The 72,089-nt window shown below is 39.6% G+C and overlaps 3 protein-coding genes across 4 annotated transcripts in view; 1 reads left to right on the top strand and 2 right to left on the bottom strand.

The window, feature by feature from the left end:
- The window catches only part of Oseg4 (intraflagellar transport protein Oseg4), an 86,619-nt gene extending 81,063 nt beyond the window's left edge, over nucleotides 1-5,556 (top strand). Inside the window, exon 24 of the mRNA XM_076212764.1 lies at nucleotides 4,378-5,556. Within this exon, the coding sequence (XP_076068879.1) occupies nucleotides 4,378-4,555 (178 nt within the window). The 3' untranslated portion in view covers nucleotides 4,556-5,556. The remainder of the gene's footprint in view (nucleotides 1-4,377) is intronic.
- Nucleotides 5,557-15,121: 9,565 nt separating this feature from the next.
- LOC143041080 (uncharacterized) lies at nucleotides 15,122-50,447 on the bottom strand. 2 transcript variants are annotated; one of them, XM_076212762.1, is made up of 8 exons: nucleotides 49,819-50,447; nucleotides 45,858-46,058; nucleotides 37,631-37,851; nucleotides 37,396-37,510; nucleotides 33,663-33,887; nucleotides 27,042-27,192; nucleotides 25,280-26,942; nucleotides 15,122-16,087 (listed from the first exon to the last, which is right to left on the bottom strand). In XM_076212762.1, exons 1-8 carry the CDS (start codon nucleotides 49,921-49,923, stop codon nucleotides 15,451-15,453), a joined length of 3,318 nt encoding a protein of 1,105 aa, XP_076068877.1. In that variant the 5' UTR covers nucleotides 49,924-50,447; the 3' UTR covers nucleotides 15,122-15,450. The 2 variants fall into 2 exon arrangements, with proteins under 2 accessions (XP_076068877.1, XP_076068878.1); XM_076212763.1 differs by lacking the exon at nucleotides 49,819-50,447 and adding an exon at nucleotides 49,592-49,793.
- A 7,314-nt stretch (nucleotides 50,448-57,761) lies between these two features.
- On the bottom strand, nucleotides 57,762-63,894 carry LOC143041272 (zinc finger MYM-type protein 1-like). The gene is made up of 4 exons (XM_076213103.1): nucleotides 63,549-63,894; nucleotides 62,274-63,187; nucleotides 59,472-60,405; nucleotides 57,762-59,370 (listed from the first exon to the last, which is right to left on the bottom strand). The coding sequence occupies exons 1-4, from the start codon at nucleotides 63,892-63,894 to the stop codon at nucleotides 57,914-57,916; spliced, it is 3,651 nt and encodes a 1,216-aa protein (XP_076069218.1). The 3' UTR covers nucleotides 57,762-57,913.
- Nucleotides 63,895-72,089: the final 8,195 nt, after the last annotated feature.

Raw genomic sequence — 72,089 nt, 5'->3', positions numbered from 1 at the left:
AAACCCCAATGTCAACTCAAAGGTTTGATAATAATGTATTTTCAGGGTTTATAAAAGAAAGTGAATACTAGGTGGAGGTTTAGAATTGGAAAGAGAATCTAGGTATAAAAATGTCGTAAGAAATTGGGAGATTAGAATTGGTAGAGGAACTAATGGATCTGAAAACTGAATACTGGGCAAAATACAGAGACACCAGCTAAAAAGAAAAAAAAAGCTTATACTGAAACAGAGATTAATCATCTAAAAAAGGAATTAAACATAGTCAACAGTGAAAACAAAAAAATAAAAAATGATGCTAAAAACAAAAATGAGCCTTTGAAAAAAGAAGTGAAAGAACAATTACAAGGGGTGATTGAGAAAGTTGGAGAAACAAAGAGACAGATCTCCAAGAAATAAAAAATTAAAATGGAAAGTGGAACAAGAAAATAAAAAAATAATTTAATGGAATAGTACAGCAAGAAGTGGAAGAAAATGCCAAAGAAATGGTAATTAAAGTAATTAAGGAAAAAGATAATTGGGTCAGAGACACAGTGGATAAAAAAGTGCATAGTAGTTTGTGGTAGTAAAGAAAAACATACCTAGATACCAAAAAGAAAAAGAAGAGAAAGAAATTCTGAAAGAGATACAAGAGGAAGGGCAAGTAATGGACAAAGAAGTATATAGAGGTCATTACTCTAAAGAAAAAAATATATAAACCACTAAAAATTAAAGATTTCAAATGATAGCAGAAGTACTATAAAAACAGCAAACCTGGCAAATAGTGAAAATTACAAAAATGTATGGATAAAAAAAAAAAGGAATGATGAAAAAGAGAGGGAAAAGAACTAGACCTGAGGCTGAGGAAATGGTATATAAAAAAAGGAAATGTAACAAACAAAAAGGAGAAAGAAAAAAATTCAAAATAATGTATACTAATATAGATGGCATGTCATGACTAAATGAATTGAATGACTATCTGGTAGTAGAGAAACCAGAGATAATGGGAATTGTGGAGATGAAATTAAAAGCTCCACTACCATCTAATACTGTGGGACAAGGTTTATACAATCATTGGATGAAAAATAGAAAGGTGAAACAGGGTGGAGGAGTCGATGTTTTTTACTGCGAAGCTTAAATGTGACAAAGATAACAGGAGGAAAAAATAATGTGGAATTGATTATAGATTAAAGTTGAAAATAGTGAAATGAAAAGTAGAAAATTTGTAGTAATATATGTGCCCCCAAAAACATACTCTTGGACAGAGAGTGATCATTCCAAAATTTTGGAAGACACAAAGAATGCATTAATTGAATTACTGAAAGAAGGAGGAAACATAGTAATTATGGGTGACTTTAACCCAGAAGAAATATGTTGGGAAGAAATTACAGTGAAAGGTGAAGACCTTTGGGGAACTATACTACTGGATATGACCATTGACTACACAATGACTTGATGGGTAAAGATAAATACCAGGTATAGAAACAATGAAGAACTGTTGAAACAAGATTTAATATTTATGTCAGAGCCTCAAATTGTGGATAAAATGGAATACAAGACACCAATTGGGAAGAGTAACCACATACTAATAGTTTGAACTAAAAGAACAAATTGACTTGAGAAGAAATGAGAATCATAGAAAAGGAAGACTAATGTACAACAAAACGGATTTTGAGAAACTCAGAAAATTCTTTCAAAATGTAAATTGGGAAAACTTCTTAAATGAAGAAACAAAGATGGAAGAGAAATAGAACATTAAAAGAAATTTGTAAAGAGGGAATAGACAAATATGTACCAAAGCAGAATCAAGAAAGGGTGTACATCAAGTGCTGGTACAACAAAAAATGTAGTGAGGCTAAAGAATAGAGATAAAGCTTGGAAAAGATGGAATAAAGAAAAAAAATAAGTGGCAAACAGATATAAAAATAAGTAATGAATATGTAAAAATATGCAGGGAAAAAAAGAGAAACTATGAAAGACATAATAGACAAATGCAAAGACCAACCTAAACTATTCTACAGGTATGTGAATGGTAAACTAAAAGATAAACAAGAAATAGTGAAACTGTGTCAAGGGAATGACGAATATATAGATGTAGAAATGGCTGAAATTATGAACAAACATTTTAAATCTATATTCACAATTGAAAATACACAACATTGGGAGGAAGGACAGAAAGATCCCCCGCAATGAAAGGAATAACTGTGACACAGAAGGAAATAAGGGACCAAATAAAAAAAACCTTGATGTTAGAAAATCACACAGTCTGGATGGAATTGCATATTGGATATTAAAAGAATTATAGATGAACTAATGGACAAAATATATAAGATAATTGATCACTCAAAGAAGAAAAGGTACCACAAGAATTGAAAAATGCCAATATTGTACCAATATATAAAGGGTTGGGGGGAAGGAAAAGCCAACAAACTATAGACCGGTCTCCCTTACAAGCACAATAGCAAAAATGTGAAAAATTGATCAAAAGTAGATGGATTAAACATCCGGAAGAAAATAATATACTGAATCCAAAACAATTTGGATTTAGACACTGAAGATCATGTGCCACTAACTTTATTTGCTTTTACTCGAGGCTAATAGAAATAATGGACAGATGGGTTGATTGTACTTTCCTAGATTTTGTAAAGTATTTGATAAAGTACCACACAAAAAGCTACTAAGAAAAATCAAAATGATAGATGGTGTACAAGGAAAGTTATTGAAATGGATGGAAGATTTCTTGAACAGGAGAAAAATGAGGGTGGTACTTAGAGACAAAATCTCGACCTGGGAAGAAATGATAAGTGGAGTCCCACAAGGTTCTGTATTGGCTCCGATAATGTTTCCCATATATGTAAATGACATGAAGGTGTAGAATATATGAACTTCTGTGCAGATAATGCAAAACTACTAAAGGAAGTACAGAGGAAGATTGTGAATCACCACAGAGAGACCTGGATAAAGTCTGGGAATGGAGTCAAAAGTGAGAAGTGAATTTTAACATCAAGTAATGTATGATGGAATTTGGAAAAAGTAAAAATAGATTATCAGGGCAATATAAAATTGGTACAAAGGAAGTAGAAATAAAGTTAGTTCGGAAAGGGACCAAGGAGTAATTATCATCAAAGACATGTCACCAGACAAGCATATCAACAAAATAGTTGGAAAAACCTTCAATTTACTAAGATCAATTAAAGTGGCCTTTGACTACATGGATGAAAAAATGGTAAAGAAAATATTAGTTACATTGATAAGACCAAGATAGTACACTGTGACACTATGGACACCCAGTACTAAAAAGAATACAAAGAAATTAGAAAAAATACAAAGAGCAATGACAAAAATGGCACCAACTCTCTCCAAACTGAACATACGAACAAAGATTGTCCAAAATCAAACTACCATCCCTGGAACAAAGAAGAGAAAGAGAAGATCTACTGGCCATTTACAGAATTATGAAAGGGATGGAAGTCCTCGACAGAGAAGATTTATTAAAGTGGGATAAAAGAAAAATAAGAGGACATGAAAAGAAACTCAAAAAGGATAGTTATAGAAGAGATCTGAAAAAACAAAATAGTTTCCCACACAGAGTGGTAGATGCCTGGAACAAATTTAATGAGGCAACAGTGTGTGCAAAAACTATACAAGAATTTAAGAATAAACTAGATGCTGAAAGATACAAAGATAGTTCACTATGAGCATAGCTCTCTTCCCATATAATATAACTAGGTAAAGTCTTCCTCTCTTATGTTCTATGTTTCTGCCCCATACAGTACTGTCAGCACAATCACTCCTGCATACAATCTCCTCTTGGCATCCATTCTCAAATGTCTATTTCTCATTTTAATCCCCCAAGGCATTTACTTGCTTCTCTCAATCAACATTCTACCTCTACCTCCACTCCTCCCTTTCCTGCCATATTTGCACCCAAGTATCTAAAGCTATCCACTTCCTCCAGTCTCTCTCCTTTAATACTCTTTCAATTTGCTGCCCTCCTCTCACCTTGTACATCTCATCACCTTGCTTTTACCCACATTTATCTTGAACTTCCTTCTTTTGCACACCTTCCCAACTTCCGTCACTAACCTCCTTAATCCCTCCTTTGATCCTGCTACAAGTGCAGTCATCAGACCCATCTCCACAATCATCACTCCACTATGATATTTTTAAATAAAATAAATGGAAGGTATTGCAGCATATTGCTTAGGTGTTAGTCTAAATAAATCTTAAAACTTCAAACTGTACTACATTGCACTGACTCTGCAGGAAGCTTTTTCCATTCATTTACTACACAGTTGGTAAAATTGTTTCTACCCACTTCCAAATTGAATCTACTTCCTAACAGTTTGAGACCATTATTTCTTGTCTGATTCCAGACTTATGTTATTTTTCTTTGCATAGGGTGAGTGTGTGTCCCAGCTGCAATACACGCTTTGCCACCTGTATTGTTACTGGCCGCCCCATCATGGATCTCACAGCTGTTTGGACCTGTGCAGCCTGTCGACACTCAGCTCTTGAGCAGGATATGACCATGCGATCCCACTGTCCTCTATGCCATGTTGTTATAAATTCACAGTAGAGTTTAATTTTATGTTTTATAGAACTTAGAACTTGATCATATTGATCAACTTTATCACCACATCAGCTCATTTATATCAAACATGCCATCACATCACAATCAATTTGATTATTCTTGGTGCAGATTTTCCCCAGTTACATATTGATGGGGGGATGATCCTGGTGTAGGATATCACTTGTGGTTTCCATTCATCCTCTTGGTCTCTGCATGTAAATCAAAATACTATTTATCACAATATTTATGTTTTTTTGTGTTTTGCCAGACGACTCAGTGTTTTTCCATTTAAACATGTTGAACCTGCACATATGTATCACTATTTTTTCATCTGAACATACTTCCAGTTTCTAACAACCATTGATATCAGGAAACCAAGGATCAATGACAGGTACCTGCTATTGATAGCCCTGCAAGATGGATGGCAGAGAATCATTTCCTTGCTGCCCATTTTCAAAATCTGCCAACCCTCTCACCCTTATCTGGAGGTGCAACCCCAAGGTGCTGGCACTTCATCTTTGGGCCTAAAGACTCTCTCTGTTTTGCATTTCCTCCCCCTTTTCACATAAGGAGAGCTGACAACTGGCAACTACTCTCCACTTCCCACTATTTTCAGGTGGTGACACAGAAACAGCCCCACACTAATGCACAGACAACAGTCCAAAGTTTCATACTAGTCATTGAAATTAAAGACAACAATTACTATAAGGGGATCATTGTTAGATATAATAAGATACCTTGTCAATAATGTGGGTAGTACAACTGAATATGAAAGTTCAGAAAGTATACTGGCATGCAAGCACTATGCACTGGTACAAGTTGTTGTTTGGATGTTCCACCTTCTCTGCTTGCCAAAAGGAAATCTTGTACTGGATATGTATACAGTTCCAGACCTATGTTACTGTGATTCTTTGAGATGTCAGTTTTATGCACAAATATTTGAAACAATTGGAGGAAATGTGTAATACATACATACAATGTGTAATAAATTATATTATATTGAAAAAAAGTCTTTTACTGTGACCTATATATGAGTAACAACTTAGTTTAAAGAACATTGGTTTAGATACTTATTTAATCAAAGTTGATGCATGCACCATCATCCACAGCCCTCAAACATGCATTACATACATACAATATATACCCAAGAGGAGGGGGTGACTGAGTCAAAGCACATTCCCAATACATATACATTAAAATCCATTTAAAACCCTTTTCTATGTCAGTACTTCATGGATGAAGGTCATTCCTGTCCCCCACCTCACTACTTGGGTAATGAGCAACACACAGTGAGGCCTGACAGCTGGAATTGGTTTACCCCCACCACTATATCGTATGGTGACACCTTTCTCATCCTTTCAAAATGAATTATGGATCAGGTGAGAACATCCACCCCAGCCACTTCATCCCTCCATCCATTCACATACTCACCTCCATTCACTCTTTATCTTTTACATTCTCTTCCCTGCTCAACACTCTTCATGCATCCAAGTCCTGCTCCTCTCAAATTATCCATCTCATTCTTAGTTTTCCTCTTATGTGCACTACATCCAATTCTACTTTATACCCAGACCATCACACCACACTTTGATCTATCCTCTCCAATAACTCTTTCCATTCCCATTTCTGCCTTACCTCCACACTTTTCACTTTATCCATTCTTCTGATATATACATACATACACCAAAAGGCCTTTTCCCTCTAACAAGGGGTGTGGTCCAACCCATCTTATACCCATTCAACACCCATTTGTTGTCCCTGTCCCCCACCACTGCCCATGTCAGAGGTCATGCACTTCATTACATGGCAACCTTCCCCCCTCATCCACACAAGAATTTATAGAGCAGACAATAAGAAATTCATTTAGGCCACATCAATTTATCATACATTCACAACCACTCTACACTCTTACTTTATCTCTTAACCCTCCCTTCCCCGTTCAATAGACATTTCCCTTGTTCCCAAGGACCCTTTCACCCCATCCATCTATTTCATTCTCAGTCTTCTCAACTTCACCTCACCCACGTAAGCCTTCACTTTTTTTTTTTTTTTTTTTTTTTTTTACTATTTTTTCTTCACTCATTCTTTTCATGTACCCAAACTATCCCAGTATTTTTTTATCAACCCTACCTGCCATTTTTTTTTTCTTTCTTTTTCCTCCTCAGGTCTTCACATCATCTCTCACTCTAGTCCACTATACTTCTTAAACACTTCACCTCAAACATATTTAGGTTCATCCTTTCTACATACCAAGAGGATTCTTCCCTTTTAATAAGGAGGTATCCAGCCAAGGCATACACACACTCTCACCTATCCCACTCCCATCCACCACCCATTGCCCCCCCAATCTTAGCTCCTTGTGGATGAAGTGCCATTCCTGTCCCCTGCCCAGGTCAGAGGCAATGCTGCAACACACAGCACATCCACAGTAGGCCCCAACACTTCATTTACATGGTGACCCTCCTTGTCCACTTCTGCACATCAATTCATAGTCATTCACAACCATTCTCCCCTTAGGCTGCGTTTCCACCGAGCGTGTCAGGGCCGATTCTTGTCAAATGCTCTGAATTCGAATAGCTGGAGAAAGACTTTGTTAGCAACATTCTAGACTTCCCTAAAAATATTTCAACAATCTGTCTTACATTTGTAAAGGTTTAGCTCCTTTCATTTCACCATTCGGTTTCTCAATATGTGACGCAAAGCCAATTTGACATTTGAAGATTGAAAAAACGAAAGATTGTAACCGAAGTCGTTTCTACTCAAACGAACTCACAACGGTTGATGAGAATCTGATGAGACTCGCTCGGTGGAAACGCAGCCTTATATCTATCTCTTGCCTTCTCCCTACCCTGCTCAACATTCTCCTTTCACTCCAGGCCCCCTTCATCCATTCATCCATTTCATTCTGTCTTTTGTCAAGTTCATTCCATCTACCTCTGCCTTCCACACTTTTTGTTAGTTTTCCTCACTCCATGTGCCCAAACCATCTCTGTATTCTTTCATCAGCCCTATCTGCCAGCTCTCTTCCCACCCCTGCTTTCCTACTCGCTTCATTTCTCATTCTTTCATCCCTTTGATCTCCTGGGTCTATTTCCAGTTCATTATTTTCTCTTTCTGTACATACTGTCATCCATTTATATTTTCTTGTGTTAAGTTTTATATCTTTTCCCTGCAAAACCCGATGTCATTATTTCAATACTTTCTGCAAGTCATTGATGCTGGATAATATAAGAGCAACTCCTTTCCACCAAAATAATGATCTGACACTCCTCCACTCTCTCTCCTCTCCACAACTCTTCCCATTTTCTGGGCACCACTACACAGTCCATTAATGCTTTATCAACCACTCTTCCATCCACCACCCTTTACCATTTATCCTTACGTTCAGCCCGTTTCTTAAACTGTGTTTGTTATCATCAACTCCCTTTCTAAACTCCTCTCTAACATCATCTCTCCATGAACATACTTACCTAGAAGCCCAATCCTCCTTACTCCATCTAATGGCTTATCCCCTACTCTAGCATTTTATCAGGACTGGCTGGAAGGCAAACACAGGTAGTGAAAATGGGGTCTATTTAATTTTTTAAGTTGGGCATCAATAGTAATATGGCTCCCTCTAAGTGCGAGAAAAAGGAGGGGGTAGGGATGGCAAGTGAGGTGACAACTGTATTTACCTAGTTGTATCGAACGGGAAGGGGAGCTATGCTTATGGTGCCCTGTCTCTGTATTCAAGCTATAAAGAGGGGAATGCGTCAAGGCTGTGTTATGTCTCCAGATTTATTTAATTTATATGGGGAGATGATCCTTAGGGAATTAGAGGGAATGGAAGGGATTAAAATTGGAGGATTTAATATAAATCATAACAGATATACTGATGACACGGTATTGGTGGCTGACTCAGAAGATAAACTGCAACATCTATTGAATGTAACCGTAAGAGCTAGTGAGGAGAAAGGTTTACATGTAAATATGGAGAAAACTAAAATACTAGTGGCCAGTAAAACAGATCCACCAAGAGTGCAAGTACAAATAGCAGGGAGAAGAATAGAAAAAGTAACCAAATTTTTGTACCTGGGAAGCGTATTGACAGAAGATTGTAGATGTGAAAAAGAAATAAAATCAAGGATAGCGATAGCTAAAAGCACGTTTCAGAAAATGAACTGGGATTTTAACAAACAAGAAAATGTCTACAGATATAGGGAGAAGAACAGATAAAACATTTATATGGTCACCACTATTATATGGTTCAGAAGCGTGGACAATCAGCAAAAAATTGCAGGAAAACTTAGAAGCAGCAGAAATGTGGATATGGAGACGAGTATTAAGAGTACCATGGACAGCGAAGAAAACAAATGAAGAAGTATTGAGAGAAATGGAAACAGATAGGGAATTGATGACAACAATAAGGAAAAGACAGTTGCGATTCTTAGGACATATAATGAGGAGGGAAGGGTTGGAAGAGGTGGTGATGAAGGGAATGGTGGAGGGAAGGAGAGCAAGAGGAAAGCAGAGGGAGAAGTATATGGACAGGCTGATGAGGGCGATGGGAAAACAACTCAAACCAGCACAGATGTTACAAGTAACTAGGGACCGTGAACGGTGGCGCTCCATGGTTGCCGAAGTCCAAGAGGATATGGCACGACGGTAAGGTAAGGTAAGGTCTCTGTATCTCGGAGTGTCTAAATTGTTCTTAAATTCGTGTATGGTTTTTGCTCACTCATTTCATCTAGTTTGTTCCATACATCTACCACTCTGTGGGGAAAGTTGTTCTTCTATAACTGTCCTTTTTGAGCTTCCTTCCATGTCCCCTTGTATTTCTCGCATCCAATTTAGCAAGTCTTCTTTATCAAGGATTTCCATACCTCATGATTCTATAGATGGTCAACAAGTCTTGTCTTTCTCTTCTTTGTTCCTGGATCAGTAACTCTAGTTTTGACAATCTCTCTTTGTATGACAGTTCTGAAAGTGTGAGGGCCATCTTCGTAGTTGCTCTTTGGATTCTTTCAATTTTCCTTATATTCTTTTTGGTACTGGATGACCATTGTGTCACTCCATACGCCAGTCTTGATCTTATCAATGTAACTAGTATTTTCTTCACTATTTCTTCATCCAAGTAAGTAAATGCCACTTTTATTGATCTCAGCAAGTTGTAAGTTTCTCCAACAATTTTGTTGATCTGTTCATCAGGGGACATGTCCTTTATGATAATTACTCCCGGGCCTTTTTCAAATCCCTTTTTCTTTACTTCCTTTTCACCTATTTTATATTGTCCTGATATCCTGTTTTTACTTTTTCCAAATTCCATTATACTACATTTCTTAATGTTGAAGTCCACTTCCCACTTCTGACTTCATTTCCAAAGTTTGTTCAGATCTCTCTGCAGTGACTCACAGTCTATTTCAGTGCTCACTTTTCTCAACAACTTTGCATCATCAGCAAAGAAGCTCATGTAATTGTCTGCATCCTCATCTATGTCATTCACATAATTAGCAAACATTATTGGAGCAAGTACCAATCCCTTTGGAACTCCACTAATCACCACTTCTCAAGTAGAACCTTTATCTCTAAGAACTACTCTCATTTTTCTTCCATACAAGAAATCTTCCATCCATTCCAATAGTTTACCTTGTACCCCTCCTATGGTTTTCAGTTTTCTTAATAGTTTTCTATGTGGCACTTTATCAAAAGCTTTTTGTAGGTCTAGGAAAGCAAAATCAGTCCATCTGTCCCTTTTCTGCATTATATCTAATAGTCTTGAGTAAAAGCAGATCAGATTTGTGGTACATGATCTTCCCTGTCTGAATCTAAACTGTCTCGGGTTTAGTATGTTGTTCTCTTCCTGGGGAGAGGGGAGGCAAGGTGACGGGTGCAGCAAGCTAAGGTCGCAGCATGTTCAGCAAATTCCATTCAGCTTATATACAGATGCTCCTCTACTTACATTCATTCGTTTTATGTTTGAACTGACTGTAAAAAAAAAATTGTAAAAAAAAAAAAAAAAAATTGAGCGAATTTTTTAGGTTAGTGTGCTCTCCGAAGTATGAGACGTTCAAACGATACTTACGCACGACACTGCGTTCATTGTTTACATGGCACAAACGACAGACTGAACGTGCCTTGCATCCTCCTCCTCCTTCTCCTCCACCATCTCACTTTATGTTGCTTGAATTTAATTTATTTGAAATTAATGTTATTATTTTACAATGTTATGTTTATAATTAATGATTTAGGGGTGTTTTATAAGATACGGTAATAGAATTTATAGTACAGTATGAACGGTCATACATTACTGGAACGTACAGTAACAACTTACATTCATTTTCACGTTACGTTCGGCCGTTCAGAACGTAACTAAAACATAAGTTGAGGAGCGTCTGTATTCTCACCCTTAATTGGCATGAGGGGTAAAGTTGAGGCCTGGGAAGCCAGACACAATACATTCTCAGGATGCTGATCTAACCATATTGGAATATATGGCTTGGTACTGTACGTGTGTTCCTCAAAAAACTGTTGTCCATCTCGACACGGTTGACCAAGATGCAGGTTAGTCATCATTGGAGTAAGGTCTCTTCTTAGGTTGGTGAACTGCACTTGTGTTTCCTCATAGAACCACTTGTGCCATTCATGTAGCCAGGTGGTGTGCGACTCTCCTAGGGCATTGTGCAGATCAAAGGGTCATGAGAAGAGGTAAGGACAACTTCCCTAACATGACCCTACATAAGTCGAGGCTGGAAATGATGTTGTGTGGAGCCTCAACAAGAAATTGTCCCCGTTCTGGACATGGTGGAGCCGGAACTTGAAGGCTGGGGTGGAGCTGGCCTGTAGACTGCAGAGGCCGTAGTAGATGGTGGTCCATTTGTCACAGGGTAGCAAGCCTCAGAGTGCTCAGCTACTCCTGGAAGACCAAAGTAGTCTTGTATGTCTTGGATGACATTGAGGAGGCTGGTGCATCTTGGGAGGGTGCTCAAAGGAACTTACACCTGGAACACGTCCTGGGATCATGTATGGCGGCATCGGTAGCATGGCTGTAACAACATCTCTCTGAAAAGATAGACACTTGAGAATAGTTGTGGTTAGTGGGTGGCGTGTCAGGCCACCCAGGGCATTGTGGACCTTGACAGTCGAGGTTGCTAGTCATTAGCATTACTGGAGTCAAGGTGCAGGACCTAGTGATCTTCATTGAGCATTTGGGTGGGTCAAGGTGGGGATGCTCACAGCTCTAGTTTGCTAAATGATCTAGTGGCAGTAGGCCATAAAATGATACCTGTGGTAGGCAAGTGTAGGCAGGTGAGCTGGCAGTTGGCAGACCTGCCAGGAAGCAGTGGTAGTCAAGCTGGTGGCCAGTCAAGCTGGTAGTCAACAGACCTGGCAGGCAGTGGCAGCAGTTGAGCTGGTAGTCAAGTGATGGCAGTCGATCTGGCAAGTGGCACCAGTCAGCAGCAATCAATCTGGCAGAAGTGTAGTATAATGGAATTTGGAAGAAGTAAAAAAAGAATAGTGGGATATACATCATGAGGAAGAAATTAAAAAAGTGGAAAAAGAGGACCTAAGAGTCATTATTATGAATAATATGTCCCCTGAGAAACATATAAACAAAATTTTTGAGAAACTTATAATTTAATAAGATCAATCAAAGTGGCATTTACATACCTGGATGAAGAAATGGTGAAGAAAACACTAGTCACTTTGATAAGACCAAGATTGGAGTATGCAGTGATGATGTGGTCACCAAGTACAAAAAAATGTATGACAAAACTTGAAAGAATACAAAGAGCAATTACGAAATTGGCACAAACGGTCTCAGAACTATCATATGAGGAGGGGCTGGCAAAACTTGAGCTACAGACATTGGACCAAGAAGAGAGAGAGGAAACTTGATAACTATTTATAGAACCATGAAAAGCATGGAAATTATTGATAGAGAGGATCTAATAAAATGGGAAAGTAGATACAAGAGGACATAGGAAGAAAATCAAGAAAGATAATTATAGAAGAGACCTGAAAAAGAACAGCTTTCCCCACAGGATAATAGATGTTTGGAACAGGTTAGATGAAAATGTGGTGTGTGCAAAAACGATACACGAATTTAAAAAGAGTCTTGATAAAATGAGATATGGAGACGGGACACCATAAGCATAGCTCTCCTTCCTGTAAAATACTACTAGGTAAATACACACAGCACACCGTGTAGGAGCAGTGTGGTGGCCTTTACATGTAAACAAACCCTTGACCAATCAGTGTGCAGCTCAAGCCAACAAAGATGGCCGCCGCCCGTGACATCACAGGGTTGCGTGATAGCAGCCACGAGATATGAAAATTTGGGCTAGAGGCGTGCAATAGCATCCAATTTGGTGTGCGATATGGAAATTATGTCAGCTTTTCAAGTATGCGTGATAGCAGTAAAACACGATAGCTGAACGCGCAATAGCTGGGGGATAGGTGTGTGTGTATATATGTATATATATATATATATATATATATATATATATATATATATATATATATATATATATATATATATATATATATATATATATATATATATATATATACACACAGTGAGACCTCTCACTAACAGACATTAATTAACTGTGTTTGCGGTGTTTTCGCTGTGTCTTCGGTGTTTTTGGTGCTGTTGTTTAGTGTGCAATCACTATGCCACCCAAAAACCACTCCAAATCAACGGATTATTCACATCAACGGACACCGTTACCCCCTTTTAGTCTGTTAATGATAGGTAGTACTGTATACACACATATATATATACATATATATACACACACACAACATACATATATACAAAAAATTCCCCCACCATATGTCTCAATCTCTCCCCTGACCATCTCTCTCTGTCCCTTTTCCCCCACCATATCTCTCTCCCTTTTCCACTACCATTTCTTTTCCACCACCATCTCTCTCTCCCCCTTTTGCTCTTACTCTGTCTCTCTTTCATTCCCCCCATCATATCTGTCTTCCTCTATTCCCCCATGCCATCTCTCTCTATATCCCTCCCCTCACCATCCCTCTCTCCCTTAAACCCTGCTAAATCTCCCTCTCCTTTTATCCCTCCTCCAGCCATATATCTCATTATCCCTCCTTCCTGCCATCTGTCTCTTTCTTTTCCTCCCTCTCTTTTTACCCCTCATCCCCACCATATTTCTCTCTTTCGGTCTCCCTCTGTCTTTCCCCATTCCTTTTCATATCTCTCCTCCTCTATCCCTCCCCTCAACCATATTTTTTTCTCTACCACTCCCCCCTGCCATATCTTTCACCATCTTTCTCTCCTCTGCCATATCTCTCTCCTTCCCCCAATACGTCTCCCTCCCTCTCTTTCTATCCTTCACGCCCATATTTCTCTTTCTCTATTTCTCCATCATATCTATCTCTATCCCTCCTCCTGCCATATCTCTTTCCCTATCCCTCACTTTCTGCCCCACCATATATCTATCTATCTCTCCCCCATCATATTTCTCTCCCTCTCTCCACCTACCTACCATGTCTCTCTCTCTCCTACCATATTTTTCTCTCACTTTTTTCTTTTCCACCTGCCATCTCTCTCTCTGCCTACCTTCCCCACCTGCCATAATTTTCTCTCTTCCCCCAATCTCCTACTTTCTCATTCATTAACTGTGTGTGTGTGTGGGCATCTAAAAGTATAATTTCAATTAATACAAATTTGGCTACCTCCCTTGTATGGGGGAAAAAGCCTTGGTATATGTATGTACCAAATGAGCTACCAAACATTAGAATTAATAAATAATAATTCCTCAAACATCTTTTATACTTGTGCCCAATATGTATACTCTTGTAGACATTGCTTAGGCTTGGCAAGGTTACTTTTCAGAAATAAGGTGATAGCATCCAATTGAATGCCTAAATATAATTATAACAATACAGTTTAATTTTACATTATAATTACTGTAGGGCTAATATTCATTATGCATCTTCACACATTGAACAAGTTGGATTAAATCTGCATTACTAATGAATGACCTCAATAGCAAGTCCAACAACTGCAGTCATATATGAGCTCATTTAGGCTACTAGCTATTACTTTATTGGGACCAACTTTCAAGACAAGGACACCTGCCCAAGCCATGTCTGGCAAGGCGACTCAGCAGTGACAGTCAAAATTCAGGCAGTACCATCTCATTACTTTATTTTTACTCACATTTGCTCTCAACTTTCTCCTCACACACCCATCCATACTGAGTCACCGATTGCTTCAGTCTCTCCTCAGAATCAGCCACAAATACATGTATATCTCATCATTTTACCTTTGCCCACTTTTACACTGAACATTCTTCTCTCACACACCCTTCTATAATAATCAGTCACTGACTGCTTTAGACTATCATCAGAATCAGCCATAAGTACAGTGTCATATGCAGACAAGTAGCTCATTTTTTATATCCTTCAACCCTCACCCAACAATTCTGCCAAGCACTCTCTTAGCACCCCATCCATATACACATTGAAGAATTATGGTGACATCATGTAACTAATGTATCCCACATTCACATCAAACTTTCAAAATCAGAAATCTAAAAATTGGGAAATAAAAGCAAATTTATTTTGAGGGAGAATATATTAATATCATATAACACAGATTACATTCATTTAGTCAACTATCAAGGGTAATCAATCACCAAGGTTAATCAGGAAAACATCAGGTAAAACATTTCTTAGGATTGATGCATCACATGGAATATATCAAAATACTTCTAAATAATAGATTATTTAATCATGATTATACGGTACTATATCTAGATCACATACCATAGGTTTTCATGTATTTGCAATATAACATATGTGTTAACACCATATACAAAGTGTCCTTATTCTAAGATGGCAACGAATTTCTTGATAAATTCTGCAGCCTTGTCAATTTTCTTTATCACATTTCATGACATGGTCACTCCAAATCTTTCAAGGACTGCTGTCATGTCTGGCATTGAACCTGAACTACTGCTTTTATCAGCATCTGACCTTGATGTCTGGGAACTTTTACTTGAAGATAATGACTGGGACACATTCTGTGACAAAGTAAACTTCTGGTCATTCAATGCCTTTTCTTTGGAAATTCCTTCACAGCCTGAATATGAATAAAAAATTTGAGTACCAGAGGAGCCTTTGGGTTCATTATTTGCTCTTGAGAAGAATGGCTGCTGAGGGTGCACAGTTGAATAATTGGTAGTAATTCTTCCTATATACTCTGTTTCACCAACTGACTCAGGTACTGACTTATCAGAACTAAAATCAAGACTAGCTTTTAAGTTGTCCAGTCTTCTGGACTGGCCACTATCTGATATGCTGTGGGTTACAGTTGTAGTGTCTCTGTCCAAAGACTTGGAAGCCTTCATATTATGTGACCTCACTGAAACTCCATCAGTTTTAGAGTACTGCCACTGTTCTATATAACCCCTGTCTTTGACACCCCCAACAGAGGAGCCTAACTCAAGGGGAGGAGTTTGGTAACTGCCATCCAAAGTGATGATAGGCTTACTTTCAATCTGATCACCATCACCTGAGCTGCTACTTCTGAAAAAAAAGAGAAAAAATATATAACATATACATATTATATATATATATATATTAGAATAAATAGGCAGTAACATATATATATATATATATATATATATATATATATATATATATATATATATATATATATATATATATACATACATACATATAGATGAATCCAGAAAAAACAGACTAAAGGGGGTTACTACTGGTCTGTTAAAGCCATTTGTCCATAGATTCCATATGTTGAACATAATGTATATAAATAGTCAAACTAATTACTGACAACTACCATCAATTCCAAAGATATTCATTATTAATAGTTAATATTGGCATAAATAAATTAATATAATGCTTGTTTTTCTGGTGAAAACGACATATGCTGATTGTCAGTCACTTTAAATTTCTTGTCAGTCTTTAGTATGACCCTATCTAGATGGTGACATATAAAGTCCAGATGATATCCCGATAGCTCTGGACAGTGTCCTGAGAGAACCAGACAGTATCTGGATGGCTCTGGATGGTATCCGAACAGCTCTGGATGATACTGGACAGTAATTAGCATGACCCATTTTGGAAGACAACCTAAAGGAAGTCTGAGGATGGACCTATTTTTAATGTTGAGCAGTAGGAGTAGGACTACGACTAAATACATAATTTTATATGAGTACATTTTAATCTAACTGAAAAAAAGAGCTATGAGGCAGTTCTGTTACTACAGTTAACTCCCATCATGTTCACTTTTTTGTCAAGTCAATATTGTATCATATTCTATCATATCTGCAAGTATGAAAGCATGTGACCATGTCAATATCAAGATATTAAGATTTCTTATATGCCCTGGAAACATGAGCTACGAGGCAGTTCGTGGGGTCTCAAAGATTGCATCGAGTGGTCATATTGTCAGTAATGTATCACATCTTGATTATCTCAATATGAAAGTGGCCAAATGCTTTAAAAAATACACACACAATAAACTATGACACAAATAATTTATGTATCCCAATATTAACTAAAAATAATATAACTGGAGATGTTGGCAGTATAACTGCAAATAAACACATGATCATCCAACCATTCCCTAAATCTTGGTACTGTATTAATATGATTTAGTTATTATTAAAAAAAAACATTCAGTAATACAGCCCTAAGTCCATAGCATGTGGGACAGACTAAAACAACTGAAGCACCGAAAAAGTTCAGTGTTGCCACATTTCTATGGGAATTTTCATATTTTGGTCAAAATCTTTTTTTCTCCAAAAATTGTACATAGTTACTAAAGGCTGTTGCTTCAGTATCCATAGTTTCCAGGTTCTTCTGTATACATACACACACATATATATTTATATATATATATATATATATATATATTGTGATGGCCCAGCATACTTCATATATTTAAATGTCTGTATGTATAATTTTGGTATTCATTGTATATAATTATGTATCTGTCCTGCAATTGCTTATTGCATGTGTCTTCCCCCCTCTCCTGCTCTCCAATTCCCCTTCCTACTGTTCATCTGCAAGCCCAGACTAGTTCTATCTGGCTCCTCCTTCTCCTTCGTTCTGTCCTTGCCAGCCCTATATATAAGGCGTCAGCCAGCCCCAGGGAGACTTTTTCGTTGGTTAACCAAGGCGTAACTCACCTTCCCACATCGCTCCCACTCTTTCCACCCCTTGTGTTCACACATACCTTAAGATTATTCTCATGATTTAGTTTTTTGTTCAGGTTAAAGAAATATTTGTTCACTTCCCACTTTTGGCTCCATTCCCAGACTTTGTCCAGGTCTCTCTGTAGTGATTCAGTCTTTTTCTGTACTTACTTTCTTTAGTAGTTTTGCATCATCTGCAAAGAAGTTCATATAACATTCTACACCTTCATCTATGTCATTTACATATATAGCAAACACTGGAACTAATACTGAACCTTGTGGGACTCCACTTATCATTTCTTCCCAGGTTAAGTTTTTATCTCTAACTACGACCCTCATTTTTCTCACATGCAAGAAATTTTCCATCCATTTCAATAGTTTTCCTTGTACGCCACCTGTTGTTTCGAGTTTTCTTAATATCTTTATGTGTAGTACTTTATCAAATGCCTTTTGTAAAAAAGCACAATATACCCATATATCCCTTTCTTGCATTATATCTATCAACCTTGAATAGAAACAAATAAAGTTTGTGGTACATGATCTTCCTTGTCTAAAGCCAAACTGTTTTGGATTCAGTATATTGTTTTCTTCCAGATGTTTAGTCCATCTACTTTTGATGACTTTTTCACATATTTTACCTATTGTGCTTGTAAGGGAGACTGGTCTATAGTTTGTTGGGTCTTCCTTATCTCCCCCTTTATATATTGGCACAATATTGGCTTTTTTCCAGTCTTGCAGTACCTTTCCTTCTTTGAGTGAGCAATCTATCATCTTACATATTTCGTCCATTAGTTCATCTGTATGTCCTTTTAGTATCCAATTTGCAATTCTGTCTCGGCCGTGTGATTGTCTGACATCAAGGTTGATTTTTTGGTCCCTTATTTCTTTCTGTGTCAATTATTCCTTTCATTGGGGGGATCTTTCTCCCTTTCCTTCATCCTAATTGTATTTTCATTTGTGAATACTGATTTGAAATGTTCATAATTTCAGCCATTTCTACATCTATATATTCCACATTCCCTTGATGCAGTTCCACTATTTCCTGTTTATTTTTTAATTTACCACTTACATATTTGTAGAATAATTTTAATTGATCCATATTTGTCTATTATGTCTATTTCATAGTTTATTTCTTCTTAAGTATTTTTACATATTCATTTCTTAATTTGAAATACATTTGCCACTTACCCTTTCTTTTTTCTTTTTTCCATCTTTTCCAAGCTTTGTCTCTTTTTTTGCATCACTACATTTTTTGTTGTACCACCCTTAATGTATACCTTTTTCTGTTTTTGTTTTGGTATTTATCCACACTTTCATTATAGATTTCTTTTAATATCATCCATTTCTCTTCCATGTTTCTTTTTTAAAAAAGTTTTCCAAATTTGCTTTTTGAAAGAATTTTCTGAGTTTCCCAAAATCCATTTTGTTGTACATTAATTTTCCTTTTGTGTTTCTCATTTCTTCCCAAATAAATTTCCTCTTTTAGTTCGAACTCAATTAGTATTTGGTCACTCTTCCCAACTGGTGTCTTGTATTCCATTTTATCCACAATTTCAGGCTCTGATGTAAATATTAAGTCTAGTCTCAATGCTTCTTCATTATTTCTATATCTGGTATTCTCTTTTACCCATTGAGTCTTTGTGTATTCAATGGTCATATCCAATAATATATTTCCCCAAAGGTCTTCTCCACCTTTCACTGTCATCTCCAACAAATTTCTTTAGAGTTAAAGTCACCTATATTTACTAAGTTTCCTCCTTTTAGTATTTCATTTCATGCATGCTTAGTGTCTTATAACAATTTGGAATGGTCACTCGCTTTCCAAGAAAAAGTTTTCGGGGTCACATATATCACTACAAATTTTCTACTTTTCATGTCACTTGTTTCAACTTTGATCATAATCAATTCCACATTATTTGTTTCTGTTATCTTTGTCATGTTTAAGGGAGTATCATATCGCTTTGTAGGGTAGGTGAATTTTTTTTTTAAATATGTGTTTAATGAATATAGGCATAAATACCCCTTACATTAGTGTGTCATTCCTCAGGGTATTGTGTTCCTCCCATGTACAGGGTTCCCACAGAAAATTGAAAACTAAATTCCAGGACTTTTCCAGGATATTCCAGGATAAAAATCATCAAATTTCCAGGACTTTGAGCGGAATATCTGAAACAATTTTCAAATACAAACTGATCTTTCTGGCCTCCTCCACCCCTTACAGCCAGCCGATTCCACCCACTTTATTACACTATGCAGTCTTCCTCTGTTAGATTACAATATATATATATATATATATATATATATATATATATATATCAGAGTATCAGGTATAATTCATTCTTTGCTCTTTCTTGAAAATAGTCACTCCATTGATTTCAGTTTCTGCTTGAGGTCTTGTAGTTTCTTTTCCAGTTTGAGATTTTCATCCGCCTTCTCAGAAACTTTCAGTCTGAAAGCATTGGACTTAGCCAGCAAAGTGAAGTCATGCTCTGTTTCTGCCTTCTTTGCCAGCTGGTCTGCTTCCTTGGTCATTGACTCCATACTATCTTTCAAGAGTTTCCTCTTTTTCTCTGCTGACTGGATATCCTCTTGTAGTGCCTTTCTCTTTGAGGATTTCTCATTATCTGTCTGTGACTTCTTCTGATCCGCGAGGTACTGTTGGTATCTCATCCTCGATGCCCTGACATGCCTTTTCAGTCTGGGAGTGAAGGGTAACTCAGTGAAGTGCTGGCCCGTAGCTTGGATACTGTCATAGACTGTACGAAGAGTTACAATAGTCTTCTCCTGCATGTTCTGAACCAGGAGGTCCTTGTTCACAGAATAACCCCTTTCTACTGATGCCTGACCATGGGAGACTGTGAGAAGCATCTTGAAAACAGACCAGAGCTTGCTGTACTTGTGGTCTTTAGAGTACTGGCCCAGAAATATGTCCAGCCTCTCACTATCTGGGGTGAAGTTCTTGAAATCTGCTGCATGTTCCTGCCTCATCTCTCTGCCAAACGCCTTGTACTGAGCAAGGAGCTCATCGCACTCTTCCCCGGACAGCCTGTTGGCATTCAGAAGCATCTGGAGGATTTTCTGGAACTTCGTCGCCGCATCTGTAGAAGGAGCAACTAGTTTATCTGGAGCCAGTGCAGAGAGATATCGAACCAGGGACAGTTTCAAGGGACTCTTGTCCAACATCTTGGATGCGAGCTCTGATAGCAGTGTCACACACTCATTCTTGAATGCCAGGACCTTCAAATCACTGACCAGTTTCTTCTCAGCAGCTTTCTTCACAGACTCTCGAGCAGCAAATCCCAGATCTACAAGTTTTGGCAGCATCTGGTTCTTCTGGTCCTTGGGGTCCAGGTTGGCCAGTTTATGCATGGTGTCTGCTTTGTCCAGAACTTCTTTTTTGATGAAACGTCCCATGAGCGCAACAACCACTTCCTTTAGCTTCTGTCCCAAGAACGGTGCCATGGGTGCATCTGTTTGAAACCTCTGAAGGAATGGCTGGAGTTGTTTAGCTACAGAGATGAAGAATTGTAGCTTTGCGATGGAGAGTGGGTCCTCACAGGCAGCTTTCACTGATGCAAATGAGGCAGTGCTAGGGGCCTTCTTGGGGTATTTGAAGGATGCCACAAATTTCTCCACGTTGGGCCACATCTGTAACGCACGCTCTGCAACCTTTGCATCCTCAACCCATCTGTGCTGGCAAAATTGCGATGGGTACAGCTTCCCTGTGATTGTGGTGAAATCCTCTCTTCTTGCGGGGGTATCATGGAAGAGCTGCCACAGAGACCTTAGCAGGTTTCCAATCTTCCATCCAGTCTCGTTGGCCCCTTTCTGCAAGCTTCCGTGGACAGTGTGGAGTCCATAGCTTCCGATGTTCAGAAGTTCTGGGAGATCCTGTGTTTTGCGCTCCTGTTGCAGGTCATTGAAAAATTTCCAATTGACGTTAGGTCCATCCATTGACACCAGAAGCAGACGCTTGGGATCTAGTTGTTGTGTCCCTTCCTTGAAGTTGTTGAGTAGGTCGCTTGCTCAAGCATGCCCCAAGAACTGTGACCCAAAGTACCTTACACTGACCTGACCAGAATCATTGTCCCAGTAACGGACTATGAAGTCCATTTGTTCATTCTGTGAAACAGGGTTCATGCACTCATCAAAGGATATGGTATAGCACTCCGCACTTCTGACTTTCTCCACTAGCAGATCATGGAAATATGGAGACAGACCAAAACAAACTAGATAAGCACACTTTGTAGCACCACATGAGAAAGTTTTAGCAATCTGGCTGTCTGGAAACATTCTTGGGAACATGCCCACATCAGATGATGAATTGAAAGAGTAGTTGCTCATAACAAGCTTCACAGCCCAGAGAACCTCTGCATGGAGGGCAGCATCTGACACAGCAGCTGCAACCTCTGATCTTTGTGGAGCTGTACTTGTACTAGCAACTGGTGCACTGGAGGTGACATTGGCTACAGCATCATCTGCCTTTTCGTCTTGCTTCTTTCCAAAGAAGTTGCGGATTGCTGATGGGTTTTGCCTTGACTGGCTGATCCTGTTATGCAAGTTGCTTTTCATGTGACTTCTCAGAGCGGAAACTCCCATGTTTGCTATGTCAGACACTGCACACTGTAGAATATTGAGCACAACCAACATCCATGCAACACTGAATTCAAGTACTTTCAATTACTTTTTTTAGCTGGTAGTCCTAATTCCAGGACCACTTGATTTTTGGCAGAATTTCAGGACTTTTCCATGACTTTCCAGGATCACTTTTTTTTCCAGGACTTTCCAGAATTTTCAAGGACCGTGGGAACCCTGCATGTATAAGGCATAGTGAATATTTAATGAAGACATAGTGAGCTCTAATGAAGCTCATATTTTTCTTAATGGAAAATCCTTCCACATCATTCAGCTTGGTATGAAATGAAAGCTTAGAGTATGGGGAACAAATCTTATTGAATACATTTTTTCACACTAATATCTCTGATTTCTTATTGATTTGTTTCTCTGAATAATTAAAAAATGCTGCAAAATTCAGGTTTCATATATGTTTTTTTTTATTCAAATAAAGAGCATGATGTTTTCTTTCGAATGAAACAAAAATAACAAAAATCCAAAAAGAACAACCTTCTTGTTTCTGTTTCAGACATGGGCCCTCTATATATTCTGCCACTTCACTCTCGTTTCTTGTAAATTTGTCCATGATCACAGCAACAATACAGGGTGAGGAGTCAAAATTGTTGCATACAGTAAGAGTGCCAGGAGCAATGTCACCTTACTTTGAACTTTTCAAGAGTACTGGTGCCCTGTCCACTGTCTTTGTGGGGTATGCTGGTGGGAGGAGTTGCCAAATATCTCCATAAACACAATTCTGTAGCAAAAGACAAAATAGCTACAGAAATGTTTTTTATACAATGGAGTTGCCAGAGATTGCCATTTTTTTTTTTTTAATCTATTTTATGCTGTATAAAAAATAAACGAAATATAGTTGTATAACTTTGTATAAGTGTTGCCACCATCATAGAGATTCTTTTGAAATGTTTACCTAAAATTCGCTCATGTACCAGAATTTTTTTAATGTTCGCTGGCAACGCTCCCTAAGCCTTTCTTAGCCAAAAACATTACTTCTCCACCTTGTTTCTCCTATTTTTAAGCAGGGATTACATAAACCTTGTCCAACAGTATTTGGTGGTAGTGAAACTTTTAACTTTGTCTCCACAATTCTCATTATATCCAATTTCTCTTCCACCAGATAATCATTTAATCATTCATTTAATACTGAAATAATGCCATTTATGCTGGTATACATTCATTTTAATTTTTTCCATTTTCCTCATTTTTTGTTTTCCTCTTTAATATATCATTTTCTCAGCCTCAAGTCCAGTGTACTCTCCAAAAAATACTAATTCTTTTCAGTCTCTGTTCTTCTCTCATTTTTTTCACTAACTTCATTTCTTAGTGTCTTTTCCCTCTCTTTTTCCTCATTGCTCATTTCTTTTTTGGTGGTCTATTTTTTTCTTTAGATCATAGTCCCACTCTATGCACTTCCTATTTTCTTTTCCATCTCTTGCCCCTCTAGTATCTTTCAGAATTTTTTTAGCTATTTCTTTCTCCTCTTTTTCTCATAAGTATCTAGCTACATGGTGTTTTTCTTTAATACCATAAACTACTATACACTTTTTTTTATCAACTGTGTCTCTGACTCAATTTTTTTTTCTTTAATTACTGTTTCTTTTGCATTTTCTTCCACTTGTACAATTTTTTGGGTTTTCTTGATCCACTTTCCATTGATTTTTGATTTCTTGAAGATCTGTCTCTTTTATAATTTTCTCCAACTTTCTCGGTCACTGCTTGTATTTGTTCTTTTGCTTCTTTTTTCAAAGCCTAATTTTTGTTAGTATCTTCATTTTTCATTCCCATTTTTGACTATGTTTAATTCCTTCTTTAGATCAAGCTCCCTGTTTGTTTCAGCATTTTGTTTCTTCAACTCATTCATTTCTCTATACATTGCCATATATTCTGCTTTCAGATCTGTAATTTTATTTATCATTCTGTAATCTCCTGATTTCTTTGAATATTTTTATACCTTGTTTCCCTTTCCAAATCTATACCTTTACCTAGTATTCCACTTTCTTTTGCAAACCCTGAAAATGCAATATTTTTGTACCTTTGATTCCTTTTTGGCATTTCCATGTTGCAACTCTTTTTAGGGATGACACCTAACAGCAATTCAACCCTGCTTACATCTTGTCTTCTCTTTGTTGATTCAGTATATTTTATCTATCTTCATCATCCTCCATTTTATATTGTTAACACTAAGTGAATTTTCTCTCATATATCATTTCATTCTCTTGATAAACAAAGCTCCCCTGTCCCAATACAATACCAACTAGGTGTTTCCTCTAACTCATCGAAAAAGCACTGGACTCCAGAGTTCATTCTCGATGTCCATTCCAGACATTCGTGTGTGTGTGACTAAGAGTTTCCAAATATCACTATCTGTTCCCATCATCTTGCACCATCACCAGAAGAATGAAGTTAATATTAGTTAGTGGGAGAGATGGTGGCTGAATATACTGTTGGTCTCAGTTGCTTCCTCACTCTTGGTGTTACCAAAGGACACCACTTCAAGGTGGTGAGGTGGCAGTTAGTTTTCCTTCAATTTGTTGTTGAATTCCATTTCAAGATCTTGTCTCCCTCTTCTTAGGAAATAAGATGAAGAGGGCTTTAAGACCTAATGTGGGATTCATAGAAGATAAGGAAAACCTGACCCCCTTTAGAGACACTGACATGCAATTTCTAATCAAAAGGCCTTACCAACTAACAGCCATCAGTGGTTTCTATAAACAAACTTGAATTGTCCATTACCATAATCCCTTTAATCTAGTGACACTCTACAGCTTGTTCTGGCTAATGTCAAATTATCTTATTCACCTGAGAGATAGACAATCTTTAAGACCTTGTTTTGTGCCAAGTTTACTCTAAGATGAACAAAATCATAATGTTACAATGAAAAAATTATGCAAGTTATTAAGCATGCAACTTTGTCTATACTTACCTGAATGCAACCTTTCTTTCTCTGACTGACGATTGATGAACCTCTTTAATTCTTGGATATGATGAAGGAATATCTCTCTCTGGCACCTCAATATCCAATTCAGGATGTAATCTTTCATTTGCTATTGCTGCTTCCTGCTGCTGCAAAAGCTTCTTCTTTATACTTTGCAGCTCTAGAATCTTTTCAACCAACTGCCACTGCTTCCTAAGGTTTTCCACACATCCATCATCTACTGACCTTGATGACCCTTTTCTTGATGGCTCAACAACAGACAAACTAGAATCATACTCTTCAGTTACTGGAAACCCAGGGGCTAAGGGGGTGGTTTCTTTGCCATTTAAGTGCTTGCTAGAATGATTGTGTATGTGTGAAGGAAAAACCTGATCATTTGTAAGAGCTGAATGAGAATTTTCTTCACTCTGGTTCATACTACAACTCAGTTTTGTTGGTACTTTATCAGTGTCACACTGAGAAATTAAAGAACTACTTGATATTGATTCTGAAACTGAACTGGACTGTGAACCTGAAGATTTATCAGAATCTGTATCATAATTTTTTTCAGCCATGGCTGAAAGTTGTCCTAAAGAGGAAATGGTAAGGCCTGAACTGTTAACTGTAGATGCTGAGATTTGCTGAACCTCATTCTGTTTCATGGCTATCAATCTCTCAGCATATTGCTTCAAAATTTGCTTTCTATGAAATTCAAACTTGTGTTTCTTTTTCACTGGTCTTTTTCCAGACCCTTCTTCCTTTAGTTCTTCTTTATACAGTCTAGGATGAACATTCTGTGTAGTAATAGGTGTAGAATGACTAGGCAAGGGAACTGCACTGGTTAAGTCATCCAGCATTTGTTGAATCTTTGGTCTTTGACTTTGTAGTTGTCTTAAATTAGCTCCAATATCATCCATTGTTTTTGCATGTAATCTAGATGGAAGACTTAAATAAGATGTACTACTTGATGATTCCAGCTTTTTGTGATCTACATCTTTAGGAAGTTCTTTTTCATACATCTTTTTCTTGTGGATTGTCTGACTTTTCCTGTCTTTAAAATGACCACCATAAACCTGGGTTTCAGAACTATGTTTAGGTGTGCAATGTCCTGGGTCAATGAGAATTCTTAACTCTAACCCTTGTTCACTGGAGCTACTGTTCTCTTCTTCAGAAATACCAGTGGATGAGACTATATCTTCAATAGGTGCATATTCCCTAACCTCTGTTCCTTGATAAGTATGCAATTTCTGTTCATCAAAATTTTTATTTTCCAATCTATCTATAGCCACAGTTTCTGCTAAATGAATATCCTGATTTAAATCATCCTCTACTCTATCCTCACTGGTTGAACTACATGGCATCTCTGTGGTGGTACTCTCTGTTTCTGGTAATATTTCTTCACCAACTCTTTCATGGACCCACTCCTGTCTCTTGTCTTCTTCAATCACTGGTAAAGTAACTTTTCCTTTTCTATCTTCCTTACTGATAATATCCAGCTTACCAGAAATGTTTCTGCTGCTATCACTGTCACTACAGCTAATTCTAGTACTACCACCATCATTACTTTCTATCACACTTTCTCTATATTCTCTAATCTTTCTTAATAGATCTTGTAGATCTCCAATTTTACTAAGCACACTTGAATCAGTATTATCTGGAGTATTTGATGTTTCTGTGGAAAGAACAAAGGGATAATGAATAAGTAATTTCTCATAATACAAGTAATCTATAATTTCAAATTTGTGAAAACATACTGAAGTGAATAGTATACCTTTACAATCTGTTGATTCAGAATGTGATGTGCTTTTGTCGTATGAAGTAGAATGGGAATCAGATTCTTCAAGAACCTTCTCAACAGCTTCTTCCATATCTTTCTGTAACTTACTCAGTCTCACCAATCTTTGTTCCTCTGTCTCAAAGAGCTGTAAGTAATAATGACGTAGCTTACACAGATGATATTGTCTAACTTAAACAAGCTCTTCAAGACAGACCACCAAACTTAATACTCTACCAATCACCTAAACATCAGCCTTATAGAAAAATACCTTTCACGAGATATAAAAACCACATGAGTGTTTAGTACACCATCTAGCATTAAAAGTGATTCAGAATCCAATTTACAAGCAGATACACCATGTGTTGAGATGGGAAGGAAAGGACACTCAAAACCGCAGTATTTTGGAAAGTTGTCAATCAGAATGTGAGGAAATAGTTTCTAAAAAAAAACAGGAATGCAGTATTGCAAAGGAAACACTACAAGGAAACTTAAATTAGCATATGCTAAAGTTGATGGTCTACTATTGGCCAGGTTGACGATAAATAACTATGTGACGATAAACAAGCCTGATATTTTGTGTTTAGTGGAAACCAAACTCCAAAAAAAACTTTCTCTACAGTTGGGGAACAATTGATATACCTGGAGAAGAGACAAAGATAAAATGGGTAGAGGGGTAATGTTTGTTGTGAAATGTGACATAAAGATGGAAGAAGCAAATCTGAGTGAAGGCTGAAACAATCCACCAGAAAATTATAACTAAAGGACAGAATAGAAGATACTTCATGGTGTTATGTCTCTCCCAAGAGCTTGGAAAGAAGCTGAATATTAAAAACAGTTGTCGAACACAACTTTTCTCCCAAAGAAAACTATTGGACAAAGTACCAATTTAGTTCTTATTGGAGATTTTAATTTAAGTGAGGTCAAGTGGGAGGAATGGGAAGAAAGTGGGGACATACACTATTAAATATAGCAATGGAGACCAAAATGATCCAGAGGGTAAAGGAAGTGATTCGGGTAAGGGAAGATCATAGTCCTACAAGATTTGATCTCCTACTAACCAAAGAATCAGACATCACCAGCTCCTTGAACTACCTTTGCTCCATAGGAAAAATCAACAAAGTAACAATTGAATTTCAGCTGGAAGATGAGGAAATACACGGGAAAGACTCAATTTTGACTATGCAGATTAAAGATGAAAAAATTCCTTGAATAAGCAAACTGATAGGAATTCATTAATATACATTCATACATATATCAAAGGCTTTTTTCCCCCTTACAAGGGAGGTAGCCAAAAAACAAAGGCATAAAAACCACTCCCACCCATTCCATCCCTATCACACTCCACTCCCCTCCACCCTCTTCCTTCCCTCTTATCTTGGCACCTCCTGGATGATGGGTCATCCCTGCATATTATCCACTGCCCTGGGTTAGAAGCATTGTCGCAAGACACAGCACATCCACAGCAAGGCCGCTACATTAAATTGGCGACTATAGAAATGAATATGTAAAAGTGGAAAGAGAGGAAAAAGGAACTATGAAAAAGATATTGTAGAAAAATGCAAGGAGCAACCCAAACTATTCTATAGGTAAGTGAATGGTACATACATACATACATACATATACCAAGGCTTTTTCCCCCTTACAAGGGAGGTAGCCAAAAAGGAAAAGGCATAAAATCATTCCCACCCATTCCATCCCTGAATACACTCCACACCCCTCCACCCTCCCTCTTATCTTAGCATCTCCTGGATGACGGGTCATCCCTGCACCTTGTCCACTGCCCTGGGTCAGAAGCAGTGTCGCAAGACACAGCACATCCACAGCAAGGCCGCTTCATTAAATCGGTGACCCCTCCCTCTCCGTCCCCCCATTGCATAAAAGGAGAAGACGGGGAGAAAATCCCTTTGGGCTGCGTCAAATTTTGCTCACACATACTACCTCACCCCCCAATCCCCCACCCATTCCACCTCATGCATCACAACATCATCCATATACAACCATTCTCCATTCACCCCGTCTTCTGTCCTCTCCCGTCCTTCCTCAACAGACATTCCCCTCTTCCCCAAAGCCCCCTTCACCCCATTCCAGGAAATGGTGAAACTATGCCAAGGAAATATAGAATCCACAGAAGAACTAGAAATGGCTGAAGTCATGAATAATCACTTCAAGTCTGTTTTCATTAGAGAGAAGGCACAATATTGGGATGAAGGAAATGAAGTGCAATTTCACCCCATGAGCGAGATAATAATAACACAAAAAGAAATAATGAAACACTTATCAAACCTTGATGTCAGGAAATTGCATGGCCCAGTTGGAATTGCAAATTGGATTCTAAAAGAATGCAAAGAAGAACTAATGGACAAAATATATAACATAAGTTGCTCACTTAAAGAAGGAAAAATACCAAAAGACTGGACAAATGCTAACAATGTACGAATATATAAAGGATGAAACAAGGAAGAATCAACTAACTAAAGACCGGTCTCACTAACAAGCACTATAGCCAAAATTTGTGAGAAAATTATCAAGAATAGATGGGTAAAACACCTGGAAGAAAATAATATAATAAACCCAAGACAATTTGGGTTCAGACAAGGAAGATCATGTACCACAAACTTAATATGTTTTTACTCAAGACTAATATAGTGCAAGAAAGGGATGGATGGGCTGATTGTGCTTTCTTGGACTTACAAAAAGCTTTCGACACGGTACCACATAAAAAATTATAAAGAAAAAAAAAAAAAAAAAAAAAAAAAAAACGGAATGTATAGACGGGATACAAGGGTACCTACTAACATGGATGGAGGACTTCCTGATTGGTAGAAAGATGAGAGTAGTACTCAGAGAAAAATATTCAGTTTGGAATGGGGTGATTAGTGGAGATCAGCAAGGATCTGTATTGGCTCCAATAATGTTTGCTATTTATGTGAATATGGATGATGATGTGCAATGCTACATGAGCTTTGCAGAAAGTAAAACCCAAAATGGATTGCAAATCACTACAGGAAGACCTGGATACGATTTGGAAGTGGAGTCAGAAAGGGGAAGTGGGACTTCAATATTAAGAAGTGTAGCATAATGGAGTTTGGAAAAATAAAAATAGAATATTGGGACTATAAAATTGGAACTAAGGAGGTAAAGAAAGTGGGATCTGAAAAATATTTGGGAGTAATCATCTCAAACAACTTGTCCTATGATAAAGAAATAAACAAAAATTGTCGGAGAATCTTACAACTTGCTAAGATCAATAAAAGTGGCATTTACATATTTGGACAAAGAAATTATTAAGAAAATATTAGTCACACTGATAAGGCCTAGACTAGAATATGCAGCAACATTGTGGTCACCCAGTACCAAAAAGAATATAAAGAAAATAGAAAGAATCCAGGAGAGCAGCCACAAAAATGGCTCCTGCACTTTCAAACTTGTCATATGGGCTAAATTGGAGTTACCAACTTTGGAGCAAAGAAGAGAGAGAGGCCATCTACTGACCATCTATAGAATCATGAAGGGCACAAAAATACTCAACAGAGAGGACTTGTTAAATTGGGACAAGAGAAACACAAGAGGACATGGAAAGAAACTCAAAAAACATAGTTATAGAAGAGATCTGAAGAAGAACAATTTTCCACATAGAGTAGTGGACACTTGGATGAAAAAACAGTGTGTGCAAAAATCATTCATGAATTTAAGAGCAAACTAGACACTGCAAGATACAAATGCGGGAAACCACAAGCATAGCTCCCCTTCCCATAAGATACAACTAGGTAAATACAAACTCTTTCTCTTTTCCTCTCCTATGTTCCATGTTTCTGCCCTGTACAGTGCTGTTGGCACAATCAATCCTTCATACAATCTCCTCTTAGCATCCATTCCCAAATGTCTATTTCTCATTACACTTTTTAATACACCAAGGCACTTACTCACTTCTCTCAATCTACATTCTACCTCCACCTCCACTCCTTCCTTTCCTACCACATTTGCACCCACATATCTTAAACTATCCACTTCCAGTCTCTCTCCCTTAATACTCACTTCAAGTCTACTGCCTTCTTTCACACATTTTCCCAAACTCTGTCACTAACTTCATTAATACCACAGGAATAAGGAGGAAATATGACTATTTTTTTTTTTTTGCCTTACATTTAGACATTTGGGAATGGATGTTATGAGGAGATTGTATGAAGGGGTGGTTGTGCCAACAGCACAGTATGAAGCAGAAACATGGAACATATGAGAAGAGAGGAAGAGTTTAAATATGTTTGAGATGAAATGTCAAGAAGTATGGTAGAGGTTACTACACTGGATAGAGTGAGAAACAAGGAGGTAAAGAGGAGAGCAGGAGTGGGAAAGGAGTTGGGTGATAGGGCTGATGAAAGAGTATCAATATGTTTTGGACACATGGAAAGAATAAGAGAAGAAAGATTAGTAAAAGAGGTGTGGAAGGCAGAGGTGGATGGAGTGAAAAGAAGGGAGTGACCAAGGATGAGATGGATGAATGGGGGTAAAAGAGGCATTGAGAATGAGGGGGATGTCTGTTGAGGAAGGAAGGGAGAAGACAGAAAATAGGGGTGAGTGGAGAATGGTTGTGTATGGATGATCCTGTGATGCATGGATGGGAGTGGGGGGGATTGAGGGTTAGGGAGTGGTAGTGTGAGTGATATTTTGACACAGCCTGAAAGGATTTCTACCCATCTTCTCTTTTTCTGCATGAGGGGATAGAGATGGGGGATCGCTGATTAAATGAAGCAGCCTTACTGAGGATATGCTGTGTTTTGCCACATTGTTTCTGACCCAGGGCAAGGGGCAAGGTACAGGGATGACCCATCATCCAGGAGGGGTCAAGAAAAGAGGGAGGGAGGAAGGGAGGGAGGGGTGGTGAATGAGAGTGGAGTGGGAGTAGAATTATGTCTTTTGACTTTGGCTGCCTTCCTTGTAAGGGGGATAAAGCCCTTGGTATATGTATGTACAACCAAAGAGTGAACAAGAATGTACCAAAGATTAGTGGAAGGAAGAGGTAGAAACAGGATTGGTTCAACAAAAGGTGTGAAATTGGAGAAAAAAAAAAAGCTAGGGATGCTGTGGGAAAATGGAACAAGAGAAACAATAAAACAAAAGAAGCTTACAAACTAGAAATGACTATACAAGAATTTGCAAGAAGAAAGTAATTTTGAAGGTGTAGTGGATAAATGCAAAGACGAACCAAAACTGCCTTGCAGGTTTATCAATGGTAAATGGAGACACAGGGATCACCTGGTTAAATGTGTCTAGAAAATGGTCATCAGTTTGAACATTTGCAAATACACCAGGCAACTAGACTAGATTAGGGTGAAAAATACTAAATTTTTCTTTAATTTCAATCTCATGATGCCATTTTCCAGACACTGCTGATAATGTGGGCCAACAGCTTTGACAACTTTATTAAATATTCCAAAGAATCAGTACATCTTTTTGGAACACCCTATATATTAAACTATCTAGTACATATACACAAGATAGGGTTGGGAATTGAATGGGCGTGGTGTATCCCATAATGACTATATCCATACATAGTATGTTAAGCACAAGTGTGGACACTATGAACTTGGCAATACAACAGATACTGTCTGGTCTTTTTGGATTACTGCAGTCCACAGGAAATGTGGATTATTTTCTAACCCAAATTACCACCACACTTCTTATATCATGCTTCAAAATTAATTCTATCTGTATAAAAAGAGCTTTTCCCCCCTTGGCTACCTCCCTTATGAGATGTAGCCAAGTCAAAGGCACATAACTACTCTCACCCATTTCACTCCCATCCACCACCCTTTCCTCCCTCTCATTTTGGCTCCTCATGGATGATGGGCCATCCCTGTATCCTGCCCACTCCCCTGGATCAGAAACAATATAGCAAGACAGTACATCCACAGCAAAGCTGTAATTAATTGCCAAAATTTTACCCTAATTGAAAGGAAACCTAAAAGAAAGTCTGGATGAAAGAGAGGCTTAGGCACCTAAACTTACACTCTCTGGAAAGACACAGGGTGCGGGGTGATCTAATAGAAGTGTTCAAGTGGATCAAAGGCTATAACAAGGGTGATACAAACAAGGTCATCATAATAAAACAACAGGGCAGGACTCGCAGTAATGGGTATAAACTGGACAAATTTAGATTTAAGAAGGAAATAGGCAAGAATTGGTTTACTAATAGGGTGGCCGATAAATGGAATAAACTTAGTAACCATGTAGTAAGTGCTGAAACTATCAGTTGTTTTAAAAAATGATTAGACAACTTTATGGATGGGGACGACAGGTGGTGATGGATACGGAGCTGCCTAGTGTAGGCCTTATGGTCTCTTGCAGTCTCCTTTATTCTTATGTTCTAATCAAATGCACAAATGTACATGAAAATGTAGTTAGTATTTGGTAGTTACATCTTCATTTAAAGGTCTGAAAAGACCTGTATGATATCCATATGGGTAATGAAATTGATCAGGGTGTGATGAGATGGTATGGGCACAATGGGAACAGAAATTACCATAATTAAAGTTGTGCACCTTCTTATGTCATTCTGTACATTTGTTCTTATTATACATACAAAAAAATAAATGACATGTTGCATAATCAACTTACATTAAAATCTGTTTCCTCCAAATACATTGACAGGTCATGATTCTTCTTTGCATTTTCTAGTTTTCCCAATAACTCCTGATATAAATTCTTGGTCCGCTCTTGCTGAAGTGCAATCTTTCCTCTTTCATTAACTTTCTTCTTTGTTGCCTCATTTTCCCTGGCTCGCTCCTCTGCCTCAGCTTCTAAAGCTTTCTGCTCCTTCTTAGCTCTGAGTTTTGCATTTGGCTGTGAAAAAATAAATAAATAAATAAATAAATAAATACAAAAGAAGAAAGAGAAATTTGTTGTCTATGTATCTCACAAATTATGGATATCAACAGTTCCAAGACTTGAGTACTGTCTCTATATAACAAACTTCTCATAACATTGTATATTTTTAGTCCTTGATAGTTAAATCCATAAAATTTCAATGCATCACACATTAAACCTAAGATCTTTTGTGTATTACACCTTCCGACAAACTACAGAAAATAGAGATTACAAGGGCATTTTACACAAACATCAACACAAAAACAAGGGATGTGGAAAGCTGTGATCAACCTTAGCCTCCACCTCTCCCCATGCCTCATTTTCTCGGATGATCAGTCTGGGGGGAATTGTCTCACGGCTAATTCTATGATCAATTTGTCACATTTGAAATGACCATAAGTTAAGTTTATATTTGTGTTATATGTACCAGAAATAAGGCACAATTCAATTACATTTCTTTCTAAGAAGTTATTATATTTTGCTAAAATCTTAGAACACTCCCAATCAATGTGATGGTTCTAAATGGTGTTGTAAAGGTAGCGGGCTGAATAAAAAATTATTTTTCTGTATATTTCCAACACAACAAGTTTTCAAACACTTCAGAGTAAATACAATGTAACACCATACTCACACATTCTTGTAAAAATGTAATTTAGTCACACATTAATTCACAAGCTCTGTACAGATGCACTTGTAGTATGCTTAAAGTATATCTTTGTGTTGGTGTGTGTTTAGGAGATTGTACTGTGTGAATTATATAGCTCCAGTTCTTTGTGTACTGGTTTGTGTTAGTGTTGCGTGTGTCAGGTGGAACAAGAGTAACATGTGTTGCATTAATGGATGTATGTGTAGTTGAGTTTTGTGTATACAGGGCATGAGTATGGGCCTGGGTTAATTTCTATATCACCAGCTAATAACAGTGGGAGAGCAGGTGCCAGGGTACTGACCTCCTTATGTGAAAAAGACATAATAGAAGGGGAAATAGTTGGAGATGTGTGGAAGAGTGAATGGGTCAAGTTTCTAGGCCTGATTCAGAGACCAGGTACTGGCCTTTTAGAACTGCATCCTATTGTGGAGGTGGGGAAGTTATGCAGGCTTGGGAGCTTGAGCAGTTCTCAAGCATTTCCAAGTAGTCTGCCAGGTTTGGTTAAATCTTTTTCCTGCATTCCTATTCCATAGGATGACAACAGGTACATCTAGCACTGCAGTCCCTATACTCACTTACAGACATCACAACAGAAATAATTGCAATCCAAACACATATAAAGAAAACAACTTGCATCACAAACATATATATACCAACCACTACATGAGGCTTCATCCCTCAACTCCACTCATTAACATATAACATACTGGTAGGTGATCTAAATGCACATCACCCAGTCTGGCTTAGCGTACAAACAACAAACCAAAATAAAATATTAGAACAATTCCCCAATCTAAAAATAATAAACTAAAGTAACAGCCTTACTAGACAACCTTTTAAACATAACCTACAAGCAACAACCTCTGACATAACAATGTGCTAACCCTTCCTACAAACACAACATGGGAAACCATATAATAACTCCCACAGGATCATTTCCCAATAAAGGTTACCAAAGAACTAAAGGGGAAAATACAACCCACATACAACAGAAAAAATAAATACATACATATACCAAGGGCTTACAAGGGAAGTAGCCAAGGTCGAGAGCATAAATCCACTGCCACCCATTTCATCCCCACATAATCCACTCCCATATACCACCCCTCCCTCCCTCCCTCTTTTCTTGGCTCCTCCTGGATGATAGGTCATCACTGTATTTTGTCCACTGTCCTGGGTCAGAAGCAATGCAGCAAGACAGCACATCCAAGCAAGGCCGTTTCATTTAATCAGTGACCCCCCTTCTCCATCCCATCATGTGGAAAAAAAGAGATGGGGAGAATTCCCTTTGGGCTGCATCAAAATATCATTCACACATGCTCTCTCACCTCCCCATCCCCCACCCACTCCCTTCCATGCATCACAGCATCATCCATACACAACCATTCTCCATTCACCCCTATCTTCTGTTTTCTCCTTTCCTTCCTCAACAGACATTCCCTTCTTTTCAAATGCCCCTTTTATCCTTTTCCTCTTTCTCCATCTATCCTCCATTCTCAACTTATCTTCCACCAAAATATGATCTGATATTCCCCACTCTCTCCCCTAAATACATGTACATCCAAAAATCTTCCTACTCTTCTCCTGGTTACCACTATATAGTCCATTAAAGCCCTATCTACCACCCTTCTATCCACCACCCTCTCCCATATGTACTTATGCTTGACTTTCTTAATAAACACTGTATCTGCTATTATCAACTCTCTTTTTAGATACATCTCCACCATTATCTCTCCACTATGATTTTTTCCTGGCACTCCACACTTTCCAACCACTCCGTCTATGGGTTTGTCTCCTACCATACCACTGAGATTTCCCAATACCACTGCACTGATGTTTCTCCCTAAACCTTCTATGCATTCATTAGAATCTATCCAAAAAGCTTCCCTTTCCTCTAAACTCTTCTCACTACCAGGCCCATATGCACTTACAAAGACCCACATCTCCTTTCCCAGTTTCACCTTCATCCATATTAACCTTGAAGAAACCTCCTTCCACTCCAACACATGGTTACAAAGGATTACAAAGGCGGAGCATGCCGACAGGAGACCTTTTGGTCCATATCTAGGTCGGATGTGAAAAAAACATAATAAATAAATAAATGAATAAATAAAAACTATAATAATGTAAATAATGAATAAAATACATAAATAAATGCATAGGTATAGTTAAATAATAAACAAACAGGTAAATAGTAAATAATAATAAATTGACATATAACTAACAATAAATGAGAATCAAGCAAATAATAATAAACAGACAAATGATAACAAAACAAATAAACAATATAAAATAAATGATAATCATTACAGCATCTTGCTTAGGTGTTTATCTAAATGATTCTTAAAGCTTCAAACTGAACTACACAGTTGGTGAAGTAGTTTCTACCCACTTCCAAATTAAATCTATTTCTGGACAATTTGAGACCATTGTTTCTTGTCTGATTCTCATTCAGTGTGAAAATTTTGTCACTTTTGATGTTGTCAATTCCCTTTGGAATTTTAAAGACCTGTATCAAGTCACCTCTGAGTCTACGCTTTTTTAGGAAAAACAGATTCATATGTTTCAGTCGATTTTCGTATGATTAATTTTTTATATTTTAAATCAGTTTTGTGGCTCGCCATTGTACATTTCCCAATCTGTCAATGTCTTTAATGAGATTCGGTGACCATACAGAAACAGCATATTCCAAATGTGGATGAACTAATGATTTATATACCTTGTTAATGAGTGATGGACTTTTGAAGTCTCACCACCTTACTAAAAATATTGTAATATAAGAAAGCAAAAATTACCTGTTAGATATTATTGCATCAACAAACTTCAAATTATACTTACAAATGTACTTATAATTTCTTTTTCCACCAAATTGCTTGCAGGGGCATATGCACTGGTAATAAAGGTTCCTGCTTCATGTTTAAGAACCAATGGCACAGGTTTTGGTTTTGAAACACTGAAATGAAATGGAAAAAACCTTGAGGAAGTTATCTAGTACCTTTCCATGGTTTATGTTACTAATTTTCATCTTTCTCAGTATCAGAGAAAAGCCACGTATCACAAAAAACTACTTTACATTTTTGGTTTGAACACCTCTGGAGTTGGTAGATTAGTTATCTGCTTTGCTCTTATCTTTTCTATGTGAATGGCTTTTTTCCTACATACAATGCCAGCAAAACATTTTTTGTCTTTCTCATTTTGCAGTTCTTTTGCTCTCTTGCCTGCTGCATGACCCCTTAGAGTAGCTTGATATCTGTTCTGTTTTGCTTGTACAGCAAGGACTTCAGAAACTCTAGGCTTAAAAAAGAAGGAACATTATTAAATACATTAAAAATATAAACATTCATTACATGCAATCTGTCTTACAGATCTAGAACCCCTATAGTATCTGGTAAAGGTCATTGAATTGGACATAATCACTCAGAAAAGAAAGTTTATATTGTACAAGGTCTTCAAAAAATACATGGACTGACAAAAGCAAAATGTACTTTATTTAGAAGTTACAGATCTAGGTCCCCTTCAAAGTACTCTCCTCCCCAACGCATGCACTTATCCCAATGGTATTTCCACTTGTTGAAACAGTCCTGGTATGCTTCTTTTGTAATGTCCTTCAGCTCCTTCATTGCATTTGCCTTAATCTTGGAAATCATCTCAAATCTTCTTCCTTTCAAGGGTATTTTGAGTTTGGGGAACAAGAAAAAATTGCAAGGTCAGGTGAGTGGGTGGGGAAGAACAGTGATCAAGTATTTGGCCAAAATATCACAAGTACTGAGGGCTGAATGGGCTGGAGCATTATCATGATGGAAAAACCAGTCACCACTCCTCCACAGTTCTGGCCTTTTGCAATGGATGGTGTCCCTCAGACATTTCAGAACTTCAGTGTAGTAAGTCCGGTTCACTGTGGAGCCTTCGGGGAGGTACTCATGGTGAACAACACCCTTAGCATCAAAGAAAACTGTCAGTATCACCTTGACCTTGCATTGAACTTGGCAACTTTTTTGGGTCAGGGGGGGATGCTTCATTCATCCACTAGGACGACTGAACCTTCATTTCAACGTCAAAACCATAAACTCACAATTCATTATCTGTTATGATCCTGGACAAGAAGTTTTCATCTTCTTCTGAACGAACAAGCAGTTCCTGAAAAACCTGGACACAATGGGTTTTTTGTTCATCCATCATCAGGGTGTTGATTTTGTCGACATGTGGGTCGTTGGTTGACATGGAAGGATGTCCAGGACACTCATCTTCAATGGACTGTTGACCATCCTTAAAATGCTCATGCCACATGAAACATGCCATACGCTTCATAGCAACATCACCGTAAGCCATGTTAAGCATAGCAAAAGTTTCAGTTGCAGATTTTGCAAGTTTAACACAAAATTTCACAGCAAGTTGTTGCCCCTTCATGTCATTCATTCTGAAATCCACCAAGTGAAAAAATCGCACTTCTCTAAAAACCATGTAGCTAATACGCAAATAAAGATATCTGCAATTGGGAAATGGCGTTATAATCAGCTGATCTGTGCGAACCTAGCAACACTTAGCAGATTCCCCTGGAACCAACTGGAGCTGCGCAATTCAAACAGTCCTCACATTTTTTTTAACAGACCTCATATGTACAGTGTAAATACTGTACAGTGATAGTATTTTCTCTATCCTCTGTCTGCACCTGGTGCATATGATCCCTCAAAGTTCAACACTTATACTACCAATATGAGACAAACCTTGAAATTTATATTGTACTTTGGGCCTTTTCTTATCCAAAGGTTGTCTTACCTACTGAAAAATATGGTGTTTAACAGTGGTGCTGAGATGAGAGGGGCAGGTACGTGGGTCTCTTTGGGTGTGTGTGATTTGACTTAGCCATCCCCCTCAAGAGCAAGAAAACCATAGGTGAGTGTGTGTGCATGTATGCGCACACACACACACACACACCCAAACCCACACATACATATATATGTACATATTATATATATATATATGTATATATATATATATATATATATATACATACACAAGGAGTGAAAGTGGCAGTAGACTGGAAGTGAGCATTATGGGAGAGCAACTGGAGGAAGTGGATAGTTTTAGATACTTGGGTGCAAATGTGGCAGGAAAAGGTGGAGTGAAGGTGGAGGTAGAATGTAGATTGAGAGAAGCGAGTAAATGCCTTGGTGGATTGAAGAGTGTGATGAGGAATAGACATTTGGGAATGGATGCTAAGAGGAGACTGTATGAAGGTGTGATTGTGCCAACAGCACTGTATGGGGCAGAAACATGGAACATAAGAGAGGAAGAGAGAAGGAGTTTGAATGTGTTTGAGATGAGGTGTCTGAGAAGTATGATGGGGGTTACTAGGCTAGATAGAGTGAGAAATGAGGAGGTGAGGAGGAGAACAGGGGTGGAAAGGGAGTTGTTGTTGTTGTTGTTGTCGTTCCCTAGACTGTCTGTCCGAGCAGTCCCGTCTCCCCAAGGAAGGCCACAGCCGAGACTGGGTTTTCCCACAAATCCTTTATAGAGTGTATGTTGTGTTGTTTGCGTGCATGATTGTGTATAATGCAGTCTTCCATTATGTGTTGTATGGTATGGGGTGAAGTGTTACATCCTGGGCAGCTGTTCACAACACGGTCGTCCAGCCTCCTCTGGTAGCTTAGAAGTGCTGGGTGGTGACCGCATCGCAGTCTGGCCAAGTGGACTCTGTCCTTACGTGGGAGAGAGGATTCAGAAGGGTGGATATCAGGGGGTCTGGCATGCAGCAGTGTGTTGTCTTTCAGTGTGTTAATGGAGCGGTGAGTGATATGATTATGAATATGTTTCCGGAGGCTGGTATTTGGTGGTTGTGGAGGAAGAGAAGAGAGTATCTTTGTGTAATAAAGGTCTTTGGGTGTAGTTTTAATGTTTCTTGGTGTGTGTGGGTGTTCTGCTATGTAGTGTAACGGGTGTGATGTGTTTGTGGTGGCTGCAGCAAGTGTTTGTGTGCCTCTCATGTCGAGGTGTTCCTTGACTTTGAGGACTTTTGTTTCATGGTGTAAATGGTCTGTAGGTGATGTATTTGTGCAGCCTGTAATTGTTTTTAGGGCTTTGTTTTGTATGATTTGAAGGGTGTTGTGGTGTGTCTCACTGAGATTAGGAGCCCATGCAGGACTCGCATAATTCATCACTGAGCGTATACATTGTTTGTATATTGTTATATTAGTTTCTTTGTTTTGTCCAAATGTTGTTCCAGTGATTGACTTAAGTGCGTTAAGTCTAGGTGTGCATTTGTTTTTTATGTTTGTGAGGTGTTGTTTGAAAGACATGGATGTATCGTATGTTACACCAAGAATTTTCGGTGTGTTTGTGTGTGGTATTAGAGTGTTGTTGATGTAGAGATGAGGTATGTATTTGTGTTCTTTTGTCCAGTTGGTGAGAAGTGTTGCTGTAGATTTGGTTGGAGCTATTTTGAGTCTGTTTGTGATGAACCATGTGTTGAGTGTGTCAAGGTAAGGCTGGATTATTTCTGCAGCTTTGTCTGTGTTACGATGTGTGCATGTGATTGTTATGTCGTCTGCGTAAGAAGAGATTTGTATTTCTGAGGTGTCTGGCGTGGGTAAGTCATGCATGTATAGATTAAATAATGTGGGGGATAGAACTGAGCCCTGCGGTACTCCGTTCTTAATGTTTCTGATGTGCGATGATTGGCCATTATATGACACATGAGCATTCCTGCCTGCCAGATAATTGGCCAGCCATCTTTTGGTGTTATTGTGCATGTCTGTGTTATATATTTTATTTGTTAGGTTGTGGCGGGGGATAGCATCAAAAGCTTTACTAATGTCCAATGTTATAAGAAGTGTTCTGTGGTGGGGCCTATCTGAATTGATGCCATCAAAAATTCTTTGTGTGAGGTTTGTCAGAAGAGTGTTTGTGGAGTGTAGTGGCCTAAAACCGTGTTGTGAGTCAGCAAGGGGAATATATGGTGTGACAAGTTTAAGTATTAGGCGTTCAATGACTTTAGAGGGGGTGCAGAGAAGTGTGATTGGGCGGTGCGATGATGGGATTGTTGGGTCTTTGTTCGGTTTTGGGATGGTGATTATTTTACCATGCTTCCAGATGTCGGGTATAGTGTTGTGTGAATAGCTGTAGTTTGCAATGTTTGTGAGTGCGTGTATACCTTGTGGTCCAATGTGTTTTAGGTGGATGTTGCTTATGTTATCAGGGCCACAGGCAGATGAGTGCTTGAGACTATGCATTATGAGTTTTGTCTGACTGTCTATGAAGGGTGTATAGTCTGAGTCTGTGGGAAAGTCTTTCTTACGTCGAATGGTGCGTCGGTCGTCAGGGTGAGATGTAAGATGGCTCGTCTGTGCAAAATGACGTATGAGTGCGTTTGCTTGTTGTCTGTTTGAGGGTAGATTATCTGGAGATAGGGTTGATGAAAGAGTATTAGGATGGTTTGGACACATAGAAAGAATGAGTGAAGAAAGGCTAGTAAAAGAGGTATGGAAGGCAGATGTGGAGGGAGTGAACATGAGGGGACGTCCTAGGATGAGGTGGATGGATGGGGTAAAGGGGGCTTTGGGGAAGAGGGGAATGTCTGTTGAGGAAGGACGGGAGAGGACAGAAGACAGGGATGAATGGAGAATGGTTGTATATGGATGATGTGATGCATGAGGTGGAATGGGCGGGGGGATGGGGGGTGAGGTAGTATGTGTGAGCAAAATTTGACGCAGCCCGAGAGGATTTCTCCCCGTCTTCTCCTTTTATGCATGGGGGGACGGAGAGGGGGGGGTCGTCGATTTAATGAAGCAGCCTTGCTGTGGATGTGCTGTGTCTTGTGACACTGCTTCTGACCCAGGGCAGTGGACAAGGTGCAGGGATGTCCCGTCATCCAGGAGGTGCTAAGATAAGAGGGAGGGTGGAGGGGTGTGGAGTGTATTCAGGGATGGAATGGGTGGGAATGATTTTATGCCTTTTCCTTTTTGGCTACCTCCCTTGTAAGGGGGAAAAAGCCTTGGTTTATGTATGTATGTATATATATATATATATATATATATATATATATATATATAAAAGGATATGTGACTTTTGACTGTGGCCTCATTGTAGATGGCAAAGGTCCCAATTTTTTTGTTTTATTTTCCGAGACTTCTATGCATCTTTTTAGACAACTGTCTGTATTGTATGTGGGGAAGTTTAAGATGATGCATTCCAATTTCTATCTATATACTAAGGGCCTTTTCCCCTTTATAAAAGAGGTAGCCAAATCAAAATGTCTGTATCAACTCCCACCCATTCCACCACCCTTTCCTCCCTCTCATTTTTTATTCTTCATGAACAATGGATCATCAACCTCCCACCCACTACCCTGGGTCAGAAGTGATGCAGCAAGACACAGGACATCCACAGCAAGGCCACTTCACTTTATTAGTGACCCCCCTCTATGTATCAAGACGCCGATGCCAGCATCCTCATGTACCCACTCACGCCTCCTGAAGCCAATGTAGGCATCATCTTACCAATGTGGTGAAACTTCTCCTCTCTGCCTCTCTTAAATTCCAAGTCTCTAACTCATATAGTGTCGTCAGCACAATCCCTTCATATAATCTCCTTTTTGCACCCATTCCCAGATGCTTATTTCTCGTGACACTTTTTAATCCCCCAAGGCACTTTTCATTCTATTTTTAATATGACTTGAGTATCTGGGACAAGATGTGTCTGGAAGTCCAATTTTGTGTACAATGTGAGCCTTTACTTTATCTTACCTTTTCCTTTACACTTCTTAGTAACCTATACCCTCTGGGTAGCTGGCAATGTTACTACTGTAGCTCTCCTAGAAATCTCTATGATAAATGTTACTATGTTGTCTGCACTTAGTGCAAACAAGGCAGTGAGGGAAAATGTGCTCCATGCCCTCAGCATGATGTAAATATATGGTATAAGTGGTGTCTTGAGCAAATTCAATATTATGTTGGTACTGAGGTAATGACTGTATGCAATCAATACTTTGGGGATTCTGGAAGAATGCCATCACTGTATTCCTATGTGTCTCACAGAAGGTAATTAAATGAGATTTAGTGAAAGGATTACAATACCTTTTAGTGTACATTTTTCCTACAAAAAGTCTATACAAAATTCAAAAGGAAGACTTCAATCTTATGATTTTGGAATGAGTATGGATGCAGAACAAGTGAGAGCAAAAGAGAGTGATTGAAAGAATGTCTGTATGAATAAATATGCATGTGTTAGCACTTAGTGAAACTTACTGAAAGGGTAACATGAGTATGAATTTCGGAGTGTGGTAGGTACGGTGTAAGGAGTGGAGAATGAGCGAGAAGGGAGAGGAAAGGTTCTATTGGTAAGTGATAATAATAATATTTGTTATCTCAACCTTCACCGATTTCAAATCTGCAGCCCTTTAGTGTTACCTTTTTGATCTGCTACTTGTCTGTTCATGTAAGGTTATCTGCATTTAAAATGCAGCCCAGAATATGATTTGTATTGTTGTTGAAAGGATTATAGCTGAGGTGCTCTTTTCAAACTGATTCTATATTGACTGTGTCAGTGTCAGGTAATGACCCAGCTGGAGATAGGCTAGTATGACTCATTTGTACTGGGAGTATTTCTCCTCTGAAGCTTGGCTTCCAATTTGTGTGTATTTATGTTTTCATGGATGTGTTTTAAGACACTTGGAGTATGTTCTAGTATATTTGCATGTCATGTGTTGTATTCCCCCTCCCCCCAAACTGTGGGTTATGGTTATGATGAAGATGTGGGTTGCAGGGTTCTTGTATAGAGGTGTTCTAATTATTTTCATACGAGGTTCCATGGGGGCACATTCAGGTTTCCAAGTGTAAATGGTGTACTAGCGTTGATTTGGTGCAAATTCTTACTCTCAAAGGTTCATTTGTATTGCATTCTTTTTTATTATTATTTTTGATCATGGAAAGTCAGGTTGTATATTCAGTGTATTTACCTAGTTGTATTTTACGGGACAGGAGCTATGCTCGTTGTGACCTGTTTTTGTATCTCTCCACATCCAGTTTATTCTTGAACTCGTGTATAGTTCTGGCATTCACTGTTTCACTGTTTAGTTTGTTCCAGACATCGATCACTCTGTGCGGGAAACTGTTCTTTTTCAGGTCTCCTCTGTAACTGTCCTTCTTTAGCTTCTTTTTGTGTCCTCTTGTCCCATTTCAATAGGTCATCTCTATCGAGAACTTCCATCCCTTTCATAATTAAGTGATATAACTTGCTTATACACCATAATGAGCACTTCTTTATTTTCTAATCCTGTACTTGCAACTTTTCTGAGCACACTGTTTCTTATCTATTTTCCCAGTGGTGCTTTATGTATGAGAGTGTAGATCATATGTATATGATGAGTCCTAGAATGGTGTTATTTTTCTTTAAAGGAAGGTAATTACTGTTCAGGAGATGGTTGGGTGCTTTATGGATTCACTGCTGTCTGGGGTGAGCAATGTGACACAAATCTTAGGGGGACAATTATATACTGCTATGCATAAGTCTCCAGTTCTTTGTGGGATACTTGTGTACTCTTGGCAGTGGCCTTGTAGATGTAGAAATCCCCCAATAAATGATTTAATAAGAAATTTAAATGTAGTGCTAAGATGAGAGGGGAAAAAAATAGGTGGTGGATGATAATGGAATGGGTGGGAGTGGGTACATGTGTATCCTACCTTTATATATATCACATGCCTGACACATGATCTACATGCATACAAGAAGGTACCGAAATGCCATGCCCTTGACAATCCCTATCCAATCTTGCTGACCACCACATTTCCTAATCATAAACATCTGACTAAAATGTATATCACGCCACCACCCAACAAGTACCTAATGTCACTACATAGATCATCAACCATTTCCTTAAACCTACCAAGCTATATAATTGTAACTCCAAACCATACACCATTTCATGACACATAAACCAATATCACTAAACCCACAAACAATATCATATAAATCCCAATTTTAAGATCTACTGTAATCCGGACACCAGACATACTTAAGACAGGCATATTCTCCTATATATGCAGTGACTACATCACCAGAGAGGGATGAAACTAAGGGAAACACTCTCCCTTAGACTCAGTTGGGGAGACATTCTCCTTTTGGAGGATTATATTCTAAACTGTAAATATCATCCCACCAAATAAACCAAGAAACCCCAAAGAGGGTATATCTTTCCCTGCTCACTCACTTGTGTAGCCAAAACCTATGGCTACACATGCATTTGCTAGCTACCTCTCTTATAAGGGGGAAGAAGCCTACTCAACCAAGTATGCAAAATTATTTACCTGCTCTGCAGCATTTTTGTGTGCTTGTCCAACAGCACTCAAACATTCTGCATACTCATGCTCTAATTTTTCCACAAGATTTTCTTTCTCCTTTTCCCAGCCACTCATGACATTCTTTTGTACTTCTGATATACATCTTTTCTTTGTTGTATTAATGGCTTCTTTTATCCTCGCAGCTTGCTCTCTGGACTGGTGATGAACCTAGATAGAATAGACAAAGTTTTGTTAGTGAACACAGGAATCATACTCATACCAAAACACCTTTTCCCTCTTATAAGGGAGTGTGGCCTAAGGAAATATTTAATGAACTTAAAAGATATCAGAGATTACAAATAAGAAATTATTACCCATATCCACATTACTGCTTCAACTGCCAACTATGTCTGGCCACAAGAAATACACGTACTAACTGAAGTCTAAAATTTGTCTAGTCTGATGACTTCCAGGGCTGTTAAATGCATACCCCATAACAAGTTGGGTTAGACTAAACTAATTTATTAGACTTCCGTTAGTTCGTCTTCGACAACAAACCAAAATTAACATGGCATCTCTTGAAGCTCACCAACATCCAAGTTGTTGTTAATGTATCACTTTTATCATATTTTTTGTTATTGATTTCCACCAACAGAAATATAATGTTGATGTATTGGTAAATTTTTAGAAGTGCACACCTACATGATATAGCATTATAAAATTATATATTAATTTTATAAATCATAATACATATACCAAAGGCTTTTTCCCCCTTACAAGGGAGGTAGCCATACATTAACATGTACATTTTTCTTGGCGGAAAATCAATAAAAGAAAAAGTTGCTAGGAGATTTACACTTACAAATAGAGCCATGGTGGCTGCTTGAGGCACCATCTTAGTTTTGATAGATACAGTGGTAAAAGAAATTAAAGTATAAATTTGTCTGTTCTAACTTTCACCTAACCTAGCCTGTATTTAGTAATGAGGTATCTGTAATTCTAGAGGTAATTAGGGTTATTGCCATCTTCTTTGGCCTCCAAATCTACCAAAACAAAGATGGGATATCTGGGAGTCGCTGCAGCTCCATTTGTTTGTGTATCGCTCTTAGTAACTTACTCAGTGATTGATTTCCACCAAGAAAAACGCATATTACATTGATGTATCATAATTTACAAGATTATCTTCTAAATTTCTAATGCTACATCACCTATATGTGCACTTCTAAAAAAATACTAATGTACTATAATTTACAAACTAAATACTTAATTTTCTATTTATATATTGCTTAGGTGTGCATTTTTGGAAATTTACCATTTAAAGAGTGCCAAACTAGGATGTAGGATTATCATTTACATGTTGATGTAGAAGATATATATTGTGATTTGGGTAGCTTATTAGAAATGCACACCTACGCAATATAGTAATAGAAAATTAAATAATAACTTTGTAAATTATAACACATCAATGTAATATATGTTCTTCTTGGCAGAAATTAATAATAGAAATAATTGCTAAAGGCTATAAACAAACGTAGCTGCCTTGACTACTTGAGACACCGTCCTTGTTTTGGTAGAGGCACAGGTCAAAGAAATTAAAAAAGCATGCCAATTTTATCTATTCTAACCCAACCCAACCTAACCTACCAACCGTACCTGCTTACCTAACAACCTGGATTTAGTAATGTGGTACCTGTATCAGGACATTGTCATTGTCTCCGACCTCTGAATCTATCACAACAAAGATGGTGTCTAACTTGTTTTACTTGTTGTAGATTTAGATGACCTCACCACAGCCAGTCTGGGGACCCACTGCTTCCACACCTCTGCTCACACTTCAGGTATTGAAGCTGATCAATGATAGAGTTTGATACAACTCCTCGTGAAGTTGGGCCGTGTGGTATGGAAGGTTCATTGGGCAATGATGTCAAAAACTTGTCTAGCCTCCTCTTGAGAGCTTCAGTGCTGACTCCTTTTAGGTCTCATGTCTCTGGGTAGACAATTGAAGAGACGTGGTCCAGCACTGAAAAAGCTCTCTGCCTGGATCATTTTTATATTTTGAGAGTAACTGTTTACAGCTTTCCTTGCACAAGTCCTACCAAATCTGGGGTGGTATTGTGCACTGAAGTCCCCTGGCAATGGGTTTGGTACAGAGCCCTCAAGTATCTTCCAGGCATATATAATAATGTAGTGCTCTCTGCATCTTTGGAGAGTACAAGTGGAGGCTTTTTAGCCTCTCCCAGTAGTTGATTGAATCTCTGTCAGTCCTCCTGAGAAACACTCTTTGAACCTGTTCCAGCTCTTGAATTTCATTGATCTTATGTGGCAACCATAGCTGACAGGCATACTCCATCTTTGACACCACTAGGGTCTTCCATAGAGGTAACAGGTGCTCTGGTGCATGAGTTTTCAAGGTTCGTAGAAGCCGCCCACTCATTCTTCTACCAAACTTTGCAGTTAGGGCTATATGTTCTTTGAAATTACAGTCACTGCTCACCCACACTCCCAGGTCTTCGAGTGCCAAAGTTTCCTCTACTTTTTCCTCTCCCACTTTGTATATAAAATTTTTGCGATCCATGTTTAGACCATATTATTTCTGCATAGTTCTTAGCAACATTTTTTGATACTGATTTCTGCCAAGAAAAATATCTATTTACTATTATATTGATATATTATGATTTACAAAATTAATATCTAATATTCTAATGCTATACTGTGTATGTGTGCACTTCTAAAAAAAAATACCATGATTTATTGTAGTTTCATGTAATGTAGGGTGGATGTGTCTTATGAGCTATGTTTAGTCAACCTGGATAAGCCTAAGATAACTCATAGAGGGAAGGGAGTAGGTTAGCAAAATAAACCAATACATATTCATAGAGAATGTTTAATTCTACAAAGTCTTCTAAGAGCCCACACTCGCACATACCCAAAACCCAGGGGTCCACTCTACCTTACCTAATTGCATCAAGATTAGGAAGGGATTATCATACTGATTACAAGACATTTGAAGTTAAGATATGAAGACGATACTCGGTGTTATTCTAGTTGTGCACACCTACGCGATACAGCATTAGAAAATTAAATATTAATTTTGTAAATTATAATACATGAACATAATATGCGATTTTCTTGGTGGAAATAGAAGAAAAAAATTGCTGTAAGTAAATTTACTAATGAACGAAGCTACTAGGATGTGGTATGGATGTCATGCCAGTCCAGTCACTTTCAGATGACAGCTTTCATGTTGTGTTGTGAACCGGGTGTTCTCCAACTCCAGGTGACGTTAATAAGTGCTGTTACAAAGACAATAGGGCTTCCTTGGACTTTATAAGAGAACATGGGGTTCTGCCGTCGTCTGTTAATTGCCCGACATACAATAATAATCAGGCCGTCAGCATCTGTAACGACAACCCAGATGATCTTTAGAATTTAAGGTACCAAATTACTAAACATTGGTTATGTTACATATAGTTTGGTTAGGTTGGTTAGGTTAGGTAAGGTTAGTTAGAATAAACTAATTTATCCTTTCATTTCTTCAACTTCGGCTTCTATAACAAACATGGCGTAACATTCAACCACTGCAACTTTGTTCATTACAAAATAGGTTTTAGCAATTTTTTTATTGATTTCTGCCAAGAAAATCATATATTATTATGTTGATCTATGACAAAATCTACAAAATTAATAATTTTCTATTGCTATACCATATTGCATAGGTGTGCACAACTAAAATTTCATCCAATACTCTTGGTTTCGTTCACCTTATTTGTCCAAACGAGTTACAAGTTAAGAAAAATACATCTAATTTGGAAAACAGCGATGCCGATGTATTGCCCTGAAAGAAGTTTGTTTGTTGGTATCTTCATTGCTTCATTTTTGTGGTATTTTCTTATTAAATAATGGCGATATCATCGTCTTAGTTTACCCATCACTAGCAACAGTAGCAAACTATTTACTTTAGGTTTTGTTTACCAACGGAAAGACCAACCTGTTGAATCCTAAAGGCCCTCCATTTCTTTCTTTCTTCCGACACTAGTTTTTCAATTTCACTCGCAGTAAGCCTTATGCGGCTTCTACTCCTTATATCTGACATATCACATGCTTCATAAGGAACAAAATGAGTAAATTTGGGTTGACAACTGAAAGTGAAACACCGGGCAACGGCAGTACACGTTCAACCTTCCCTCTCCCGTAAAGACTATTGTAAACAAAGTGTTCGTTACATTTGCCGTGTTCGGAATAGTGGGGAATACCTTGTCAGGAGCATCCGGAGAACATGAATGAAGGAAACTGCAAGTGACCATAAACCCTACATTAGGCAGTTCCATGTCCATTACCACCTATCATCCCCATTCATAAAGTTGTCACCATTTCTTACAACATTGTACGAGGGATAGAAAAACAAAATTTAATAAAAATGCACAACTTTTTAAAATTGGTGAGGGGCGAAACTGGTGGGGTGGAGTGTTCACAAATGGCCATGGCTACCACTAAAGTTTCATTGGCGACCCCTGTTAAAACAACATCAAGATTTTCTGGGAATGAATTTTAAGTGTGAGTCCAGGAAATTTATCTTTAATGTTGTGATATGGTTCGGACAAGCCAGGGAAATGGAACTCACGGTAACTCTACGCACTCGGATTTTATTTAACTCGTAAAGGGATGAGCTTGAGAGCAGAGGAGAACTCACTTCTCGTAAGATACACACATACACACCTCTCACGAACATAGCCACGACCCACGCTTCCTTTCGCACCTTCTCTTATACTACATCTTCTCATTTCAGTTTACCTCCCACTAAAGATTTTTCCGTTTTTCCACCTTTCTCTCCTACTACGCCTCCTACCATTTTCTGAACTTTTGATGATTGTAATCTGTTTTTAATCCCGGCGTCGGCGCCGCCGTCTTAGCTCCCAGTCCATTTCTCCCGTGCCACGACCACCAACAGCCTCTAATATAATCGCTCGCTAAATCGCCCGGTGGCAATAACCCTCTTTTATACACTACTATCTTTTCATTTTCTTACAGACATTCTTCCCCTCCCACAAAAACCGATCCCGCGCAAGCGGGTGGTCTTTCCTAGGAATTCAGAATTCAGAGAACTTGAAGCTTGGAAATGACTGCTGCTTAGAGAGGAGTACTGCTTGTACAGGAGACCTGCTTGTGGAGGAGAGCTGCTTGCGGAGGAGAGCTGCTTGATGGGGAGAGCTGCTTGTAGAGAAGAGCTGCTTGAGGGAAGAGTTGCTTGAAGAGAAGAGCTGCTTGAAGATGTCGTGTCCTGGAGTGAACTTGCGACTTGCGACTTGCGACTTGCAAGGTAAGACCACCCGCTTGCGCGGGATCGGTTTTTGTGGGAGGGGAAGAATGACTGTATGAAAATGAAAAGATAGTAGTGTATAAAAGAGGGCTATTGCCACCGGGCGATTAAGTGAGCGATCAGGGGCTGTAGGTGGTCGAGGCTCGGGAGAAATGGATAGGGAACTCAGACGGCGGCGCCGTAGCCGGGATTACAATCACCAAAAGTTCAGAAAATGGTAGTAGGCGTAGTAGTAGAGAAAGGTGGAAAAAGGGAAAAATCTTTAGTGGGAGGTAAACTGAAATGAGAAGATGTAGTATAAGAGAAAGTTCGAAAGGAAGCGAATTTTAGTCGAAGAAAAAGTAAGTGTAGATGTTTATGCGTGGGTCGTGGCTATGTTCGTGAGAGGTGTGTGTATGTATCTTACGGGAAGTGAGTAGAGTTCACTTCCCGCGTGTAGAGCGCGTTCCTGTTTATCCCCAGTTAAGGCCTGAGCTTTTCCTGCTTTTCCCCAGGTTGGGTTTGAGAGTCTTGTAGAGTTGATCCAGTGGCGATGCGAGGGGGGGGGGGCAGGCGGGCGGGTGTTGTATTATCTTTCTCCTTCCAATCACAACTCTGAAAACAGAGAATTACGTGATTGGGAATTGTGTGTAAATGTCAGAAGTGTAAACCCGCTCACCAGCGTCAGCAAAGAGGCCAGCGCGTGGGTGCGGGCCGGTTGGACAGAGAGGCTCCTCAATTCTTCTCTGTCGACCAGCCGGCGATCAGATAAGGGCTCTGAATAAGAGTTGGGTTGGGCCTCTGCTAAGCCAGCGAGCAAGTGTGCGTGTGCCTCTTTTCTTCCAAGCACCACTCTGAAAACAGAGAATTACGTGACTTGGGAAATGTGTGTATTTGTCTTGGTGTAAACCCGCCTGCCGACGTCAACGAAGAGGTCGGCCTGTGCCAGACCGGCAGCAGCAAAGGAGATATATCTCCTCGCCACCATCGGCCGGCGATGATTGCTGGGCGCTTGTTGAGTGTGCTGGAGTGGAGAGACGTCCGACCTCTAGGAGCGCTGAGTGAATTTGCGATTTGCGATTTGCTAGGCTAGACCACCCGCTTGCACGGGATCGGTTTTTGTGGGAGGGGAAGAAGGTCTGTAAAAAAAAAAAAAAAAAAAAAATGAGAAGATAGTAGGGCTTTTGCCACTGGGCGATTAGGGATATTTATTACGTGGCGTCGTGGCTTTGGAGGTTTGGGCAGGAGACTTGGGTTTGGAGACTGCGATTGATGTGTAACCGTGAGGTTACATGGAATATCTGTTCCTCTTATCCTCATCCAACAAAGTTAGAAAATGAGTAGGAGGCTTAGTCTTAGGGAAAGATAGAAAAAATGAAAATAATGTTAGTGGTAGGTAAACTGAAACGAGAAGATGTAGTAGGAGAGAAAGTTGGAAATGAAAATAATTTCAGTAGAAGAGAAAGTTTATGCAGTTGTTTGTGCATGTAGTTTTGTTAGTTTTGTTTGCGGTATGAATTTGTGTGTATTCTTCACATAGAGGGTTGATGCCTCCAACGTGTATGCTTATAGCCTGTCAATTAATGGGCTACATGCAATATTATCATCACTATTATTATTATTATTATTATTATTATTATTACTATTATTAATTATCATTATTATTATTATTGCTATCACCAGTCAAAGCTGGTGAAGGGGTGCATTATTGATAGGTACGGTTATACACGTCTTATCGTGTACACCGCACGTGGGACGGGCGCAGCTGACAGATAGTCTGTACGGTGTGGTCTAGGTGTAATGTGTTGTATCAGGTGTTTGTGTCTGTCGTGCAGTTTTTTTAGGTGTCTTGTGTGAAGTTTGTGTTTGTGTTGGTTGAGTGGACGGATGTTGGAAATTCGGTGTAGAGACTCAATAGTTCTAAAGTCGCTCCATCGCGAACCCGTGATGAACTTGATAGCGGCATTCTGAACCTTCTGATGGTCGTAGTTATTAGTGGGACATGTCAGCTGGCTTAGTCCCGGGGACTGGCACAGAATCGGTCTGACGAGGGCTAGGTACAATCGACGTTTGGTTCTCAGTGTTGCAGTTTTGAAGCGTCTTAGCCTTCCCAGCACAGCCCTAGCCTTCGCTCCCTGTTTGCGGAAGTGTGGGGTCCAGGTAAGGCCACTATCAAGTGTGCTACCCAGCACACAGGCATGGTCTTTCACTGGAACGTTTGTGTTGTTTATCTTAAGAGGAGTGTTTGTGATCGTTCTGTTGGTTCGCTTGCAGCAGAAGTATACAGCTTTGCATTTCGACGCGTTGGTCTTAATGCGCCACTGTTGCTCCCACGCGTGTGCCCCGTCTAGGATGTTTTGCATTACGTGTAACGCTCCCTGCAGCGTTTTGTGTCTGCTAATGTGGTTAGTGTCGTCCGCATACGAAAGAGTTAGAGCTCGGTTGCGTGGATAAGCTGGCTCTGGCTGAGTGAACTGATCTCTCGGCTTGGTCCCCCTCCTTATAAAGGAGGCTGGAGTGGACCCAGGCAACTTGTGCTGGGTCCTGATTGGCTCGTTTAATTTTCTTCTGGACGCTCTTGCTCACTACGATTGCCCACTATGACAAGCGGGGTACGTAGACCTAAGTCGAGTGTCTGCCGACCGGTCTCCGGCGAGTTTTCCGGGCTTCTGATTGGTCAGCTGCCTTGCGTTCGGACATCCTTGCTGACTATGCTTGCCCACTATGGGGCATATAAAAGCTTATGTCGGGATGCGTTGCGGTCCCCGCACCTCCAGTCTCCGCCGGCGCCTTCTCGGCCATCTCCCGATGGAGGACCACGTTGGAGACACCCAACTCCTGGCCATCTACATCGTGATATCTGTAGCAGTGTGTCGGTGAGGAAAGTTGAAAAACGGGGTCTTGCCTTTTGAGATTTAATTGCAAGCGGATGTAAACATACAAGCGACGTCTAGAACGTGTTCGTATCAATACTTTGACAAACAAAAGATGTCTACATAGGATTCAATTAGATACACACGACTAAAGGTGCTGTATAGGATCTAAACCTATTACAAAGTATAAAACATATGAGAATCACATATATAAGGAATCTACAGCACCAGTATACAATTCTTTAACACCATTTTCATGTATATACAAATAATAATAAGACAATTAATCTCAATTTACCACATCCCTTTTCCCTTATTGAAAAAGGAGTATCCATATGAACATAACTGAAACATTTCGCTTTATAACACCACAATTAAAGATTCAATCTATCAGGTGGTTTCACAACTATGCTAGATCTTCTAACTGGTTGTGGACTTGGTACATTCACTGCATTATCAACATTATCAACATTTACAGAGGAATTTTCATCAGCCTTATCCATTACTTCTGAACTATCAGGACAGTGTCCTTGACCTGAAGAATACATAGGCACAAAAGGTTTACTGCTACCCGAGTTATCTTTACGTACAGTGTCATTACTGGGAACAGTTGGTGTATATCTAGGCATAAGTTGATCAGAATGTCTTTTCCAAACAATGTTCCCAAAATATATTAACATCACTTTGTAGTTTCTCACACCTAGAACTTCAGTTACTTTCCCTTCCAACCATGAATGACCTTTGCCATAATTCTTTACAAAAACAGCATCATCAATCTTATATTCAGACTTCTCAAACTTACACTCTTTTTCCAAAACCTTTTCCTTCTTATTTTGTGGTTTAATTTTCTCAATTATACCTCTGAAGTTTCTGTTAAACATTAGCTCAGCTGGAGCTTTACCTGTGGAACAATGAATTGAACGTCTGTAGTTATACAAAAATCTACAAATTCTGGTTCTGATATCACCTTCCTTAAATTTACTTAATCCTTCCTTGAAAGTTTTTACAGCTCTCTCGGCTAAACCATTAGATGATGGGTTATATGGGGCTGGTGTCATATGTTTTATTCCATTCTTTTCAAAGAAAGTCTCCATTTCCTCAGATACAAATGATGAGGCATTATCTGAAACTACAATGTCAGGTAACCCAAAATTACAAAAAGTTTTTCTCAGCATAGAAATTGTTACTGTAGATGTTGTTGACTTTGTTACATGAACATCCATAAATCTTGAGTGTGAATCCACAATCACTAAGAAATAATTTTCATTGATTGGACCTGCATAGTCCATATGGAGTCTACACCAAGACTTACCCATCTCAGGCCATGATAAGGTAACTTCCTGAGAACCTTGAAATTTTTTAAAACAAATTGAACAAGCTTTAGTAACCTCAGATATATCTTGATCTAACTTAGGCCACAATATCCAATTCCTGGCTTCAGCCTTCATAGCACTGATACCATTATGACCTACATGCAGCTGTGAAAGTACCCTACTTCTTAATTCAGCTGGTATAACTACTCTATTCCTAAATAGCAACACATCTTCATATATACTTAAATCTGCTTTAACTGCTGCATATTCAGAAATAACAGGATTATCAATCCACCCAAATTTAACACATTGGAAAACCTTCCTCAAAACAGGATCACTCTTTGTCATAACCTTAACCCTTTCATAGGAAATATTTTAATCTTCCAAATTTTCAACTAAATTCACATATTCAGCAGGTGTATGTGAGTCTAAAACAGAATCTGATACAGGCAAACAGCTCAGGGTATCTGCTACAATGTTTTGTTTGCCTGATTTAAAACACAATTGGTAATCATACTGGGATAACAATAATGCCCAACGCTGTACTCTTGCGTTTGCATTGACAGGAATCTGTTTCTCACTACCAAATAAACCAAGTAGAGGTTTGTGATCTGTACGGAGCACAAACTTACGTCCAAGCAAAAAATATTTAAACTTAGTTACAGCGTATACTAACGCTAGAGCTTCTTTGTCCAACTGAGAATAATTTAGCTCAGCAGCAGACAGCTTTTTACTTGCAAAGTAAACTGGTCTTGGACTACCATTCATTTCTTGAATTAACACACATCCTACTCCTACTGGTGAAGCATCTACTTCAACAATAACATCATGTTCACCATCAAAATTGGCTAGTAAATCAGAGTTGGCTAACTCTTCCTTAACAGTCATAAATGCTTTTGCTTCAACAGAAGACCACTTAAATTTTGCATTTTTCTTCAGTAAATCATACAGAGGTGCTAATACACTTGAAAATTTTCTTACAAACCTACAATAATAAGTTACTAGACCCAAAAATGATTGAACTTCACCTACTGACTTTGGTATAGGTGCATCTAAAATAGCAGCAAGTTTCCTTGGTGAAGGTTTTATGCCATCACCTGAAATGACATATCCTAAGTATTCTAAGGAATTGGTATTCAGAACAGTTTTCTTTTTGTTAATAGCAACATTATGTTTCTGAAATACCTTCAACACTTTATCTAATCTCATATCATGTTCCTCTTTAGTCTCTCCTCCGACTAATATGTCATCTAAGAAGGCAACTACTCCATCTATATTCATCAATAATTGGGATATCAATCTTTGGAAGATGGCAGGAGATGATGCAAGTCCAAAGGGTAATCTTTTATATTTAAAAAGACCTTTATGCATATTAATTACTAGCAATTCTTGACTCTCATCATCTACTGGCACCTGTAAGTAAGCATCCTTTAAATCAATCTTTGAGAATATCTTGCTTTTCCCAACAACAGCAAGGATTTCATCAACTTTAGGCAAAGGGTACTGGTCACATGAAATACTTTTGTTTAACTCCTTGAAATCTACACAGATACGCATTGACTTTTTGTCAGCTTTTAACACTGGTACAATTGGAGCTGCCCAAGTACTAGAATGTACTGGTTCAATGATATTGTTATCAACTAACTCTTCTAAAGCATCTTCTACCAATTTTCTGTAGTGGTAGGGCACAGGCCTTGCTTTTTTCCAACTAGGCACAGCACCGCTCTTTAGGTGTACCTTTGCTACAACACATGAAATTGGCAATCTAGAATCAGCTGAAAAATTATCTAATTGTACCTTGGAATCCAAAACATTAACTCCTTCCTCTATACCTGTGAGTGCAATACCAATTTTAGGCATTAAATCTCTTCCACATAAGTTAGAGTTCTTTGATTCAACTACATACAAACTTTGTATTACATTGTGACCATTATAAAATATATTTGCATAAACCTTACCCAAAACATGCAAATCATTATTACCATAAGCCTTCAAAATTTTATCACTAGGCTCCAAAGATAAATTTAATTTCTTAACCCAATGCAATGTTAGGGTAGACACACTGGCACCACAGTCAATTTCATACGGCACATTATGACCTTCAATATTAATATCAACCTTATTTCTCACTGGCAAAATCTTACCTACAACACTGTCTACAGGTTCATGAGAAATATCAACACTAACCACTTCTGGAAGGCTAGGTCGATCCCAGGCGCGGATCTAGGAACAAAGTTTGGGGGGGGCCCGACGGCAGAATTTTCGGTTGTTTAACGAGCATTAGCATTACCGTTTCTCCACTCACGGGATTCTTATTTGTTAATAACTGGCGGACTGACCTAAATGAATGGGCATAACCATCTGCTCTAGGTGCCAGTGTTTCTCTTCGGATTCAAATGAGAGAGGAATTTTGTATCTTACCGAAACTTTATTGAAAGTAAGAAATTAATAGCTAGAGACCTAGAGACATTAGACCTCAATTTAAATGTAGAATATATATATAAGACAGTAAGCATTATACTTTATAATATTACCTATAATAGTAGCCTTAAAAGTAACATGCAAAGGTTATTACACTGAAAGGATTAATCACACTGCAGCCTAAGCAAAGAGAAGACGGCGGTTCCTTTCCGCAAACTTGTTGATCACACGATCAACAGGAACATCTACATCGTTATGGACGGCGAGTAGTGCGAGGCCGTTGAGGCGATCCTGACCTATGGTGCTCCTCAAGTATGTCTTCAGGCGTTTCAGGGCTGAGAACGATCGTTCGGCTTCTGCAATTGAGACTGGCAGGGTCAGTAGGATGGTAAGGAGCTTCGCGATGTTCGGAAACATACGGGCCTCGGCGTATTCCTTTGCTTTCTTGACAGATTCGAAGGCCGGAGCGGAACATGTCCACCGATGTGTTTCCGTCTGCACGAGCAAAAGTGACTCAACGTCACTTTCGTAGAGTTTAGTGGCTTTAAGAACAGCATCCACGTTTGCTTTTGAGCCCCTGAGCAGCTCTTTCAATTGGAGAGCAACGGGCACAGTGTCATCATCAAATCTGTTCTTCAACTCAGCGACCACATGGTCAACGAACGGAATATATACCGAGCGCCGATAGTACTCCTCAGCAGATGCCGCTGGGACATTCGCGCGTTGTGTCTGTCGTGCACAGACTCTGAGAATAGGGATGCCATCGTGAGCTGAGCCTACTTCAACTAGAAGATCTTCGGCTTTCACGAACACAGCGTGGAAGTACACCTCGGCATCCGCTCTAAATTTGGCGAATTGAGTACCAATTTCACGAATCAGTGCGTACGCACATACCAGCTCACCTTCCTTTTTCTGTAGGATTCTGCTTGGCTGAAGCGTGTGTGCCAAAACGGACTCTGCCACAACCAACCCAACGAGAAAGCGGGGGTCCCGAATCGCAGCGAGTAGGAGTCCGGCGTTGGCATCCAACTTCATCTCATCCTCCAGAAAAATAGCGATGAGAGGCAGAAACTCGATGAACACGAGGACAGCATCGTGCCGCTCGACCCATCTGGTGGGGCACAGGGGCACCAGCTTTTCCCGCTTGGCTGAGGATAGCTTCACGAGTTTGGTAAACCGAAGCGTACACATGTTGCTGGAATGGATGAAGTTGTACACCTCGTTCAGCGTCTGGAGGGCGAGTTTGACTTCTTTGACATCACAGGCCTTAGTCAGCACCAGGTTCAGTCGGTGACTGAAACAGTGGATCGGTTTCGCCAGGGGGTATTGCTGCATGATGATGGCGGCACAACCTCTGAACTTCCCCATCATGGCACTCGCCCCGTCGAAGCCTAGCCCTCGGCATTTTGACATCTCCAAACCGAGGCCCTCGACGGCGTGGATGAGCAGTTGGGCCAGGCCTTCACCAGTGAGATCATGGGCATGAACGAAAGCGAGGAAATCCTCCTTGACATCTTCTTTGACGTGTCGAATGATGATGGTTGCTTGTTCCTTCCCTGAGACGTCAGTGGTCTCGTCCATTAGCACTGCATATACCCCCGACACTCCTGCCAAGATCTCCTCCTGCACCAATCTACCTGCGAAGCAAAATAGGTCTCAGTAACATCTGCCCTCAGCATGTATTTTACTCAAAGAATAAGAGAGCTATTTTATGGTGTGACTTCCATGTGTGACCCACCTGTGATATCGATCAACTCGTTCTGAATGGTCTTGCTGATGAGGGTAGAAATCCCGGTCCGGCTGACAGAGCTGATGAGGAGGTGGGTGAGGTCGGAATCTCCTCCCTGGGCTCGATAACGTAGCAGCGCTCTAAAGATTCCCTCTCCGGTCTTGCTCGGAACAGAGAGGTCCAATGGACCGTCATCCCGATGTCCACGGAGGGGCAGCATATTTCGTCCGCAGAAGAGGATGGTCTCACTGACTGGAACCAGCAGGCGCCGGTTGGTTTCGACCTGCTCCTTCCTCTTCGAGTGTAGCATAGTGTCCACAGCCCTCGTCGGGTTTCGTACAGTGTAGACAAACCCCTCCATTTTCGACATAGCCGCCGCATGATATCCGCGCGCGTTGTGGTTGCTGAGCACTTCGGTGGCCTTTTTGTATTTGCACATTGGTTTTAACACCAAGATGCCCAGCCTCTGGTCTCCAAGTCCGCCCGTGTCCCCGCCGAACACAACACAGGCTATGCAGTATCCGCCCTTGTTCAGTTGTGAGTATTTGAGCCAGGGGTATGTGGAGCACCAGATTGGCTGGAATCGCCTTCTATGACCACCTTCGTCGCAGAGGGGTAGCGATTCAGCAGACGGGGCCTTCTGATAGTTTATGGCCATTATCTCGGCGTCTGTAGCCACTTTGTTTCCAATGAAACTCGCAACGTCAACTGGAGCTGCAGGCAGTGTCAGTGTGCCAGGAGTAGAAGAGAGCTCCTCGTCCTCATGCTCCTTAACGGCAACGTCAGCTTCGATGTAAGGTCCGACAGCTGTTGATGTTGAAGTGCCTGGATGTTTCTCGGGTTCATTGCTGTCATGTTCACCATCATCACTCTTCTGGATCACTTTTGCCTTGAAGAACGAGGTGATCTTCCTCTCACTCCTGGCTCGCTTCATGTTACACTCCTTGTGAGAATGAGAAGGAATTAACTCAACAAAGCTGTAATCAAAACAGTAATTTCAAACGAAAAAAGGTAAGTATATTCAAATAAACAACGAATTACCCAAAACAGAAAACTCAACTTTCCCAACTCAACTGAAATGAAATCGGGCCAAAGGGCCAAAGCCAAAAGGGGGGGGCCCGGGCCCCCTGGGCCCCCCCCCTTATATCCGCGCCTGGTCGATCCACTAAATGTAGGTTATCATCACTACCAGTATCTCTCTCTTCCTGAGAAATTCCCTCGAAAACCATATTAGTTTTCTTTTTTCCAAACATCTTCTTGTTGGTAAATTTTCCAAAAGATCCTTTCTGGGCACTTTGTGGCTTACCATGAGTCCCTGTGTGTTTACCAGACACAGACTTATCAAGACGGCACACTCGTTTTAGGTGTCCTCTCGTGTTACAAACTGAACAAGTTAGGTGCTTAAACCTACAGTTCTCACTTTTGTGTGGATACCCGCAATGCTTGCAACTTTCTTTTTTCTGACTATTAAAATATTCAGAACTAACCCCCACTTTCCTCACTTCAGTAGTCGGGAGCTTTTCTCCAACAAAAGCTTTTTCCAAATTTAGAATTTTCTCTAAAATGTCCGTTGAAGACATAGTTTGTAAATCCAAATTCTCAGCAACTAAGTTCGGGAAATACACTTCAGTTTCTATTGCCATGAATAGTTGGTCTCTCACTCGAGCATCAAATAAGGTACCAAAACTACAATCCTTGGCTAGACTTTTCAAGTCAGCATACAAGTCTCTTAAACTTTCATCAGATTTTTTCTTTCTATTCTGAAATTTGATTAAACTCCGATGATAGCTCGGTTTAACCTTGTAATGTGCTTCTAAAAGCTTCTCTAAATCATTATAGGTTTTCACATGTGGCAAATCAGGTGAAGTCAGGGAGGCAAGCGTGCTATACGTATCACTTCCTAATGATACTAATAAAGAATTTTTCTTCTTGTTATCATCAGTGATTCCATTGTATGCAAAATGAGCTTGCAGCATACTAAGCCATATCTCCCATCTAATCTTATTGGGGTCAAAACAGTCAATCTTACCTGAGTTATTTGCCATTGTAAATCTACTTGCATTAAATCCTGTTTCCTTGTGAAACTAATGACTCGTAGCCTGCTAAACCAAGGCTATTTTCGAATCCAGAGTGGCCAGGACGGTTCCGATGGAGTGAATAGGCGAGTATATCTTCATCCTTCGATTTCTCCACCATCAGTTGGAAAGGCAGCTATTTCTGTCTTCTAAAACTTAATTCAGTCCTTTAGCACACAAATCCACAAATCCTCGTCGCCACTGTAGCAGTGTGTCGGTGAGGAAAGTTGAAAAACGGGGTCTTGCTTTTTGTGTTATTTAGCAAGCGGATGTAAACAAACAAGCGACGTCTAGGACGTGTTAGTATAAATACTTTGACAAACAAAAGATGTCTACATAGGATTCAATTAGATACACACGACTAAAGGTGCTGTATAGGATCTAAACCTATTACAAAGTATAAAACATATGAGAATCACATATATAAGGAATCTACAGCACCAGTATACAATTCTTTAACACCATCTACATGTATATAAAACTAATAATAAGACAATTAATCTCAATTGACCACAATATCCCAGACCCCCCGGTGCTACAGTGAGCTACAGGATCACCACCCCTTCAACCCACCGCGGCGATAGTAATCAATGGTTGTTTACAGCCCATCCTGGGGACAAGTCTGCGACAATGTCCCATTCCCTCCCCGGTGAGGGATAAACCAACAACAACAACAACAGCGTTGCGGTCAGTCTGGTCTAGACTGGTGGCGCGTCGCCACAATACTCCTCCCCACCCTCTTTGGGAGCGAGCGCCGCGGAGGTAGGGCGAGATGCGAGTGATGGGCCGGCCTTTTTATCACTCGACCGAAACGGGTGATTGTGCCATCAGATGGCATCTCCGGAGAGGACGGCCTGGATGTTGGAGAAGGCGGCGGCAGCGTGCTGGAGGCATGGTCGCTGTGTTGGCGAGGGTGGTCCGGCTGGGCATGGAGCTGTGGGGATATACGGTTAGGTGAGAATGGTTGCAATGAAGGGGAGGGTGAGTTCGGAGGAAAGTTAGGGATTTGGGGGCTTGGGGGAACACTGGTGGTGGAATGCAAGGTTGGCCTGGGTGGTGCAGGGGGCGGTTGCTGCGAGGAATCTGACTGAGCCTGTCTGTGTGGGGCTGGGGGATCAGGTGGAAAGGGTTGGCCTGAAGGGACGAGTTGTCCTGGGGGAGGGGTGGTGTCCTGAGGTTCGGGGAGAACACTCGATATGGGGCGTTGTTCAGTTGTGGGGATGGGGTAAAGACCATGTTGTAAGAGAAATTGGAGGTGATGGGGAGCGTTGATAGGGGAAGAAAGGGGAAGGTAAGCTGGCTTAAGCCTGTCGATGGAGATGCGATCTGGCTTAACACCTCGGTGGATGAGGAAGTGTTTCGCCGATCTGCTGATGACTTTGAAGGGTCCATCGTACGGGCGTTGGAGAGGGGTTCGTCTGGAGTCCCGCCTGACGAAAACGTAGTCACTAGCAGCGAGGGCCGGGGGAACATGCACTGGCTTTGACTGTGGCGTCCGAGGTGGTGGTGGGCGGGTGTTGGCGAAGGTCTCCTTGATGAGCTGAAGGAGGGCGTAACGATCGGAATCGCCAACGGCGGGGGTGGCAATCTCCCCAGGAAGGCGAAGGTTTTCAGCGTACACTAGCTGAGATGGAGACACGTCACTGTCGACTTTGGAAGTGTTGCGAATGGAGAGGAGTGTTGAAATATGAATATTTGTTATTGTGCATCTTGTGTTGTTTTTGATTGAATGTATAATGCAATGTATAGTAAGAATTTTGTCATTTGATTTATTGTATAATCTGTACTTAATTTGCATGTATAACAAAGTTCAGTTGCTAGGCCTGAGAGATTTCCCGCACTAAGGGAGACATTACGCTTCTACAAGTCAGTCATAGTGAAGCCACGGTGTGGAGAGGTTGAGGTGTACATTTTTGTCTGAACATAAACTTAGTTGTGTCATGTGCATTGTGCCTATGAAGAACAATAAACAGTTAAGTACTTTTCTAAGCGTTTATATAATACCCATAACTTTTAACAAGGAGCACCAGGGGGAGGGCGTCGGCCCAGTTGCAAGAAGATTGCTGTGCCTTGAGCGACTCCTTCCGCTGTCGGTGGAATCTTTCTACTAATCCATTGGCTTGAGGGTGGTGGGCGGTAGTCCGGTTGCGGTTGGTGCCAAGGAACTTGAGCACTCTGGACCAGAGATCAGATTCGAACTGGGAGCCCCTGTCGGTGACAATGGTGTAGGGGGCGCCGAATCTGGATACCCAACCGGAGAGGAAAGCATGGGCTGTTGTCTCGGCAGATATATCCGGGAGAGGGATCGCCTCTGGCCACCTGGTGTACCTGTCGACGCACGTGAGCAGGTAATGCATGCCACAGGACGGTGGAAGGGGGCCCACAATATCTACATGGACTGATTGGAAGCGTGCTGTGGGTGCAGGGAAACGTTGGAGTGGGGCGTGGACGTGGCGCGTAACCGTTGAAGACTGGTAGGGAAGACAGGTGCGGGTCCATTCTCTGACGTCTTTGTTGATGCCTGGCCAGACGACTCGATCCGTGTAGAGACGTTATGTTGCCCGGATACCAGGATGACTGCGGTCGTAGAATGCCGAAAACACATCCTTACGATGACAGGCGGGGATGTACGGCCGGGGTTTGCCTGTAGAGACGTCACACCACAATGGTACAGGAGTGTTGGGGGACTGTCGGAGCTGCAGGGAAGAGGTGTCATGCAGGCGTAGGAGACGGAGTTCCTCGTCGTTACCCTGGGAGGCGGCGATGCGGGCGTAGTCGACGTGGTGGTGATCGGGGAGGATGCTGGAGGTAATTCTGGACAAGGCGTCGGCCACTTGGTTGTCCTCTCCCTTGATGTACTCAATGTGAGTATCAAATTGGGATAGGAATGACAGCTGCCGAGAGACTCTTGGTGAGTGGTGGTCGGAGATCCTGTCCAGTGCATGGGCAAGCGGTTTGTGGTCGGTAAGGATGGTAAATAGCCGGCCTTCTAAGAAATAGAGGAAGTGCTTCACGGCTGAAAATATGACCAGAAGCTCCCTGTCAAATGTACTATAGCGCATTTGGGAAGGATCCAGTCGTTTGGAGAAGAGTGCAATCGGTTGGAGCTGTCCGTTGACCCTCTGCTGGAGGACTGCGCCTATCGCTGTGGAAGAGGCATCGGTGGTAAGAAAGGTGGGGCGTGGGCCACTGGGTAGGACAGGCAGACAGCCTGTGCAATAGCAGCCTTGACCTGCCCAAATGCTTGGGTAACTTCAGGAGACCACTTCACGGGTACGACCGACCGCTTGGAACGGTTCTTGGTGAGGTCGTTCAGTGGTGCGAGTTTGGCGGCTGCATCGGGGATGAATCTATGATAGTAGTTGACAATCCCAAGGAATTGGCGCAGCATCTTGACGGATGTTGGCTGTGGGAAGTCTATGATGGTATCCACCTTCTGAGGGAGAGGGTGCAGGCCTGCTGTTGAGATGCGATGTCCACGGAAGTCGAGCGATGACACTCCTAGGAGGCATTTAGACGGGTGGATACGGAGGCCATACTCTTGCAGTCGACGGAAGAGAAGGCGGAGGTGTTGGCGGTGTTGGTCATGATTGTCAGAGGCCACCAATATATCATCGATGTAGACGGTGATGAAGTTGAATATCTGAGGGTGTGGTCCATAAACCGCTGGAATGTCTGGGCAGCATTACGCAGGCCAAACGACATCATGCTCCACTCGAAAAGACCGAACGGCGTGACGATTGCTTTCTTCTGGATGTCCTCTGGTGCCACAGGAATCTGGTGGAACGGCCTAACCAGGTCGATCTTGGAAAAGACTTGCTTCCCGGCGAGCTTGAAGTGGAAGTCTTGGGAGTGGGGAATGGGATAGCGGTCGGCCTTGGTGATGCGGTTAAGATGGCGATAGTCGCCGCAGGCACGCCACTGGTTGGGTGGTGGAGGTGGCTTGGGGACCATATGGAGTGGCGATGCCCACGCACTCTCCGATGGGCGGATGATGCCTTGGTCAAGGAGGTCTTGGAATTCTTGTTTGGCGGCGACCAACATCTCTGGGGAGAGGCGTCGAGGCTTGCTGTAGACCGGCGGGCCGATTGTTTGAATATGATGCACGATGTTGTCGGGGCGGGTAGTGGTGGCCTTGCATGGAGACGTCAGCCGAGGGAAAATTTTCAGAATGTGTGTGTAATTTTACGTTTTTATCGATCTATTTTTTCTTTATATGTATTTAATTCAATCTTTGTTTCCCTTCCATACATATTTGATATTTGGTAAAGCAGACAGGAACTATTTGAATACAACGTGAACAGAGGCGAGAGAATTGAATAACAAACTATATATACATACATACATACATACATATATATATATATATATATATATATATATTATATATATATATATGTATATATATATATATATATATATATATCAGGGCCCCAACATGGGTAAATGCCGCCCCGGGGCGAGTCGAAATATGCCCCCCAACCCACACACACCACCACTACTACCACCTTCCACATCTGATGGTCACTTGCACGATTCACATGTAACATTCATCCACAAAACAACGTTTATACACACATCATTCCTACACACAACTCATGATGAATAGATCATGCATTAAAAGTACATCAGGGGGAATTTGCTTTACCTTCTTTTCACAAAAAGTGTCGGCCCCCCTGATTTATATAGTGTATACCGTAGCGAGTCGAGAGAGAACGTTTAAGTTAAGGGATAACGTTTGAAAGAAAAATAAAATTTTATTTGATTTCAAAGACTATGACTACTTATCCAGAGCTTTGAAAACAAAGTTAAGCAGTTTATCAGTTTTTTAAGTAAATTTTGTGAATGCTCTTCAGAAAGAGGGAATGTACAAATATGTCGGAAACTACTTGGTATAACTGTAGATTCAATGTGTATATACGTAATACTTCTGCAATAGATTATCTGAAGAATATTCGGTAGGCAACACAAAAAGAAGACTGTCTTTTTTTGTCATGGGGAGTAGATTTGTAAAAACTTATTTTAGCCTTGCTAAGGGCTTTTTGTAAGAACCAATCCGGGTATCCTAATCTTGATAGTTGTTTTCTTACAAATGGGATAACAAATGTATAAAATTACCTTTTAGTAACTCCATAAACGAAATGTTTCAATTATTACTAAAAGAAAATATCAACGTCATTTTCAATTATCCCCATACTTTGTTCAGAAAAATAGTCAATGTACACCGTAGACCATCAAGTGACATCAACCCAGGTGTTTATAAGTTGCCATGTCTAGATTGTGATAACGTGTATTGGGGACAAAATGGAAGAGACTTGGCAACCAGAATCAAAGAGCATAAGAATTCAGTAAAATATGGTCAAGAAAGCTCCGCGGAATTTTAGCACATTGCAAATAAAGATCCTCGCATACACTGGGATGATGCTGAAATAATTTATAAGTCAAAATGCAGTTTCAGAAGGAAAATAATTGAGTCTTCCCTGATAAAATATTTCCCAAATTTTAATATTTCAAATGGTCATTGGTCACCTGACTGCATTACCACCTCAGTGGTCAATCGACTACTACCTTCTTTACTCCAAGTGGACAAAAACTCACAAGACCCGCGGAGCGTCGGTCACGTAACCTGAGCTCTCCCTTTGTTCCTACTTCTCACCTCACATTTTTGTATATATGTATATGTCTTCTACTATGTACTCATTCTGGTGAAGAGGATCACAGTTAGTGATCAAAATATACAGAACTTTCGACACTAGTATCTTCTTTTCCGAGGGTGGGATACAAGTTTATTTGATTGCATAATGTTTGGTGAATATGCGAATAACATGAGAGGTTCTTTATGTACATGTTGAAAAGAATAATTTGCATCCAATGTTGGACATCCTTCTATCTTGTGAATAGATGCCAGCTTCCTCTTCACGCTCCTAACAACTGCGTGTTACACTAACTATGCCCTAACCGCCTAATTGCCACACATACCCTAACCTCCTAATTGTCACACACCCTTGGGACGAAGGTAATGAAAGTCCTTTTTGTGTATATGTATAAGGTAACATTGCCAATTTCTTTTAATCTTGACCCAAGCCACTCCCTCCCTCCTCCCGTCCCCCCTGACCGTCTCCTGATCCCCTACGAAGCCCCCCTACCACCACCATCCCACCCCGATCCCCTTCTAACACCCTCCCCACCCACCTCCCGCCTCGGCTCCCTGCCGGGGGATAATTGGCTCCGATTAGAAACAAAAAATCTCCAGGTCGGAGGATGGCCTTCGGAACGGTCTTAGATTTGGCCTTGATGAACCAAGAAACGAACCGTAATGCCATACGATGTCATGTGATATAATATGATATAATATGACGTAAAATGAGGTAATATGATAGAAAATTGAATAAAAATATAGCATGTGACATGGTGTATTAAAAAAAAAAAAAAAATGTCTCCCACATTTGACAGGGGTTATTTTTATGGTGAGTAGTAGTATAATACAGTATTATATTATATAATTGATATGATATTACATAATGCAATTTGATGTATTACTTTCCTTAAAGGGAGAGCTATTCCCCATAAGCTTTGCTTCACGCTCCCCCTTTTCAACAAGCAATTTTGTAAAAATTTTGTATATATGTATGTATAAATTGTATTCTATTTTGTTGAATAAACCTTAACTAAAAAAAATATATATATCTTTAAAGGATAGACAGGAGGAGAGAACATGCCGCCGGCACCTTTTATTATGAATACTTTGACCCCGTTGTTGGATACGAAGGTTATTTGTTATTCTTTTTCGAAGGTGTTCACCTTTGCTAAGATGCAAGTGCGATCCTCATTTCGAAATAGAAAGTCTTCTTTTTGTCTTGCCTACCGAGTATCAACCGAACATTCTTCAGATAACACTGGTATACAGAAGAAAACAAATTTCTGGCATGGAATTTTACAACAGTTTAAGACTAATTTGAGGGTGCTGAATTCAAATCTGATCACAGATTTTCTCTATCACATCACGTTTTTGCGCTATTGGTATATACCTTATTTTCATGAATTTCAAGAAATAATTATCCTTCTCTTTAGTAGTGAAGCAAAAAGGCAGGATAATTGGCTTATTTTGGTAAATTTACTTTTCATTTAGTCTTCCAGTAAACTGTAGAAAATCTACGTTTTCTTTGAACATGCATAACATTCTCAAGACTGCAAGAAAATCGAATGTTGAAACCCGGTACAAGTGTCTCATTTTATCGTAACAGAGAAACAGAAATATTTCAATTCAGATGGCCAGCTTGTCTATTGTACTGATGTAGAAGGGTTACTTCTCTTCATGGTACTTCCAGCATATGATTCAAGGGATTGGAGGCTTTACATTGACAGTTCCAAAAGAAGTTTGAAATGTGTTCTGTTACACAATATAAATAAGTATGGCTCTGTACCAATAGGTCATTCTGTAAAACTTAAAGAAGAATATAACATCAAGATTGTTCTAGAGAGGTTGCAATATCACGTTCATGAGTGGTTAATTTGTGTCGATTTGAAAATGGTTAACTTTCTTTTAGGTCAGCAAGGAGGGTACACAAAATACCCATGTTTTCTGTGTTACTGGGGCAGTAGAGCTACAGAAGAACATTGGGTGAAAAAGGAATGGCCTCAGCGACAGAGTTTGGCATCTGGCGATAAGAATGTCATCAATGGTCCTCTAGTGGATAGGAAGAACATTGTCTTTCCTCACTTGCACATAAAACTCGGATTGATGAAACAGTTCGTCAAAGCTTTAGATCACAGTGGAGAATGCTTCAGCTATATATGTTCAGCTTTTCCTGGTCTTAGCGAAGAGAAGAAAAAGGCTGGAATATTTGATGGACCTCAAATAAGAATACTTATGAGAGATCCAAATTTTATCACATCAATGGATGAGAAAGCAGGAAGAGCTTGGAATGCCTTTTGTAGTGTGGTGCAGAATTTTCTTGGGAATAAGAAAGCAGACAACTATGAAGAGATTGTGGAAGAGCTACTAATGAGCCTGCGAGATATTGGATGTAGAATGAGTATCAAGATTCACTATTTGCACAGCCATTTGGTTCCGGAGAACCTTGGGCATGTGAGCGAGGAACAAGGGGAGCGGTTTCATCAGGACATTAAAACGATGGAAGAACGGTATCAAGGACGTTGGGGCTCACATAGGATGGCGGAATATTGCTGGAGCTTGATGAGACACAACCCAGAAGCTGTACATTAGAGATCGGCCAAGAAAAGAAAATTCAAATAACTGCTATTTGCTACTGATTTGTACATCACTTATATGTGTTTTTATATTTTCTACTTTAATTCTGTCACTATATTGGATTTGCTGTACATAAACTTTGTAACCTTTGTTTTTATTTGATTAAGAATACGAAATTTAGTACAAGAAGTCACTTGTTTTCGTCATGAAACCCTCGATATATAGGCTGACGAGTCAAAAAAAAAAAAAAAAAAAAAAATATATATATATATATATATATATATATATATCAAAATCCTGATGTGTTAGACAAAAACTTAGTTCAGATTCGTGATCAGCAGCCCAAATTTAGTTAGAATTTGTTTTAAAATCTTTTGTCAGAAAAATCGTTGCAGAAGTATTACGTATATACACATTAAATCTAGTTATACCAAGTAGTTTATGACATATTTGTACATTCCCTCTTTCTGTGAAGCATTCACAAAATTTACTTCATGAACTGATAAACTGTTTAACTTTGCTTTTAAGGCTTTGGATAAGTAGTCATAGTCTTTGAAATCAAATAAAAAATTATTTTTCTTTCTAACGTCATTCCTTAACAAGTACGTTCTCTCTCAACGTCCTACGGTATAAAATATATATAATTTGTTATTCAATTCTCTGTCCTATGTTCACGTTGTATTCAAATTGTTCCTGTCTGCTTTACCAAAAATAAAATATGTATGGAAGGGAAACAAACAAATAGTGAATTAAATACACATTAAGAAAAAATGGATCGATAAAAACGTAGAAATACAAGTATTTGGTCACTCTTTCCAATTGGTGTCTTGTATTGGATTTTATCCACAATTTCAGGTTCTGTTGTAAATATTAAATCTAGTTTCGACTGCTCCTCGTTATTTTTGTATCTGGTGCTTTCACTGACCCACTGAGTCATTGTATATTCCATGGTCATGTCCAGTAGCACATTACCCCACAAGTCTTCTCCTCTCACTGTCATGGTCTCCCAAATTTCTTTGCAATTGAAGCCCCCCATAATTACCAGATTACCCCCGCCCATTAGTATCTCATTTAATGATTGCCTTGTATCTTCTAGCATTTTCGTATGCTCGTTCTTTTTCCAAGCGTTCGTTTTTTGGGGTGCACATAAGTCACCACAAACTTTCTACTTTTCATGTTCTTGTCTTCGACTTTTATCATGATCAGTTATACATTACCTTTGCCCTCTGCAATTTTTGCCACATTCAAGTTTTTCTTGGCCAAGAAGATGATTCCTCCTCCCTGTTTCATGTCTCTGTTTTTAATCCAGTAATTGTATAGTCCATGCCCAACATTGATTGATGGTATTTCACCCCTTGGTTTAGTCTCCACAATTCCCATTAAGTCTGGCTTTTCTTCCAGCAGGTAATTATTAGGTTCATTCAGTCCTGAAACTAATCTGTCGATGTTGGTATAGGCCACTTTCAATTTTCTTCTTTCTCCATTTAATTTTTTTTTTTTATTCGCCCATTCTGATGTACCATTTCCTCAGTCTCATGTCGATTACTCTCCAATAGAATTCCTTGCTTTCGGTCTCCGTTCTCTTCGCGTTTTTTTTTCTTTGCTTCATCTCTTATTGTCTTTTCTTTTTCCAATTCCTCAATACTCATTTCTCTTTTTATCCATATCTTATTGTACTTTTCACTCCTTGCCATGTTGCCTACTTTTTCAAATATGTCTTCTACTACCATTTGTGATTTTAGTTTTATCTTTAGGGGTCGATTTCTATCCTTATAATAGTGACCAATTCTATATGCATCGTCTATGTCTTTTCCCGAATCTTGGGCTTCATCCTGATGATTCAACAGAAGATGCAGTGAGGCGAAAGATAGAAGAGATAAAGCTTGGAAAAGATGGAACAAAGATAAAAAAAAAAATGAAAGTGGCAAATATACATCAACCATAGAAATGAATGTGTAAAAGTGCGCAGAGAGGAAAAAAGAAACTACGAAAAAGACACCATAGAAAAAATATAAAGATCAACCCAAACTATTTTATAATAGATATGTGGATGGTAAACTTAAAAATAAACAGGAAATGATGAAACTATGCTCTGGAAGTATAGAATATACAGAATATTTAGAAATGGCTGAAGTAATGAACAATCACTTCAAGTCTGTTTTCAGTAGGAAAAAAAAAAAAAAAGTACTGCATTGGGACAAAGAAATTGAAGTGCGATCCCCCCCACCATGTGGGAAATAACAATAACACAAAAAGAAATAATGGATCAATTAATGAATCTTGATGTCAGGAAATCACACTGCCCAGATGGAATTGCAAACTGGATACTAAAAGAATGTG

The sequence above is a fragment of the Oratosquilla oratoria genome, chromosome 30 (genome assembly GCF_046742065.1).
Source record: "Oratosquilla oratoria isolate Oo_2021 chromosome 30, ASM4674206v1, whole genome shotgun sequence".
NCBI classification, from domain to species: domain Eukaryota; kingdom Metazoa; phylum Arthropoda; class Malacostraca; order Stomatopoda; family Squillidae; genus Oratosquilla; species Oratosquilla oratoria.
The sequence above is the reverse complement of the archived record's forward strand: the minus strand, read 5'-3'. Positions and strand labels throughout refer to the sequence as shown.

Excerpts from the sequence above, each read along its gene's own strand:
- LOC143041080 (XM_076212762.1), bottom strand. The coding sequence starts at position 49,923 with ATGTCAGATATAAGGAGTAGAAGCCGCATAAGGCTTACTGCGAGTGAA. Across the intron at positions 37,852-45,857 it reads ACAAAAATGCTGCAGAGCAG|CCTAGAGTTTCTGAAGTCCT; the intron begins GTAAATAATTTT and ends TTCTTTTTTAAG. Across the intron at positions 26,943-27,041 it reads TGAATCAACAGATTGTAAAG|AAACATCAAATACTCCAGAT; the intron begins GTATACTATTCA and ends TTCTTTCCACAG.
- LOC143041272 (XM_076213103.1), bottom strand. The coding sequence starts at position 63,894 with ATGCATTACCTGCTCACGTGCGTCGACAGGTACACCAGGTGGCCAGAG. Across the intron at positions 60,406-62,273 it reads GGCGCTCGCTCCCAAAGAGG|GAGTGTAACATGAAGCGAGC; the intron begins GTGGGGAGGAGT and ends CATTCTCACAAG. Across the intron at positions 59,371-59,471 it reads CGAGTTGATCGATATCACAG|GTAGATTGGTGCAGGAGGAG; the intron begins GTGGGTCACACA and ends TTTGCTTCGCAG.